At 44.4% G+C, this 60,948-nt stretch overlaps 1 protein-coding gene and 1 pseudogene across 4 annotated transcripts; both read left to right on the top strand.

Annotated features, from left to right (window-relative positions):
* Positions 1-13,789: 13,789 nt before the first annotated feature.
* Positions 13,790-54,265, top strand: ACBD3 (acyl-CoA binding domain containing 3). 4 transcript variants are annotated; one of them, XM_036118064.2, is made up of 8 exons: positions 13,791-14,140; positions 31,760-31,901; positions 32,560-32,700; positions 36,742-36,900; positions 39,004-39,178; positions 42,670-42,856; positions 44,825-45,121; positions 48,459-54,265. In XM_036118064.2, the coding sequence occupies exons 1-8, from the start codon at positions 13,864-13,866 to the stop codon at positions 48,668-48,670; spliced, it is 1,590 nt and encodes a 529-aa protein (XP_035973957.1). In that variant the 5' UTR covers positions 13,791-13,863; the 3' UTR covers positions 48,671-54,265. The 4 variants fall into 4 exon arrangements, with proteins under 4 accessions (XP_035973960.1, XP_035973961.1, XP_035973957.1 ...); XM_036118065.2 differs by having other exon boundaries at positions 13,793-14,140; positions 44,825-45,109; XM_036118067.2 differs by lacking the exon at positions 36,742-36,900 and having other exon boundaries at positions 13,790-14,140.
* On the top strand, positions 34,457-34,791 carry LOC118551939 (small ribosomal subunit protein uS14 pseudogene; annotated as a pseudogene).
* Positions 54,266-60,948: the final 6,683 nt, after the last annotated feature.

Here is a 60,948-nt window from a genome sequence, read left to right as displayed (position 1 = left end):
AGTAGAAAAGAGGCAAGTGAGGACCCAACACGGGCTGATGGGATTATCTACTCACAGCCCTGTTTTAAAAAAGGAATAGGTCAGGGCCTCTGGGTGGCTCAGTCAGTGAAGCATTTGCCTTCAGCTCAGGTCATGATCCTGGGGTCCTAGGATCAAGCCCCTGCATCGGGCTCCCTGCTCAGCGGAGAGCCTGCTTCTCCCTCTGCTGCTCCCCCTGCTTGTGTTCCCTCTCTCTCGCTGTGTCTCTCTCTGTCAAATAAATAAATAAAATCTTAAAAAAAAATAAAATAGGAATAGGTGAGGGAGGAGACTGAAACAAGACAACACTCGGCCTCTCCCTTCTCTCAACTCCTGCTGGTTTATATTCACCCTGTGAAACCGCACGTGGTCTCCTGCCATGCTTGGTCTCCGTTTGCAGGTGGTTGGCGTCCCCAGGACACCCTTGCCCTCGATCGACCCAGAACAGGTGCGCGGGAAACACCCGCTGGTCGGTAACTTAAGCCCCCCACTGATTTGGTCATAGACCAGCGCCAGGAGGATTGGTTGGGTAAATTATGGTACATGCATAAGATAGAATATTATGCAAACATTAAAAGTTGTGTTGTGGGGCGCCCGGGTGCTCAATTGGTTAAGCGTCTGCCTTCGGCTCAGGTCATGGTCCCAGGGTCCTGGGATCGAGTCCCAGGTCCACCTCCTTGCTCAGCAGGGAGCCTGCTTCTCCCTCTTTCTCTGCCTGCCGCTCTGCCTACTTGTGCGCTCTCTCTCTCTGATAAATAAATAAAATCTTAAAAAATAAGAAAATAAAGTAAAAAAAAATCCATCAGTTAGATGGATTACTCCCCAAAGAAGCCACCTCAAAGGCTGCTCACTACCCCCACCTACGTTTCTCCTCGTGACACAAGAGGGGGTCCCCCCTCAGTGGTTTCAAAGCTCTCCCCAGGGCAGGAGAATCCTTCTCTGAGGGAAGGCCGGGGTGCTGGGGCATGAGGTGGGGAGGGACCAATGCCATAGGGAGGGTTGACGGGTCCGCGGGGCTGTGGGGACTTTGGATCCAGTATGGTTCCTCCAGCAGCTAGCAATGACTTGGCCAAACCTTAACCTCAGGTTTCTCACCCATGTAGTGTGGGCATTGGACTCCCAGGTCCCTTCTAATTCCATGACTCAAACCCTTACCTAGCTAGCATGGGGAGAAGGGGTAACTACAGAGCAGGACCACCTTCTGGAACGTGGTCCCCCTGCCCTTCCCCAGGTGTGCCGGAGGGACGCCTCCATGCGTGAGTTCATCCTGTCCAGTCTGCTATGCCCTGCACCCCGCAAGGTTCCCGAGCGTACCCACTTCCTGGTTAAATAAACGAGGGTGCATCTGTTCAAAGGAAATCTAGACCCAGCCAAAAAGAATTTGTAGGTCTAAGTGTACTATCATGGAAAGAAGTCCTCCAGGATATTGTGAAATGCAGAAAGCAAATTGCCAAACAGGATGTATACTAGAAGCACATCTGTGTTTTTTAAAAGGCTCTATGCTGTATATACATGTGTACATTTGCATATGCACAGAAAAAATTTCAGGGAAGGTTGCATGAGAGACTCTAACCTCTGGGATGTGGAACTGGGCTTTTAGGGGTGGGGGAGGGGAATTTCACTTTTCACCTTCTATCCTTCGGTGCGGTGTGAATATATTTTTACCCCAAATATGCGCTATTTTGTGATTACTTAAAAAGTAAATATATTAGAGCGCGGTGAATAAGGAGTAAAGACTATTCCTTTAGTAAGGATACATATTAATTATTATTGATATTTGTAGAATTATATTAATGCTTATCTCAAAGGTATATATTTGGTATTTGTTAAAATACAACATATATGGAGATGTACGAATGATAATTAATATTAGGAAAGATTAACAAATAAAATTTATAAGGAATAAAAAGAATAACAAAATATTGCCTGCTCCCACCGCCTGGGTTTGACTGATTATGCCCTCCGGCGCTCTCGCCCTGTTCCACACCCAGACGCGAGAGCTTCATAGCCCTGCTTCCCAGGCAGCTTAAAAAATATATATGTTTTTTTTTAATAAGTAGATACAGCCTGGCACACAGCCCTGTGCCACGGGGGAGGCCATAGCCGGCACAGCCGTGGTACTTATTTTAGGGTCCTTCATAGCACAGATTTTATTTGATTATCACCTTGATGTCTGCTTCAGCTGGGGATCCTGCTGTCTGACACCTGAAAAGCCAGCCCCCTGGTCCCTGCCCTGGGGCTCGTACACCACAGTTTCTCCTGGGGGTCAGGACTTCCTGCTGCTGTCTGAAGATATGCAGTGTGACGGGGCTGTCCTGATTCTTCAGAGGTCCTGCCCCCAAGCCTGCCGGCCGGCCCAGACCCAGTGCTCCTAACGGGCAGTGCCTCCCCTCCAGGCAGTTCTGTTTTTTTCAGCCTTGGGGACAAGGACGAGCTGGTTGATCTGTGGGCCGGGCGGAGAACACTAGCTGTCTGTCCTGCCAGGCTCCGATCCTTCACCCGACCTCCCACTTCGTGCTGGAGAGTCCTAGAGACAAAGAACCAGTCTGTAGGGATCTGAGCGCAGAACCTGAATTTTGCAAATAAACAGTGAATTTTTTGCACGGTTTTATTTTTGTTGAAGATTTTATTTATTCATTTGAGAGAGACAGAGAGAGCACAAGCAGGGGGAGAGGCAGAGGGAGAGGGAGAAGCAGACTCCCCGCTGAGCTGGGAGGCACACGTGGGGCTCGATCAATCCCAGGCCCCGGAGACTACGATCCGAGCTGAAGGCAGACGTCCAGCCATCTGAGCCACCCAGGCACCCTGCACAGTTTTAATACACACTAAAATTTCCAGGGAAGGATCTACATGTAAAGTGATTTTTTAGAGGTATTCACAATTTCAAAAATCGTCTCAACCCCAGCAACCCCATTATCCATCTGCATTTGTGGCAGATGATTCCAAGGTGGTCCCACGTACAGGGAAAGCTTTGGAGCGCTTCACTCATATCCTGGAAGTCATGCTCAAACGCACACACTTTTGTCACCAGCTGCTCTGCCTGCATTTCTGCTTTTAAGACCTTTAAAAAATGATTGTGTAGATATGCTCTTTTATTTGTGGATTTCTTTCAGATAGCAAAAGAGATACTAAAAATGATCCGATTTATGAAGAAGCTTTGGGTCTGATAGGGTTGAGATCGACAGCACTGGGACGCGGTCCTGTTTGGCACACCCCGTCAGCTTCTGCACCTGGAATATATGGTAGGTGGTCAATAAATATTTGTTGAGTGAATAACTTAGCTTAGAAAATAATTCAGGGAAGCTGACACCAGCTCCTTGCTCTGTCCTGCGCATGTAGTAAGTGACCAATAAACGCTTCTCAAATGAACGTGTGAAAATGGTTGAGTTTTGGGGAGAAGAAGACGGCTGTACAGATGACATTTAAGATAACCTTGGTGGGGGGGTGCGCCGGGGGCTCAGTCGGTGGAGCGTCTGCCTTCGGCTCGGGTCACGATCCCGGGGTCCTGGGATCGAGCCAGCCAAGTGTCCCAGAAGATTACTCTTAGTATAAGAATAGAAGATCCATGTATTTTTAATACAAGAATACGCAATAGGAAGATTTTTTAAATTATCCATAATCTTCCTTCCCAGATAATCCTCAGTGATGTTTAGAAAACACAGTGCCCCGGGGACACCCAGCGGCTCAGTCGGTGGAGTGTGTGACTCTTGACCTCAGAGTCTTGAGTTCGAGCCTCATGCTGGGTGTAGCGATGACTAGAAAGAGTTTAACAAAATAATGCCCCGTGTTAAGATTAGAAAATTCACACAGATAGAAAATGAAGGGTTAAAGCCTCCCTCGCATATTTCATACATACTGATTTCTGTAGCTGTATAGGTATTCTAACCCAGAAGAACCATATCGTGAACATGGCTCTGCCCCTTGCCTTTGTAACACAGGAACATTTCTGAGATCTTTCCACATTTGGGGCATCATTTTTTTTTCTTTAATTTTATTTTTAAGTGATCTCTACACCCAACATGGGGCTCGAACTCACAACCCCGAGATCAAGAGTTGCATGGTCTGTCTACTGAGCCAGCCAGGCGCCCCCATATTGGGGCATCTTTATGCGCAGCTGCTGGACCTCCAACTGAGCGCAGTTACCGTTATCTATGCTGCCCGGCCCTTATTGCTAGGCACTTTGGTTGCTACTAATATTTTTTTCTATTAAAACACTGTTGGGGCGCCTGGGTGGCTGAGTGGGTTGCGTGTCTGCCTTCGGTTCAGGTCACGATCCCTACGCCGCTCTCTCCCTCAAATAAATTTAAAAAATAAAATAATAAAATAAAATAAAATAAAATAGATCTTTAAAAATAAAACACTGTTGTAATAAACATTCCTGTGCCTGTATGTTGGCACCCTCTTTTTTTTTTTTTTGAAGATTTATTTATTTATTTGACAGAGAGAAAGACATCGAGAGAGGGAACACAAGCAGGGGGAGTGGGAGAGGGAGAAGCCCGGAGCCCAATGCGGGGCTCGATCCCAGGACCCTGGGATCATGACCCGAGCCGAAGGCAGACGCTTGACGACCGAGCCACCCAGGTGCCCCGACTCTATGTATCTTGGCACCCTCTTGAGGGGCTCTCTGCACCTCTTGCCAAGAGACTGGAATCAAATCTTGTCCTCGCCTGGCCAGTCCCAGGCAAAGCCAGGGAAATGGGAGGGGGACTTTGTCTCTCCAACAGCAACCTCTGCTGGGCTTGGCCAGGAGAGCACAGTGTTAGAAACCACAGAGACACTGCTAATAGAACCTGTGTCCACATGGCTCTCTGGGAAGCAGAATTCTGCATGATTGTTTTTCTTTTTATTCTGTATTAACAAAATTTTCTACAACAAACACGTACTTTTACACTTAGAAAAAAAAAAGCAACCTAGACTTTATCTTATATGATTTTTAAAAATTTTTACTTATTTATTTGAGAAAGAGAGAGAAAGAGCCGGGGGAGAGGAAGCATACTCCCCGCTAAGCAGGGAGCCCAACGCAGGGCTGGATCCCAGGACCCCGGGAATGACCTGAGCCGGAGGCAGACGCTTAACCGGCTAAACCACCCAGGCGCCCAGGTCTTAAATAATTTTATGGCGTGTCCTAGAGGGAGGTAAGAATACCTTTCCCTCCTGCGAGGGTTCCTTGAAATGGCTTTACCTGCAGCAGCCCAGATGTGGGGTGGGAGCTGGTCTGGAGGTTTGGTGACAGGATCTTTCTCATCCCCTTGTTGACTCGGGACTCTGGGAGGCTTCTATAAAAACAGTGATAATAGGGGCGCCTGGGTGGCTCAGTCGTTAAGCGTCTGCCTTCGGCTCAGGTCATGATCCCAGGGTCCTGGGATCGAGCCCCGCATCGGGCTCCCTGCTCAGTGGGAAAGCCTGCTTCTCCCTCTCCCACTCCCCCTGCTTGTGTTCCCTCTCTCACTGTGTCTCTCTCTGTCAAATAAATAAATAAAATCTTTAAAAAAAAAAAAAAACAGTGATAATAAAAGAGCAGACATTTATGGAGAATTTCTTGTGCTAGTTGCTATTCTAAGTGTGGTTATGCGTGTTAACACATGCTCTGATAAGGTACTATTATTATCATTTGCAGCTGTAGAAACTGAGGCACAGAATGGTTATATAGCACGCTCAAGATCACACAGCTGGGATGGTGGGAGAACGGGCTCCAAAATTGGACAGACTGGCTCTATAATCCCTCCCCTTTCTGTAAAATAACGTTCTATTATTACAGATCTCCCTGACCCTCTATTTTCTCTTCTGTAAAATGGGTTCATAACATCTACTTAATGAGATTTTGAGAAATAAGTGAGATACAGCATGTGAAGTGTTTGGGGCATCGTATGTGAGAAATAAAGTAACTGACCATCGTTAATACTGTTGGGGTCCCTGTTTACCAGGGTGGGGGTTCCAGAGGTGGATTGTCTGTGGACCCGGTCTTATAAGGACACATCCCCTTGAGGAACACTCTTGATCTGCTCTGCGGAGGGAGGGTGACGGCTCGTGGGGGCTTCGGCTCTGTAGCTCCAATATTCAGAGCACAGAGAAGCTGTGTTTGTGGTGTCCAAACTGCCCATCGGCGACACAGCCTGGCCCTCCCAGCAGTGCCTCCTCCAAACTCTGTGCGTACTCTGTATATGAAACGCAAGACTCAGAGGTCCGGGCCGACCTGGGCTGGAGGCACCTGATGGAGCTTCGGAGCCAGACAGACCTGGCTGCTAGGCAAGGACCTGCCAGGTGCTTCACCTCCGTGACCTGGTTTCCTCATTTTTAAATAGGGACAATGATGCTTATCTCAAACAGTTACTCCGAGGCTTAACTAAGACAATGTATAGAAGGGGGTTGGCCTAGCTCTTTACACGTACATGTTCAGTAGCTACTATTGGCTCTCTTCAAGGATGAGGTCAAATTTTAGAAAGTCTTCCTCTTAGTGAGTTGAAGTTGGCCTCCTTCATGAAAGTTCCTTGCAATGCTACGAAACGTGCATGCCCTTTCAGTCTTTCAGCAAACATAGATTGGGCACCTTCTGTGTGTGCCAGGGTCAGGCCAGGACTGTGAGTACATCCAGAATTCGTGGGGCTTGAAGCTTATTCAATGATGGGAGGAAGGGGAGTTCTTTAAGACAAAGAATAGAAAATCAGGTACAGGGCGCCTGGGTGGCTCAGATGGTTGAGCGTCTGCCTTCGGCTCAGGTCATGATCTCAGGGTCCTGGGATCGAGTCCCGCATCGGGTTCCCTGCTCAGTGCAGAGCCTGCTTCTCCCTCTCCCTCTCCCTCTCCCTCTGCCACTCCTTCTGCTTGTGCTCTTCTGTCTATCTCTCTGTCAAATAAATAAATAAAATCTTTAAAAAAAAAAAAAAGAAAATCAGGTACAGAAATGAATGTTTATTTAGAATACAAAATGAAACCCAAATGAATCACAAATGTTAAGAAAGCTGACTGGTATGACAAAATTCAAATGACACAGTAATAGGGGCGCCTGGGTGGCTCAGGGTCCTGAGTTTGAGCCCCATGTCGGACTCTGTGCTCAGCGGGGAGTCTGCTGGAGATTCTCTCCCTCTCCCTCTGCTCCTCCCCCTGCTCACAGTCTCTCTCTCTCTCTCTCTCTCTCTCAAATAAATAAAATATTTTTTAAAAATGACACAGTAATAATAACCACTATTATTCATATTACTCAACTTCCTGATAGATCTCTATGCTTATTTTTCTTCCTACCTTTTTTTGGGCTGCATATCCTTTGTTGTCTATGTGATAACAATTTCAAAATTTAATTTTCTATTGAGGGGATGGAAAGATAATTCAGTCTTTCCTCCAGCAGGGCTGATTGAGTTTGGGTTTTTACATCCATCATTTAGAGAAGTGTCATGGTGCTCGGTGTCTTGCGTGGGGCAGACCCGCCCAGAGCCCCAGCCTTTGTTCTGGCTCTGCAGGTCCCAGGCGGGGCCACAGAGGCTGTCCCCACCCCCCAAAGCCCCCACCCCCTACCCCACCTTGGTGGTGGCTCCCGCGCAAGGGTGAGTCCACCTGCGGCAGCATTTCTGCATCCGGCAAGCAGGTGGCGCTGAGGGTCCCTAAAGCTCAAGCATTGGTCTCAGCATCTTGGGAACAGATCCTTGGAATCAGGGGCCTCTCGTTTCCTAAGCACTTCACCTCTTCCTACTGTCAGTGGAGGATACTACTTAGTCATAATTACCAGTATTATTATTGTGTAGATATTAGCATTTGCAAACAGGAGAATGGAAGGCTGTACCCCATGTTGCTAATGTTGGTTGGGATTACGGGAGGCTTATTTTTAAAAATATTTTTATGTTTTTAATTAGACCCATTTTTACCTTTGCACCTAAACAAATGTGCATAATTTCATAATGGACAATGACCCTTAAGAGTGTTTGGATGTGGGGGCGCCTGGATGGCTCATTCGGTTAAGCTTCCAACTCCTGATTTCTGCTGGGGTCATGGGCTCAGGGTCGTGAGATCGAGCCCTGGATCTGATTCCGTCTGCTTGAGGTTCTCCTGCTCCTTCTCCCTCTGCCCCTCCCCTTTCTCTAAAATAACCTTTAAGAGTGTTTTGAATGTGAAGGTCAGAAAGTCGTGGTAACAGCAGCTACACGAATCATATCTTACCTTTCCAGGAATTTAAAACACTTTCACAGATATAATTATTTTAGGCCCGTTCCTATATCAACATCTTGTGATGGAAGCAAGGCAGAAACAATTTCTACTTCTTACAGGTAAAGAGACAGAGATCCAGAAAGTGGGCCTAAGGTTACAATGCCTAAAAGGGGCCAGATTCTGTCCCTCTGCCTCCCCAATCCTGGCTGGCTCTGTGGGCTCTGGGCGCATCTTCTTGGAATCCATTTCTTCCTTGTCGTGTCCCTACGCTGCCCCTTCTCAGGATCTTGTCATCTTGGCCTGGGCTAACAGCAGCTTCCATCCCGAGCTCCCTACTGCCGGCCCCCCGTCTGGTTTCTCCTTCTACCACTGCCTGCAGGCCGAGTCCTCCAGGCAGTTCTGGCCTCCCCTTTTCGGCCTTCCGCATCTGGCCCCTGCCGTCTTCTTGAGGCTCCCCCCTCCCCGCCACCCCTCCCCTTGCTGTTTCTGCTCAGGCCAAGGCTAAGCAAGCATGCCAGGTTCTCATGACCCACGGGGTGTCAGCGAACGGTACTCCCTCTCCCTAGAATGTCATTTCTACCTTCTTCAAATATAAACATGCATAGGGATCCATAGAATGACCTCCTCAAAACTTCCAGGCAGGATACCATCTTCTCCTATCTTAAGGAGTCACGAACACAAAAGCCTGCAGTGGCCAGGCAGGTGGCACTAGAAATAGATAGTGTTGGCCTAAAATGATCCCTGGCATCTCCTACGGGCCCAGGATAAATAGCAAGGACGGTGTCCTTCACAACGGGGTGGGGCTGGGGGGATTGTGGCAAACTTGAGACCACACGTCCCTTCTCAAGGAGGCAGCCTCCAGCTCACTGTTGTCCAGCGCCAACACCAGGCCCACATCTTAAAAGGCCAACCACCAGTTCACTGCAGGTGCCCCCTCTTGCAAGCCAAGGCAAAGACCCCAAGTTGGCCGACTTTCTCCTACGAGCCTCCCGAGAGCAGCGTCTCTTCGGCGTTTTAACGGAATGTGGTACACAGCAGTGGCCCCAATTTCTGAAAAGCTTGGTGCGTGCCAGGCGGGTCCTTTCCTTAGTGCTTTACGTGTATTCACACATCCTGTCTTCTCAGCAGCCCAAGAGGTGGGTGCTATTATTATCCCCAATGTACAGGGCAGGCGGCAGAAGTGAAGTCACGTGCCCAAGGTCACCAAGTTGGAATCCAGCCCTAATACAGTGCTTCTCACCGATCCCACCTACTGGACCACAACTCCTTGGGTTTAGACACCAAACACAGCCCTTCACCTTTGTATTTCCCCCAGCGTGTGGTGCAGGAGTCACTCCTTAACTGTACGTTGAGCTGAATTGGTATTGTACGGAACAGATGGAATTGGGCCTTAATTCATCCACTCAGTGAAACATTCTGAGCACCTGCCCCTTTCCCCCATCCTCTGTTAGGGACTGCGGGAGATCAGAGGCCATAGCCTTTGCCCTCCAGATGCTTGCAGTCAAGGAGCACAAAATAATCATCACTACTATCGTCGTCTGCTTTACTGAGACTAATGGCAACACGTACTGAGTACTGATTATCACCAGAGAAAGCCAGAAATTGAACTCAGTCTCTGTCTGGAAATCTAATAATATTTCACAGAGAAGATGAACATAATGTGGAGGGAACAGTTTCCTCCCTAAGATTTAGGGAGGAAACTTCAGAAAGCATTTCAAAAATGGTAATACTTACTTGGCGAGTGTTTGAATGAATGGAGCTTAACTGAAATTCACACGGCAAAGTTGGTTGGTTGGTTGGAAAGTACCCTTGGGTCCTGGGATCAAGCCCCGCATTGGGCTCCCTGATCAATGGGGAGCCTGCTTTTCCCTCTCCCTCTGCCCCCCCCCACCCCGCCCTGCCGCTCATACTCTCTCTTTCTCAAATAAATAAATAAAATCTTTTTTTTTTTTAACTATTTTTTTTAAAGATTTTATTTATTTATTTGAGAGAGAGAATGAGATAGAGAGAGCATGAGAGGGGGGAGGGTCAGAGGGAGAAGCAGACTCCCTGCTGAGCAGGGAGCCTGATGCGGGACTCGATCCCGGGACTCCAGGATCATGACCTGAGCCGAAGGCAGTCGCTTAACCAACTGAGCCACCCAGGCGCCCTAAATAAATAAAATCTTAAAAAGAGAGAGAGAGAGAAGTACCCTCAGGGCGCCTGGCTGGCTCAGTTGGTAGAGCATGCAACTCTTGATCTCGGGGTTGTAGGTTTGAGCCCCACATTGGGTGTAGAGATTACTTAAAAATCTTTAAAAAAAGAAGAAAAGAAGTGTGCCCTCTTTTGTATAGGAACAGACGCGGGGAAGATATTTGAAAGGTTTCGGAAAATATACCATTTTGCTAACTCTGTGCCTCCACATATAAAAGAGAGAAATATGGGAAATACAGGTGGTTTCTCTGAATTGTTTTTTACAAGTCAGATTCTATTGTGACAAGGACATTAGAACAAAAGTCTATTGAAAAGTCTAGGAAGAGTGATAGATATGTTATCTTGATCGTGGTTAATGGTCTTACAGGTAGGTGTGTATGTCAAAACACATCGCGTTGTAAACTTTGAGTATTTGCAGTTTGTTGGACGTCAATTATATCTCAATAAAACTGTGCAAAAAAGTGTCCTAGACTCTTGCTATTTCAAATGTCTACAGACAGCTGCAGCCCAGGAGGCTTATTAGAAATGCCTCCTTCTGACTCCCTTCTGAGTCCAAATGTGCAGTTTAACAAGCCATTCAGGTGATTAGCCTGCATGTCAAAGTTTGACCTCTTGTTCTAGTGAATGTCTGGAACTCACTTCCCATAATGAGTAATTAAAGGGAAGTTATATTCCCTAATCTTTTTAAGCTCACTAATAGCAACTACCTGCAAGACGGTTCTTGATGGCTCAAGTAGGGAGAGGTTTAAATGTTTGATACAAAGGATGTGCCGAGGGGCGCCTGGGTGGCTCAGTCATTAAGCGTCTGCCTTCGGCTCAGGTCATGGTCCCAGGGTCCTGGAATCGAGCCCCGCATCGGGCTCCCTGCTCGGCGGGAAGCCTGCTTCTCCCTCTCCCACTCCCCCTGCTTGTGTTCCCTCTCTCTCTGTCTCTTTCTGTCAAATAAAATAAAATCTTAAAACAACAACAACAACAACAACAAAACCAAAGGATGTGCTGATTTTTCAAGTCCCCTATAACTAAAAGCAGGTTTACCGTAAATTAATGAAGCTTGTTTCAGAGCTGTCCCGTACACAGGTCCTTCCAAGGCCTTTGGAAGAGCCCTAGCAGTATATTCACCTGGTCCAAAGTTTCTGTAAAAGTGTCTAAAGTAAGATATTTAAACCCACTGTCTCTTTGCCTTCTGACTTCCGTGACTCCTCTTGTGTTTGATGCTTCAGGAATGGCCAAGGGCTTTTTTGAGATCTGGCTAAGGGGACAATGATCAATTAAAGGATACATTTTTCTTTTAAGATTTATTTATTTTGGAGAGAGAGCGAGAACACAGGGGGAGGGAGGAGCAGAGGGGGAGAGAGAGAGAGTCTTGAGCAGACTCCATGCTGAGCACAGAGCCCAACACAGAGCTCCCATGACTCTGAGATCATGACCTGAGCCAAAACCAAGAGTTGGATGCTTAACCAGCTGTGCCACCCAGGCGCCCGGAGGAAGGGATACGTTTAACTGGGGCTTAGCGGCATGCACTTACGTGATTTGCAGTCATTTCCGCGTACTGTTAAATCATCGCCGTCCGTGGGTGGAGGAATGGCTTTCTGAAATACACCTACTGCCCATTATGCCAACTCAGCCAGCAATCATGTCACAAAGGCACAGGGCCAGAGGGCAAAGGAGCTCTGTGATGCCCAGCCCGGAAAATACATGGGTGGTGGAGGGGGAAACAAGATGTGAAAGAAAAGGAGAAACTAGTCCATAGAAAATCCTCCCAACCATCAAGAGTAAAAAATGGTAAGTGGCAGAATCAAGTCTCTCAATGCCTAACCTAAAATGGAGATTCTCACGTAAGTAATGTCATATATGCAACTGTAGTGTACCAGGCTTATGTTTGTTTGTATGTGAATCATGCAAAATGGAATATATTATGATTCTTGCGTTTATGGGACACAAATTTGTAATTCAGTGAGTCTGTCTGTAGGTAAAGTCACATGTTTTATTGATCTTAATGGGAGCAGACAGATCTTGTTCTGAAAACCACTGGGGATCGAGTAAAAACCATACAGGAAATTGCCATGGAAGTAGCCAAACAGCCCTAAAATACTATAGCTCATATGTGAAAGCAACCTGATACAGGTTGTTCCAAACTTGACAATAATCTTTTAAAAAGTACACACTAGAGGCGCCTGGATGGCTCAGTCGTTAAGCGTCTGCCTTCGGCTCAGGTCATGATCCTGGGTCCTGGGTTGTGGGATCCAGTCTGGGAAGCCTGCTTCTCCCTCCCCCACTCCCCCTGCTTGTGTTCCCTCTCTCGCTGTCTCTCTCTCTGTCAAATAAATAAATTCTTAAAAGAAAAAAAAAAAGGAACACACTAAGAACCCTAATGAGTTGTAAAAAGAACACACTAAGAACACTAAAGAGTTGTGAAGCTGAAACATAAACAATAAAAAATTTTTGAGCACCATGCTGAAAAGAACACTGACCTTCCTCTTTTCTTTATAGAAAAACATTACAAAATGTCGTAGGAAAATGATTAAAAGTATGCAGCCAAAAAAAAAAGCATGCAGCTAAAAAGCGTGGGAAAAATGATCATAAATGGTGCCCATAGTCTAGACAGACAGGTAAGATATACGCAATGCTGTCAAGGGCAGTTTCGATCTTCTAAACAAAATAATTGTGTTTCTGGACTTTTGGACACCCTGTAGAAGCGTGTCAGGAAGTTAATAAATGCTTTACCATTGTGTGTGTGACGCTTGTGGCTTTTTTTAACTTTTCAAAGTGTCATTTGTGATTTCTCATTCTAAGTGTATTTATGCGAATAATTTGGGGTATTTTTCTTTTTTCAGTAAGCTCCAAGGCGGGACTTGAACTCAGGACCCTGAGACCAAGACCCGAACTGAGATCAAGAATCACGAGTGGGTAGCTTAACCAACTACGCCACCCAAGCGCTCCCGGTGTATTTTTTTTTCTTACTGGGGTTCCCACAAATTGTATGGTTCCTGCAAAACCAGGGTCTGCCGATTTAAAACAGCCGCAGAGAAGCAAACGATTTCTCCACAGCCTCAGCTTCCTCTTAAAAAAAAGTCATTCGCCCAGCATTTCCGCAGCGCTGCAGTGTAGATCAAGGTCAAGTGGGGGGTCAGGTTCCGGGAAGTCCACGACCCCACAAACGGGAAGGGTCTCGGCCTCCAGCGTACGGCGCCTGCCCAGTCACCCCGGCCCCGCCGCGACCCCCGGCCCCGCGGGCCCCGCCCCGCCGCGACCGCCGCAGGTGGGGGACTGGGGAGGGGAAAAGGGGAGAGGGCGACGCTCGCGGGCGGACGCGGGCAGGAGGGGCGGGGCCGGGGGGGCGGGGCGGGTCCCGCGGGGCTGGGGGTCGCGGAGGGGCGGGGCGCGAGCCTCAGCCCCTCTCCCGGAGCGCCTCATCAGCGGCGGAAGTTCCGGCGTCGGTAAGTGGAGGTCAGAGGTCAGCAGGAAGTCGATACGTGGCCGCCGCCTGTCCCCGCCGAGGAGGCGCAGCAGCCGGAGATGGCGGCGGTGCTGAACGCAGAGCGACTCGAGGTCTCCGTCGACGGCCTCACGCTGAGCCCGGACCCGGAGGAGCGGCCCAGCGCAGAGGGCGCTCCGCTGGTACCGCCGCCGCCCTCGCCGCCCGGGGCGGGCCGGGGGCCGGGCGCCGCGGGGAAGCAGCCGGATCCCGGGGAGGCGGCGGCCGGGGGCGCGGCGGAGGAAGCGCGGCGGCTGGAGCAGCGCTGGGGCTTCGGCCTGGAGGAGCTGTACGGCCTGGCGCTGCGCTTCTTCAAAGGTGAGCCGCCCCGGCCCCACCCCCGCCTCGGCCGCCCCGGCGAGTCCGACCCGGGCGGTGGCCCGAGCGTGACCGGGCCAGTCCCCTCCTCGCCCGCCCCGGCCGCGGCGACCGGAACAAGCTCCGTCCTTGGGGGTCCCCGAAGTTTGTCACCACCCGCTGGGCCACTGGGTCACACCCCTGAAGGGCCTGGAACCTCAGTATAGCAGTCCGAGTCCTGCCTCCCCGAGGATACCAGGACGTTTTACCCAATTTAGCTTCTCGGGTTTCCATGGCCGGGGTGGAAGAATGAGTCTTTTCTCTCCCAGAGGATGCCGTTCTGGGATGACTTTTTGTATGGGTTTGTTTGTTTGTTTACTGTCGCATTCCTTTTCTTGTTTCCTGTGGCTTGGCACATCAGACTCCACCGATTTTTACCCCTTTTCCGGGAAGGAAGAAATCTTCCCGTAGGTTATGTTCACTCCCTTTCCAGCCATTCTGGGGGAACCGTAAACTCGGGATAGGACTTGCTCACCTGGCAGTTTCGATGTGGCCGAGAGGAGGAAGTATTAAGCTAATAGGTCCCCTGTGGCTAATTAGCCTCCAAAGGGAAGGGATGCCCACTATGTTCTAGTAACTTCTAGATGGTTAAAATTGTCCCTTGGAAGCAATGTGCAAGAGTAAATTCTCAATTAAGGCCTAAAGGTACCCTCTCTGTTTCTCGCAGAGTTAATTGTAAAATGTCTCTTGTCTTAGAGCACGATTGTGGTGTGGATTTTTTGTGGTTTTTTTTTTTTTTTAATTGGGTGATTCACTGGTGGTGATACCAGTCACATGATCTTTTCAGTGGGAAAGACTGATGAGAGGCCCGTTACTTTGATTCTTAGAGATATTTAGATCTTGAGGGGCAGATCTTCGGCAGAATGAAACTTTAAAAGTGGTTGCTAGGTTTTGTATACATTCCAGAACAGCATATTTGTGACACTTTTCCCAGAGGGAGTTCCTTTTGGAGTGCAGTACATACTTGAGTAACTGAAGTTGTGTAGTTCATTGTACTGATAACGTGCAAAAGTTATTTGTTCTCTGCTGAAATAACTGTGCAAACTAATGAAAGTCTTTTATAAATTTTCCAGAACATTTGATTATTCCACATTCATTGTATTTTTTATTAAAAAGTTTACCCTTGAGATATTCGTTGTCATTGGACAGGGAGTTCAGCCCTCTGTGCACTGGCCAGCTTGGGGAATTGGTAATGGCTAATGGGTGTTAGATCACTTGACCCTTAGGTCACTGGCTGGAATTTAGTGTTTCCTGTGGTGGTGATATATTACCACTTATATAAAAATCTGGTGTTTCTTATACAATTTGTATAACTACATTTTACTTCATACTTTTATTCTTGGAACTTACTTTTCCAGTGTTCAGGAAGATTAAAGTATATAGTAGCACAAAGGTATCTAAGAATAGAAAAAGACCCACTTTTAATCCTAGCTTTTGCCACATGACTAACAAAAAAGTAAAGGTCATTTTATCTTCTGAGCTTGTCTTACTTGAAAGTGGTAATATTTTCTTTGAAAGATTAAAACACTGTATAATGTATGGTGAATTTAGTATTGCTTTGGGAGTCAGGAGGCCCTGGATTCTATTAACCATGTAAACTCCTGGATAACTAACTTTTCTCTTCCAAACTCTGTTTCCAGGTGTGTGTGTGTGTGTGTGTGTGTGTGTGTGTGTGTGTAGAGCAGCTAGGTTAGATGAAATTTGATGTCTCAGGTTTAAGATTTGGTCTCAAGCTAACATTATTTTAACATGTTTGTTGAGTAGTAGGAGTCCTTGGGGAACCTGTAATTGGGGTGCCTAGTTATCAGTGACCTTAGAGAAAAAAGCTGCATTAATAGGTATGGTTCATTCACTTCCTAAGTTAAGCTCTCAAAGCAATATTCAAATACTTAAAAGGAGAAATAGCAGTGTAGCAATTAAAGCTACGTTTCTGCATGGATCATTACATAGTTGGCATGATGAGGCTATCAGGATAAGAGACTACTAAGGGCGGGGGGGGAGGGGCGTGTCATTATGGAAAGTAGGTGAGTCAAGTGTTGCTGCTTTTGTTTTAATGTATAAATTTTCCCAGTGCAATACTTGACATTTTTATCAGTTTTGTAAGGATTTCTAATAGATCACTATTTTGTGGTTTTTTGTACCAGAATCTCAGCAAGAATCAGAAATGACATTAAATTTTATCTTCCTCTGTGGAATAAATATGAGTCTCGAAAGCATGGCTATCCATCGAAAATAACTTGGATTGGGAATCACGAACCCTGTTTTTCATTCCATCCCAGTCACAGCGGTCACAGGCCAGTGATTGAACCCATTATGTCAACTACCTACTCTCTTTAATTTTATGCAGGTAAAAATAAAATAGTAGATGAAAATATGGATGAATGTAAGTTACCATTCTTACTGTCCAAGCTTCAGGTATTATTGGGGCACCAGGCTGGCTCATTGGGTAGAGCATGTGGCTCTTTTTTTTTTTAAGATTTTATTTATTTGAGAGAGAGCGAGCGAGTGAGCGCACAAGCAGGGGGATCAGCAGGCAGAGGGAGGGGGAGAAGCAGGCTCCCCACCGAGCAGGGAGCGTGTTGCGGGACTCGATCCCAGGACCCTGGGATCATGACCCGATCCGAACGCAGATGCTTAACCAACTGAACCACCCAGGCGCCTGAGCGTGTGGCTCTTGATCTCGGGGTTGTGAGTTCAAGCCCCATAATGGGTGTAGAAATTACCTAAATAAGATTTAAATAAATAAATCTCAAACATTGTTGAATCCTTATTATGGATACAGTTTTATGTTAGATTACCACTGTAAAGGAGTAGTACGTTCCCTTTTGCTGTTAAGGAGCTTAGGGTCCAAAAGAGGAGTTAAAGACCCAATGACAGTCGCAATAGAGTGTGAAGGATGGAAGGGGCAGATGCGGGGGGAGAGGGGGAATGGCCGACCAAGAGCCCTGAAAGGACAAGGCGTGTGTCGGGAAATGGCAAATAGGAAGCCGTGTGATAGAGCTGGAAAGGCACGTTGGTGTCAGTTCTGCGGAGGGACTTGAATGCCATTGTAAATAGCCTTTTTGTTAGTGACAGTGAAGAACCATTGAAGGTTTTTACAGGGCGGAGCCAAGTTGCCCGATTCTAGCTTAGCAAGCTTCAGCGTGTATTCTCAGCTCTTTGGGTAAGGGCTGTATTGGTTGGCTTTATTGTAGCCTTTATACTTCTTGGATAGAGCTAACCTGAGGAGTTGTATTTTGGCTTTTAGAGTCGTTGGGGGTGAATGTTTCCTTTTCTAATATTTTATTTCCTCATCACATGAAGCTGTTAGATGGTTGCATTAATTTAAAATTCCAGAGTATTAATTAGCCCCAGTTGTTGAGCCGATGTTCACTCTGTGTCAGGTACTGCTTTGAGATAATATAATGTATAATATGCATTATTCTGTGTAGTCCTCCACAGACCTTCTAGTGAGGACGTTGTTCTGGTTTCTTAGTAAAGGAACTTGATCCAGGTCCCTCGGTTATTAGTAAGAGGCAGGGTTGATTTTCTGATTCCAAAGAGGTCTTCCCACTACAGGAGATGACAAGTGAATAGAAACCCTGCTTTATCTGATGGTATTCTGAGCGAGATACCTAGAATTACTACCCTGTTGCCTTATCACATTTTGGAACTTTTAATTTATTTTTTGTTTTATTCTTTAAAAAAAGATTTTATTTATTTATTTATTTGAGAGAGAGCACGAAGGGGGTGGGGAGAGGCAGAGGGAGAGGCAGGCTCCCTGCTGAGCAGGGAGCCTGGATTCGGGGCTTGATCCCAGGACCCAGAGATCATGACCTGAGCCGAAGGCAGACACTCAACCGACTGAGCCACCCAGGCGCCCCCTCTTTTTGGAACTTTTAAAATATATTTGCTTGGAAATATTAAGGGCTAATGGAAAGATTCCTATTGTTTTTTACACATGATCACTTTATCGAGTCTCTTGAGATATCTGGAGGAGTGAAGTGTGAGAGAACCATCTACTCTGAATTCCTACATGATATTGCTCTCAGGTTTGAAATTTTGGATGTAATGGGGCGGAAATTGCCTCCAAAAGACTGAAGTAAATGTGCTCATCAAAATATTGACATGCTAAATCCCACTGCTACTAATAATACAATATTAGATCTTTTGGGAGGCCCGCATTTAGCTAGTGTAATGATTTTTTTTAACTCTTGTAAATTGAAAATGGATGTGTTAATTCATTGGGGATTGAAAAACGGACTCAATTGTCTTTCTTTCACTGGAATACTTTCCTTCATATACTATTTGGTGCGGAGTATAAATTCAAATAGGAAAGGAAAAATGCTTCTTTCCCTTTATTTTCAAAATAATGAGTTGTTTCTCCAGCAGCCTTAACAGGTGACAGGTTTTTTTATTGTCATTATGTACTAATGCTTTTAAACGTATTTGGTTTTTTTTAAGCTCTTACCGATGCTCAGTACCATCTTTAGCAAGTGGGAGCCTTGTCAGATTGGCTCTTAAGTTCCTTTGACATGACTGGTAATTTTTCATAGCTTCCTTGCTATCTGGTATGATGAGATATTCCAGGTTGTTCTTATACATTTCCTGCTTCAGCAGGAATCAGCCATTTGTCCAAGGAGACATGGTTCCCGTTAGTGGGAAACAGCATTTGAAGAGATATAATCTGGGTGATGGGAGTGGGTGCTCATTGCTGCTGGATTGGTCATCATTTCTAGGCCTTTTCAGTAGACAGATAAAGGGTGTGTGTGTGTGTGAGAGAGAGAGAGAGGAGTATTTTTGAGTATATGATACATAAAAGCTGTAGTTGAATTTGGAGGAACTTAAGTCTTGGACTCAGAGTCTTTCTGGACTTGTTAATGCGTTTCTGCTAGCAGCGCTGGTGATTATACTCAGTAGTACACTCAGCTGTGTTACTGGTCACACAGAGGCCATCAGGCGGATGGGCCGAAATGGTTCTGTTTCCTTTTGTTACCTTTAGGCATATGCATTTACAACAATATGTAGGAATGGCCCCATTAATGTTTAAAAAAAAAAGTACAGCTGTAATTTATATGTATGTATAATTAGTGTGTGCCTCCTGGACTTCAGTGGTCTGACCTCAGATAATTTCAAGGTTAATTATTACCATCGACCATCTGTTAAATTTTGAGTTTATTTTTTCCTTCTTTTTTATTGTCTTTACCTTAAGACATAAGTGTGTAATAGTATAGGAGGACGCATAGACCCAAGAGACAATTGTAAAAAAGAAATTGTAACCACTAGGGGCACCTGAGTGGCTCAGTCAGTTAAGCATCAGACTCTTGATATCAGCTCAGGTCTTGATCTCAGGGTCATGAGATCGAGCCCCACGTTGGGCCCTGTGCCCAGTGTGGAGTCTGCTTGTCCCTCTCCCTCCCCGCCGCTTGCGTGCTTGCTCTCACTCTCCTAAAATAAATAAAACCTTTTTTAAAAACCCCGAACCAAGAAAAAGAAGAAATTACAGCCACGAAGTATAGTAATACCTCGGGGTGGGGGAGATAAAAAAAAAAAAAAGAATAGTAATACCTCTCAAGCATCTGATTTTTTAATTTGCTAGTTCATATTAAATTTGAGCTGAACTAAAGTTTTCATATGAAGACTGGATTCGAGGATATGGTTATACACGTGTGTATATATTTGTGTGTGTGTTTAATGTAAGTGATTTTAACATTCGCCGGAGGCCTCCTGTTTGTTTAATACACATTCAGAAAAGTACACAGGTGATAGGTGTATAGCATGATGAACTTCCACAAAGTGTACATACTCTGGTAACCAACACCCAGAAGGAGATAATGTTTATAGTAGTTTCCCCCTTATCCGCGGTTTCGCTCTCCCTGGTGGTCAGCTGCATTCAGGAAGCAGGTGATCCTCCCCTGACGGGGCGGCGGAAGGTCAGTAGTAGCCTAGCGCCGCGTCATCCTCCGGCGTCCTTCATCTCACATCATCTTGTCCATCATGTAAGCATTTTATCATCTCCTGCCGTTGTAAGGGTGAGGACAGGACAGTAAGATATCTTAAGAGAGACCACGTTCACTTACCTTTTATTACAGGGTATTAATTATTCTTGTTGTTATTGTCTTACTGTGCCTAGTTTTATAAATTAAGCTTTATCATAGATATATACATATAGGAAAAAGCATACTTTATATATAGGGTTTGGTACTATTCACAGTTTCAGGCATCCACGGTAGGCCTTGGAATGTATCCCTCGTGGATAAGGGAGGACTGTGGTACTTTCCTCTGTTCACTAAATGAGGTCTACTCTGGCTCAGTATTTAGGAAGTTGAGCTCGGGAGTCAACACTGTCTCGGGTCCTTTTCCTAGTTCTGCCACTCAGTTTCTTTAATTCCGTGCCTTCCTTTACTCAGGGGTTGTTGTGAGAGTTACAGGGAATTATATATATAAATTCTTAGCCGAGTGCCTGGGGGCAGTTGATATTCTGTGGCTGCTTATGTTGTTAAAGAGGAAAGATTACCGAGAATTTATTACGGGTTTGTTGAATTAATTGGGAGAAGTCAGCTTTTATTAAGCACTTAGTACATGCTAGGCCAGAGTGTTTCATAGTCATTGACTCAGAAATACTGCATCGTGTTATACTTTCTTACAAGTAATAGAAGAATTTATCAGTCACGTTTTTCTCAATCCAACATAGAGGAGATGTGATTTTAATTTTAGTATTTCTAAAAGATGGATTTTACTCAAAGTATATTATTTGGGAGTCAGCAGTGTGCTCGGGCTGCGGAAGAAAACATATTTGGTCTTAGGCTGGTTTGGCGGAAATACCGTGTCTAAGATGAGGGAGGAGAGAGATGGTCCTGCTCTCCTCTGCACAGATCAGACAATCCCTGGATAATGCTTTTAGTTTGAGGCATCATCCTGTGGGGTTAAAGACAAATGGAGCTGGTCTAGTAGAGAGCAACTTGTCCGGGCGTGGGACTTCGGATCCCTGCTGTCATTACCATGATGGCTGCTCCGTGCTTGGTGCGGGCGCTCTACCAGGACTTTTCTAACCCTCACAAGAACCTTAAGGGGAAGGTAACCTCCATTTTATTGGTTAAATAAGTAGTCCCTATTATGTACATAGCAGAGTGGGGATGTAAATGCAGGTCTTCGGGAGGGGCGAGGGAATGAGCTATGGATGTTCAGCCCAGAGAGTATAGAACTTGGGGCAACCATGACAGGTATTTTGTGGCTTTTGAGGTCTTATCGGTTAAATGTGTTTTACTTAATGCTGAGGACCGGAAATAGACACTGTGGATGGAAATGTGAGACGTGAAGTCAGAATAAAGAACTAAAAATCACAGCCATGCAGAGGATGGAATAGAATGCTCTGGGACACTGAGTTCCCATCCCTGGACCTGCTCAAGCATGAGGTAGCAATTGCAAGGTGGGTAGGCTTCCTCTTTCTTAATCTTTTTTGTCTCTGCTACAGGTTTTTTCTTTCTGGTTACCATGAGGCTTATGTAGAATAGTTTATAGTTATATTAGGTTAAACTGGTAACTTCCACAGCATACAGAAACTGTACTTTTCCCTCTCTCATACTTTAGGTTACTGATGTTGTCATATGCATCTTTTTTATACTGTGTGTCCAGTAACAGATTGCTGTAGGCCAAGTGGATCTGCAGAGGGGATTTGAACTTTGGTTATGCAATTCAGTCACTGATGGTGAATATCCTCTCCAACTCATAGATTGTACAGTTTCATTTCATGAAATAAAGGCTAGAAGGGACGTTGAAATACTTTGTTACATCCTCTACCTTCATCTCCAGAGAGAAGAGAAAAATAAGATTTCTGGTGTGAGACTAATAATCCTTTGTATAATTAATTTCAGGTGGGGACTTAATGTTAATCTTTCAGAGCTTTGGGCTTGGTAACTGTGATTATAATACTATTATCCAATTATGCTGCCTTATTAGAACTGTAAAGTTAAGTACTAATGAACTTAATAAGAACATAATTTAGAAGCCATTTATATGTTTAGTTGCTTGGGAAAATGTGTTTTGTGGATTGCATTCGTTTCCTAATATCAGTGTAACAAGTCACCACAAATTTAGTGGCTTAAAACAGCACATACTGTCTTATAGTTCTGGAGGTCAAAAGTTCAAAATGGGTCTCCCCAGAATTTCAGGGTATTAGTCCATTGTTTTCTAGCTTTCAGTCTTCATACTCTTAAGATGTCTGTAGTCTTTCTTATTCCCGGTCCTGTGTATGTCACCTGTTTTTCTTCCTAGAAGTTTTTAGAATTTTTCTTATCTCCAGTGTCCAGGAATTTCTGTTATTACCTTTCAGTTTATGTAAGTTTTTGAATGATTATGTTCATCGTTTGATAGTCCTTTTAGTGTCTAAACTGCATCCTTCATTTCTGGGAAATTTTCTTGTATTATTTCATCATAAATTCCCCTCTTTTTTTCCTCTCTTCACACTCTGATACTGTTAATACTAGGTATTGGATCTTCTGGCTTGAACTTCTAATTCTGTTATCTTTTCCATCTTTGTCTTTTAGGAGATAGTCTCAACTCTATTTTCCAACCTGTGAAAGATTTTTAAAAATTTATTTTTCATTTTTCATTTCCAAGAGTTTTTACTGTCTAAATTGTCTTTCTTTCTGGTACCTTGTTTTGCTTAATGGACACATCAGCTTATGTCTCTGAGGATATTAAATACAAATTTAGTTTTGTTTTATTTTAAAATTTTCTTTTGGGGGGGCCTGGGTGGCTCAGTAGGTTGGGCGTCTGACTCTTAGTTTTTGCTCGGGTCATGATCTCAGGGTTGTGGAATTCAGCCCCGAATCAGGCTCCACACTCAGCGTGAGGTCTGCTTGAAATTCTCTCTCCTTCTGCCCCTCCTGCGCTTGCACATGCGGTCTCTCTCACTCTCTCAAATAAATAAAATCTTTAAATTTTTCTTTTAGACTTTTTTCCCATGTTGGAAGCTTTCTTGAATGTCGGGTAATACTTGGATATTCATTCAAAAAAACGTTAAGGCACTGAGCAGCTAATTGTAACCTTGAGCAGAAGCCTTTACTGTTGGGTGAAGAGGCAGAGGTTTCATAGGGGAACCCTCAAACGTTAGTATCTTTCAAATCAGTAACTGTAGGTTTTTTCTTTGGGGCCAGTTTCCCCTGCAAATACTCCCCTCTCCTTCCTGGGATGTATGAACTTAGTTGTCAGCATTTAGGAACCAGGCAGGAGAAGGGAGGGTGGCTGGAGTTGTTTACCATTTACTAGGGAAACTTCTGTTTCTCTGTTTTTAGTCCTGCAGTTCACTCCCAGCCTGGTGTCCTCCCATCTGGAGCATCTGTGAGTTCATGTTCTCTAGTAAACATCAGCCTCTGCTGTGGTAGGGGTGAGGTAGCCATCTGCGTGCTTGGGCTTGCCACACAGTAGGAGGGAGGGGTACCTGCCGCTTAAGAGTTTCAACCAGCATTCTTATCTCCATCTAAACTCCAGCTTTTAAAGAACCCAGAGCCTTCACTTCCTGAACCTTCCCAGGGTTCTCTAAATTGCCTTCCATATTCCTTTTCATTGAGGTCTCATTGAGGATCATGCGTGTTTAATCCATCATGGTTAGCTAGAAGTTTATGTTTTCTATCCTTTTAATTATATTTGATTTTTTAAAATATCTAAAAATCGGGCGCCTGGGTGGCTCAGTTGGTTAAGCCACAGCCTTCTTAACCAACTACCTTCAGTTCAGGACATGATCCTGGAGTCCCGGGATCAAGTCCCACATCGAGTCCCGCATCGGGCTCCCTGCTCAGCGGGGAGTCTGCTTCTCCCTCTGACCCTCCCGCCTCTCATGCTCTCTCTCTCTCAAATAAATAAATAAAATCTAAAAAAAAAAAAAAAAAAAACAGTAAAAATACTTCTTCTAGTTAAGAGTCAGCAAACTTTTCCTAAAAGGACCAGATAGTATTTTAGGCTTTAATAGCCATATACGGTCTATGTTCATGTTCATTCTTTTTTGTTTGTTCAGTTTTGCTTTTTGTTGTTGTTTTACAACCCTTAGAAAACATAAAATTCAGGGGCGCCTGGCCGGCTCAGTAGGTGGAACATGCAGCTCTTGGTCTCGTGAGTTCAAGCCCCACATTGGGTGTAGAGATGACTTAAAAATAAAATCTTTAGGGGTGATTGGGTGGCTCAGTTGGTTAAGCATCAGACTCTTGATTCCGGCTCAGGTGATGATCTCAGAGTTGTGAGTTAGAGCCCCACATTGGGCTCTGCGCTGGGACCAGTGGAGCCTGCTTAAAATTCTCTCTCTTCCTCCCTCTGCCCCTCCCCACTCTAAAAAAATTAAAAAATAAAGCCATTCTTTGCTCACAGATCTTTCAGAAACAGCTGTGGGCAGAGCTGGTCCAGTTTGCCAACCCCTGCTTTAGTCTGTCTCCTTTAACCTGGCTTTTATCGGTCTTTGGTTTTATAGAAAATAAACTTTTTTTTAATAATTGTTGCTGGAGCGATGCCAACAAGTGATCTCATTCAGCCCACTCAAACGAAAATGACTTGCTTTGCCGTCAACGCTTCCCTTAGGTGGTAGAAGTGGTCACTGTCTGCTTCTCATTGCTGTGTTTGTACACATGGGTACCTGAAAAATAGCTCTGCAGCTTCTTCTAAGCATAATTTACATTTGTCCTTTTGGTTGCCGTAGAAAGCAGAATTCCAAAATTGAGTATAACTTTGTAATCATTAAACTGTGAGTGCAGGAACCTAGGTTGATGCCTGTCTATCCCTTTCTGGCAGGCCTGAAATAGAACTTTCCTGTAGGAATGTGGTCCTAGTTAAAGATTTTTTAGTTTCGGCACCGCTTTTTCTGTGTAGTTAATGATAGTTATAACTTTCCTGTTAAGCGTATTTAATGCCCATACATCCAAAAATAATTTAGAAGAAAATGATTCCCATCTAACTCAGAAAACTAAACAAAACAAATCCTGGGATGTATGAACCAGAGGTATCTGAAGAGTAAAAGAGAAGTAACTTTTTTTATTATAATACTAATAGTCTGCCTAGTGGTGTAGATTGTGAAGGGTTTTCAATTTCTGCGTTTTCTTTTAAGTTGAGAACATCAGCACAGTGTGTGCTGTCCTGTACTAAGGGTGGTTGGGATTATTTGCACATCCTCCTGTGTTTTGTATATTCCTCAGGAGAATAATTGATTTGTTAACCTTGTCCCAAAGTCTGAAAGATAAGTTGTCTTGACTTTTTTTTTTAAGATTTTATTTGTTTTTCCACGCATGCATGAGAGAGAGAGAGAAAGAGAGAAAACACGCATGCATGCGTGCAAGCATGAGGGGAGGGGGGCAGAGGGCGAAGCAGACTCCTGTTGAGCAGGGAGCCCGATGCGGGACTTGATCCCAGGACCCTGGGATCATGACCTGAGCCAAAGGCAGACGCTTAACTCACTGAGCCACCCAGGCGCCCAAGTTGTCTTGACTTTTAAAAAAAATGTTTGTTGAAAAAAAGTGTATATGTATTTAATATGAAAGTATATACGCATATTGAAGAAAATTTGGGAAAATAAAAAATGAATAAAGAAAAGTCTGTAATCTAGTCTTTCAGAAATAACTATTACTATTAACAGTTTGATGTGTTTCCTTTTCTTTGTTTTGTTGTGTTTTTTTGTTTTTGTTTTAGATAAATTTTGTCCCCAACCTGAATAATGATGATTAATTTGAAGATCCAATAATAGAGTTTAAAGAAAAAATTATAGAACAGTTCTTTTTTTTTTTTTAAGATTTTATTTACTTATTTATTTGACAGAGAGCTTGAGAGAGCACAAGCAGGAGGAGCAGCAGAGGGAGAAGCCGGCTCCCTGATGAGCAGGGAGCCCAATGTGGGGCTCAGTCCCAGGATCCTGGATCATGACCTGAGCTGAAGGCAGATGCTTAACCAACTGAGCCACCCAGGCGCCCCCATAGAACAGTTCTTAAAACTGACAAGTGTGTAAATGATTCTGCGGAAATGCCAGTACAATTCATAAGAATGGATGTACTGTTTTGCTAATTCCCACAGAAATTAACCTATAAAGTTAATGTTTTCTTTAGTGAGATGTGTTGGGCGTGGTTTTGGTGGTACCGGTGAACCAAGCATGGTGCTTAGTGCTGGGGTTCATGGTGGTGAACAGATTTGACTGCTTGACCAGAACTAACACTTAAAACGTATTCCTCTTTTTTTTTTTTAAGATTTTATTATTTTAAAGATTTTATTTCTTTATTCATGAGAGATAGAGGCAGAGACAGAGGGAGAAGCAGACTCCCCGCTGAGCAGAGAGCCTGATGCGAGGCTTCATCCCAGGATGCTGGGATCATGACCCGAGCTGAAGGCAGACGCCCAACCAACTGAGCCACCCAGGCACCCCTAAAGATTTATTTTTATTTATTTATTTTTTAAAAAGATTTTATTTATTTATTTGACAGAGAGACAGCCAGAGAGGGAACACAAGCAGGGGGAGTGGGAGAGAGAGAAGCAGGCTTCCCGCTGAGCAGGGAGCCTGACATGGGGCTCAATCCCAGGACCCTGGGATCATGACCTGAGCCGAAGGTAGATGCTTCACCGACTGAGCCACCCAGGCGCCCCTAAAGATTTTATTTTTAAGTAATCTCTGCACCCAACGTGAGGCTCCCATCTCACAACCATGAGATCAGGAGTCCATGCTCTACTGACTGAGACAGCCAGGTGCCCCAAAACATATTCCTCTTTTGAAAAATTCTTTATGGATTGGCAGTATATTCTTAATTCTGTCAGGCATAAAAAGGGCAGATGTTAAAATGGCATTCAGAAATCCTGAAACTCACCCTGATGAGTCACTTTTTTAGGCTGGGGGTCACTTTTTCACTTTGCTGATTAATGAGTAGTTTCCTTGTTTACTCACCAATCCCTTCTTCCCCGCTCCTAGTTCATACTACTGAGTGTTCTGTGTTCGAAATGAAGTAAATTCGTTACCTGATAAGAAATGGGCCCTCCCTCCATTAAAATAACTGGTGTAGTCATAGGCTAAAAAGTTCCCCCTTATCCATTAGACCTTTTAGTTTCAAATCCTCTCCCTGCAGCAAGTAAAATTTGTGTGTGTAGGTTTGAAAATTCCTGTATTACATGACTTATCAGGAAAGTGTTTGGTCTTCCAGTGAGTGGGGTTTCTATCTGATTTTATCTTTATTTACATTTACTTAGGTCAAAGCAACTACTTTCACAGAATTCGGCTCCCCGCCCCCAAGGAAAAAATAAAACAAAATCCCAGGAATACTGACTGAATAAAGCAAGAAACTTGTGCCATGTGCTCTGCCCCTCCTATTTCTCAGGCTCACTACAGCTTTCTTGAGTCACCAGCACATAATTTCTTTTTATAAGGCTCAAGATAAAACGATGTAGTTAGAATAGTTCCTTTTTGGTTGTTTCAAAAAACAAAAACCTTCTGCGGCGCCTGGATGGCTCAGTCGGTTGAGTGTCTGACCCTTGGGTTCGGCTCAGGTCATGATCACAGGGTCCTGGGATCGAGCCCACGTCAGGCTCCATGCTCAGCAGGAGTCTGCTTGGGATTCTGTCCCTCTCTCTCAAATAAATGAATAAATAAAATCTTAAAAGAAAAACCTTAATTCTATTTCAACTAATAGATCAGAAGTTGGAACTGTTCTTCAAATCATCACAAGTTGGTGAAAGTGAGAAGAACTTGTTCTGGGCTATGTTTCCTTTTTCTTTTTTAGTTTTTAATTTTTTTTTTTTTTTTAAGTAATCTCCGTACCCAACGTGGGATCAAACTCACACCCTGAGATTAAGAGTCCCGTGCTCCACTGAGTGAGCCAGCCAGGTGCCCCTAAGCTATGTTTCTAATGATTATCTGTGACATAATTTTTTTTTTTTTTTTTTTTATTTATTTGACAGGGAGAGAGAGAGAACACAAGCAGGGGGAGTGGGAGAGGGAGAAGCAGGCTTCCCATGGAGCAGGGAGCCCGATGCGGGGCTCGATCCCAGCACCCTGGGATCATGACCTGAGCCGAAGGCAGACGCTTAACGACTGAGCCACCCAGGCGCCCCTATCTGTGACATAATTAACACAAGAAAACTTCTGGTGGTTAATTTGTACAAAATAAAGGTAGATGGTTAAGGGTGGTTATGCGCATCTTCAAAATTAAAGAAAGGCTTTTTGGTAAATGGTAGCCCAAAGTAGCCACTATTGTTTCACACATTTTAACAATCTAACATCTGAGAATAGGGTTTTAAGTAGCTAATTTTGTAAGAAAAATCTTAACTGTAATTTTAAATTAATTTATTTATTTAGAGAAAGAGAGTGTGGGGGCAGAGAGAGAGAGTGAGTGTGGGTACCAGGGGAATGGGGAGAGGGAAAGAGAGACTCTAAAGCAGGCTCCACGCCCAGCACAAGCTGACGTGGGGCTTGATCCCTCGACCCTGAGATCATGACCTGAGCCGAAATCAGGAGTCAGACACTCAACCGACTGAGCCACCCAGGTGCCCCATTAACTGTAATTTTTTAAAAGGAAGATCTATAGTATGTATAATCACTCACCCAAATTCTTAAAATTTTATCTTTCTACATTCTCTGTAGTATCTGGCCGCATTGTAGGCATTTTTAAGTAATTCTAAACATCATATATAATTTTTCATTCTACTTACTTTAGTTAGTACATCGTAAACCTGTTCTCTGAAATGCTGTATATCCCTTATAATTGTCTAACAGCTGTATATTCTGTTCCCTGGATTACTGTAATTTAAGTGTTGTGTTATTGTTGAATAGTGAGATTTTTTAAAATTTAAATAATACAACATAAGTAGGCATAACACCATTTTTCTTGCCAAGATAATTTTTCAGGGTTGTATTTCAGAGAGATTTCATTGGGAAGAGAATGAAATAGCAACTCTTTTGAGCTTGTTGGTTTTTCCATGAAAGACAGTACGAAGGTATATTTTGGTTTTGTAAACTCCAGTCCATATTGCTTTATCTTGATTACTGTGATGGAATTTAACTCAACTCCTGGCCCAGCCTAAGGAGTTGAAATAAGTCTACTTCATTACCTTTTGATCTGTTTTCTTCTAAGTCAGAAGCGAGCTCTAAAATAATCTTTTCAGTTGGGTGTCTGCCTTTGGCTCAGGTCATGGTCTCGGGGTCCTGGGTTCCAGCCCTCTGTCAGGCTCCCCACTCAGTGGGGAGTCTGCTTCTCCCTCTCCCTCTGCCCTGTTTGTGCTCTCCCTCTCTCTCTCAAATAAAATCTTCAAAAAATAAAATATTTTCTTTATCTCAGTGTAACTGTTATACTTTGCAGTAAATATATACCTGAAATACACACCTGGCTATAGCTGATTACTGTATTGCCATGTTATAAATTTGTAATTGAACCTCAATAATTTGTAAGTTATTACATGACGGCAATGAATTTACACTCGGGCTCAATATGTAGTAAGTTGAAAGTATGAATATAAAAATGTTTCCTATAATGTCAGTCATTAATTGAAATCGCATTCTAAGAGTACGATTTTGAAGTGAGAGTTACCTTTTCGTTAGTAAATACAGAACTATGATAATCCTGTTGGAAAAGCTTTAGAGGAAGTTACTGCTCTTGTTACTAATTGTCTAGTGATACTGTTTGCTCAGTAGCAGAGACCGATGGCAGGTCCACAGGTTGCTGAATTGTTCCGATTTTTTAAATAAGGTCAGTGCCACAGTTTGGTTTTTTCCTCATGTTTATTTTTTCCAAGTATTGCATGAGTTTGTTCTTGCAGAAAAAAAAATTCATATATAAACAAGCATATATAAATGGGAAACTCTCCTTCAGTCCTCATCCACTAGTTTTGCCGGTTCTTTCCCTAGAGGCAGTCCCTCTTAACAGTTGGGTTTGTCCTTCCACACCTTTTCCTTGGAAAGTTTGGATGTCACAAGGAAGGCTTCAGTTCTCTGAGAGACTCCTTGGGTCTCCTGTCTTGTGACTCCTGGATTTTGTTATTTGCATCTACCTTCATGTAAGGGTACCTGGAGAATATGCATGTGGGTGTGTTTACGTGCTGTGTTTTGTCAATTCTAAGACTCACTGTTATCTTACATGCTATTATTTAGAAAGAAAAAGCACTCTTGTAACTGTAGAATACTGGATTGTAAAACCGAATCTGATTTAAGAGATGTTAAAGCATGTGGTTGGGGGAGTGCTTGAATGGATGGGATAGATTGTGTGCTGCGATTCTATATCGTTTTCTGCAGCTTGCTTTGGCACTTAGTGTTTCCTATAAATGCTTCATTTATACCACAGTGTGAATATATCACATTATTTAGCAGTCTCTATTGAGGAACTTGTAAATTGTTTACGGTAACAAGAAAACAGCTGTATCCCCCAGTATCACGGATGGGCCACAAGAATTGGAATGACGGGGTCATGGGGTGTGCACATTTTTACCTTTGAAATAAATTGCTGAATTGTCTTCCAAGATAACAGTGTATACTTTCAACATTAGTATAGGAGAGTGGATACCTCTTTGTTCCATTCTTACCAACTCTTGATGTTACCTGACTTGTTTGACCTATATGACGCCAGAGGCTTTGGTATCTAATGAAAACTTCGCATTTCCTTGACTGGTGAGGTCAAGGATCTTGGGATGCTCATTGGCAACTTCTATTTTTTTTCTCCTTGGAGTTTCCTGTTCATAACCTTTAACCCACATTCTTGTCTCAGCAGTGATTTTATTTTGGTGACTACTATGTGCATGGATAAAATACGTAGGCAGTATATACTCCTTTCTACCTTTGTTTAAGTGGTAGTCTCTTTTGTTAGAACCAGTCAGTAATCAATGCTACCATTTATCAGAGAAGCAGAACTGTTCTCTAAGGATTTCCCATATTTACCAGCACCCACTTTCATACGGCTTTGAATGGTGGTGGTAGCCAAGTCTTCACAGGTCAAAACTGGCTTCACTCTTCATTGCCCGTTGGAGCCTGCCAGAGCCAACCATGCTCTGAAGGAGGGGAAAGGATCTGATAGCTATCATCGATACTATCCCGTTACCTCTGAAGGAGCAGTGGACTCCTTACTTCCTTGATGAACAGAGAGGTTCAGTGTCTGACAGCTAGGAAAGGTCTGAGAGGAGATTTACCTCTCATTTCAGAGCCCCTTTACCACATCACACTGCCTCAGTGGGACCGATGCGTTTGACTATAGCCTTTCAAGGTATGCATAACCTCTTACGCGTGATCATCTGAAAGGTGACTGATGCAAAATTATTTTTTAAACTTTTAAAAAACGATTGTTACACAACTTTTGATATGGGTAGAAGATGTCCAGCAGAACAGTTTGTGTGTCTGACTGTTAGCTTGACAGATGGGTTTCTCTGCAGAAGTTTGAACATAAATATTGGTACTCGGCTTCATGGAAAAAATCTCTGCATAAAGGATTTCTGTCTTAGGCTCCGACTGTTAAAATTTTGTATTTGAAATACAAATGCCACCATAAGATTTGTATCCATCACAGGCCGTGTGTGGCATCCCTTACAGTGGACCTTCAACGTAGAACACCGAAAATACGTTTTTTTTGCCAATTCTAATTGTTTTCATGTTTCTTTATCTTGCAGAAAAAGATGGCAAAGCCTTTCATCCAACTTATGAGGAAAAACTGAAGCTTGTGGCACTGCATAAGCAGGTTCTTATGGGTCCATATAATCCAGACACTTGTCCTGAGGTTGGATTCTTTGATGTGTTGGGGAATGACAGGAGGTAACCGTGTTTTGTTGTATAATGACCTTAGAGTAGTGTTGAGAAGAGCGCAGAGTGAATCGGTTAAGATGCAAACGGCTGGTTCCTTAGCTTAGAGGAAGACTGAAACAGCCATTTTTGCTTGCAGCTTCTGGAGTCTTCAGATGTGTATCTGTTTTTGGCTTGGAGAGGTTTATGGATAAATAATATGGAAGAAGTTTACTAATCTGATTATGAACATAAGACAAGTACAACTTCATTTGATTCTTCCTAAATAACATTAAAAGCAGCCACTTAAAATACACAATCATTGCTTTCCTTACTGGGACATACACAGAGTGGTGACAGAAAACAGTGCCCTGAGAACTGTATTCAGTTAAGACTAAAATGTGACGAAAGGAAAGTCAGACTCAGATACCCCTTTGCTTGTATGGAAGTTACCAGGAGTGCAGCTGAACTGTAGTTTACAGCAGTAGGTGTGGATTGTGTGTGGCACACATAATTTAATACATCGATAATGCCTCCTGGTTGAAACTTGAGTTTTGAGCTTTTTGCTTATGGTAGAATCATTCTGCATTTTAGTTGTCGTTGAGAATTTTTCACGTTTAGGCTTAAATTAAATCACATTCTTACTCTCTTAGGAAGAGACAGTAATGACTTTTCTTGTTATTCCTTCCAGGAGAGAATGGGCGGCCCTGGGAAACATGTCTAAAGAGGACGCCATGGTAGAATTTGTCAAGCTCCTAAATAGGTGTTGCCATCTCTTTTCAACATATGTTGCATCCCACAAAATAGAGAAGGAAGAACAAGAAAAGAAAAGGTGAAGTTCGAGAATACGGTGTACTTTATTCCTGTGCAGCCCCGGTCCTGATGCTTTTGCCTTATGGAATATCTGTTCTAGATCACGTGTCCCACTGCCTATGGATCTCCACTTCCCCCTTTTTTTTTTTTTTAAGATTTTATTTATTTTTAGAGAAAGAGAGCGCACGAGCAGGGGGAAGGGCAGAGGGAGAGGGAAAGAGAATTTCAAGCAGACTGAGCGCAGAGCCTGACGCAGGACTTGATCTCACGACCCTGAGATCGTGACCTGAGCCGAAATCGAGTCAGACGCTTAACCGACTGAACCACCCAGGCGCCCCCAGACCCCCACTTCTTACGGCAGTTGTTCAAACCTGCTTGTGTGAGCAGGTATTCGTACTAGGAGTTTGGGGGGCAGGGGGCTGCTGCTTCCATCTGGTGGCAACATTCCTCTTGTCCTGGTTACACTGAGGTTTTGAGCAAGCTCCACCGTAGCTCTCCCCTCCCAAAAGGAAACATTCTTTGCTGTTGTTTCCCTTGAGCTTCTAGAACATTATGCTCCATATCCTGGCTGTCACCTGTGCTATGTGGTAGGCCTTATGGAGACATCCATATTGGCTCTGGCTCCCAGACGGCTTATTAATTATTTCCAGGGGGTGGGTGGGAATGCTGCTGAATACACTATTTATTTTGATGGGATTTTTTGTCATGACTGTGAATTCAACAGCATTACAGTTAACACCTTATTATTATTTTTTAAAAGATTTTATTTATTTGAGAGAGAGGGTGAGAGAGAAAGCAAAAGCTGGGAGAGAGGCAGAGGGAGAGGGAGAGAGAATCCCCAGCAGACTCCCTGCTAAGCGCAGAGCCCGACGCAGGGCTCAATCTCACGACCCCGAGATCACGACCTGAGCCGAAACCGAGTTGGATGCTTAACCGACTGCGCACCCAGGTGCCCCCAGTTAACACCTTATTTATCTAGAGGTTATATTTTCAGTAACTTTGATTATCTGAAATATCTGAGTAATGAAAATGACACTATAAAGCCGTTTTTTTCCTCAGATACTTAATTTAGAAACCGTTGGTTCTCTGCTTTCTTACTTTAACCAGGACTGGAACAGAAAACAGCCTGATAGGAAGAAGACAGCAACCAGGAAAAATAGACACAAGAATTATAAAAAAAGCGTAGCAGTCAGGGGCCACTGATACGAAGATAAACTTTCCATCACAGTATTAGGACATAGACAGTTCTTAGGTATGTAGTTATAACTCCTGAGTCATCAACAGACAGCACTAGGTGTAATTTATTCCTGTTTAAGGAGATAGGAAGTAGTTTAATACATTTTCAGGGGTGCCTGGGTGGCTCAGTCATTAAGCGTCTGCCTTCGGCTCAGGTCATGATCCCAGGACCGCAGGAGCCCCGCATCGGGCTCCCTGCTCAGCGGGAAGCCTGCCTCTCCCTCTCCCACTCCCGCTGCTTGTGTTCCCTCTCTCGCTGTGTCTCTCTCTGTCAAATAAATAAATAAAATCTTCAAAGAAAAAAATACATTTTCAGAAGATATTTATCCAAAGGAAGATTGTTTTTATCCAAAGGAAAAGTTTTGATTCGGGCAAAACTTTTAGGGCCCTCTTGGGTCCCTCCGGAGCTCTTTGGGAGTTTTGTGCTATCACTTTACTATCGATCAATAAACCTTGCTTTGCTGCTCAAAAAAAAAAGAAAAAGTTTTGATTCTTAGTGGTAAATTGAAAAGTTAGTCATCTTAACATGTAAAACTGCATTTTTCCTTTTAAAAATGTACTTCTGGGGCTTTTTGCCTCGTTGCATCCGAGAGAACAAGATGGGTCACCAGCAGCTGTACTGGAGCCATCTGAGGAAATTTGGCCAGGGTTCTCGTTCTTGCCGCGTCCGCTCAAACCGGCACGGTCTGATCCGGAAATACGGCCTCAATATGTGCCGCCAGTGTTTCCGTCAGTACGCGAAGGACATAGGCTTCATTAAGTTGGATTAAGTGAACTTCCTTGAATTGGTCATCCAGGATAACCTGCCTTAACTGCAGATACCCAAGATACCTACTTTAATGCCAACACACTGTACATAAAATAAAAATGCTTCGGGGCGCCTGGGTGGCTCAGTCGTTAAGCGTCTGCCTTCGGCTCAGGTCGTGATCCCAGGACCCTGGGATCGAGCCCCACATCGGGCTCCCTGCTCCGCGGGGAAGCCTGCTTCTCCCTCTCCTACTCCTCCTGCTTGTGTTCCCTCTCTCGCTATGTCTCTCTCTGTCAAATAAATAAATAAAATCTAAAAAAAAAAAAAAACTTCAATTATGAGTGCTTTAATGTGAATGGAATGGTCAATTGATTATAGGAATCTCCTTTTTAAAATGCACTATTTTCTCAACAGTTCATCTTCAACATGTGGCTTAATTTCCTTCAGTTATATAAAAGTATTCATGCTGAACTCTGAAAAAAAAAAAAAAAATGTACTTCTGGGGACTCAGTCACTAAGCGTATGCCTTCGGCTCAGGTCATAATCCCGGAGTCCCTGCTCAGCGAGGAGTCTGCTTCTCCTTCTGCCTCTGCCCCTGTTCATGCTCTCTCTCTCACTCTCTCTCAAATAAATGAAATCTTTTTAAAAAATGTACTTCTTTCGTGAGATGAAATCCATCTGGCACCCTTTGAAAGTGTTTAAGCCTAGACTTTCTCGGTCCTACAGGCCCAGCTCTGGCTGTGGAACATCTTGCCCTCTCCCAGCTGTGACAGGTTAGAAGTAGGTCACATTATTGCTGTTTTGAGCCTTGGCTGTGCCTCCAATATGCTGTTCATCACTTACAGGAGTTCGGGGAGGAAAATGGGGTAAGCCGAGCAGTTCTTGTAGGACCAAGAAATGGTGTCCCCTTAGATCCTCAGAGACCACCTGCGTACCACCCTCAGCCGTCCTGCCCTCCATACCGCGCTCAGCTGGCAGCGCACCCGCTCTTCCTGCCGTGGGGTCTGTGCTCCCCCCGGGAAAGGAGCTGAGAGCAGGCGAGAGCTGGATAGAGGCGGCACCTGCATTTCTAGCTCTTCTATTTCTCTTTTAAAGTCAGAGCTTTGACATTTTTTAAAATTTCAGAAGTAATATACAGATACATGCGATATAAATATTTTTCATTTATGGCAGTATGTGACGCACAGACTGAAAACCTTCCCCCCCACCTTGCTTTTAATCGCTCTCTTCTCTCAATAGATGAGAAAGGACACATTTAAGGTGTATTTTTAAGACTGACTTATTTGAGAGAGAGTGCATGGAGGAGGGACAGAGAGAGAGAAAGTTTAGCAGACTTCTATGTTGGGCCTGGAGCCTGATGGGGGGCTCCATCCCAGGACCCTGAGATCATGACCTAAGCCGAAAGCAAGAATTAGACGCTGAACCGACTGCGCCACCCAGACGCCCCCAGTTAAGGTGTTTCTTTGCAGACCTTTTCCTGTTATTTCCTTGCTCTTTTCATTAAACAAGTATATTAAGTGCGTGTCAGGCCATATAGTCGTGGGTTTTTTTCGTGGCCACGTGGCATTTTGGGGTGCCTTATTCATTTTAGACACATGAGTTGAGGGCTTGTTCTTTCTAGCACTGTGCTCGGCTCCAAGGTTGGAGCACTGGGAGATAGGCAGCTTTTGCCCTCGCGGAGCACAGACTTTGACGGTAGGCAGGCATGTGGCTGAATTTCTTGCGCAAGCTTAATTACAACCACAGCAAAAAGTGGGAACGGAAAGCCTGTGACGCTGTGAGCGTAGGTGAGGGAAACCTTCAGGGTGGGCATATCATGATCTCAGTGGTCTCTTACTGGTGGACACCTTTCTCTTCTGCCGCGCAGCCGTAATTATTTCTGCTGTGTTCTTGCGGATTGTGGGATTGACCCCACAGGATAAATTTCTACCAGCCGAGTGTATGCATATCAAATTTCGATAATATGACCACTTCGTTCTCTCCGAGTGTGTCAGTTTTCACTGGGAAATAAAGTCTTCAGTGATGTTTAAGCAGGATTCGTTGTACAGGGTTCACCGTGTCTGTCCTCGCTTGTAGGAAGGAGGAGGAGGAGCGGAGGCGGCGCGAAGAGGAAGAAAGAGCGCGTCTGCAGAAGGAGGAGGAGAAGCGCAGGAGAGAGGAGGAGGAAAGGCTGAGGCGGGAGGAAGAGGAGAGGAGGCGAGTAGAAGAGGAGAGGCTTCGGCTGGAGCAGCAGAAGTAAGCGGGTCGGACTGCTTGTTCGTTGAAGCGGGAGAGCCGGACCGCCATGGCCTCCGGGCGCCGCGCCTTGGGAGAACTCTGTGACTTGTGTGCTGGGAGGCGCACGCCCCTCGGCTCCCGCCGTTTGTACCGGTGGTCTGTCACGTTCCCCAGGGGGCCTCGGCTCAAGCTTCAGTGGGTGGCGAAAAGGAAAGGGCTTGGGGTTAGCTACCAGGACCCAGGGACTAGAGCGGGAGCTGAGGTGGCTTGCTGGCTCTGTCCCTGGGTCCTGGTGATCTTGTCTCGATTCCCAGTTGTATGTCTGTCTCGCCCCTTCTGTTCTCTGCCTTGGTGGACACGAGGCTGTCCTGGTGTGGATTTGTGTGGTCCAGGATTTCATGCGTCCGACAGACTGGCCGGAATTGGACAGAGCCCCAGGACAGAGCCCCAGGACAGAGGATGGGGCCTGAAACCATCTCTCGTTCAGGGTTGTGAGAGCAGCTGCGTCACAAGGGACTGGTTCTTCAGGAGGGAGCTGTGGGGACAGGGAGGAAGGGGTTGACACCGCACGTGCGGGAGGAAGGTCTGAGGTGGGGGGGGGCGGGGCGTGGCGTCTAGAGGAAACCAGAGAGCGTGATAGTCTCTTTTTTTTTTTTTTTTTTAAAGATTTTATTTATTTGAGAGAGAGAGAACGAGAGACAGAGAGCATGAGAGGGAGGAGGGTCAGAGGGAGAAGCAGACTCCCTGCCGAGCAGGGAGCCCGATGTGGGACTCGATCCCGGGACTCCAGGACCATGACCTGAGCCGAAGGCAGTTGCTTAACCAACTGAGCCACCCAGGCGCCCGAGCGTGATAGTCTCTTGATGTCTCGTTATCTCTCAGCGGCTCCTCAGAAAGGCTTCAGTGCTGGTCGCAGAGCAACCTAGGGCCTCATTCCGCTTTGGGGAGAGACTAGGAATGCTACATCTTTGGGAGCAGGCAGCGCCCTGGTTGGGCCAAGTGTCGGGTTCAGTGCAGGACTTTGTGAGATTTTGCTTTATCTCATCTGTCTACTTATTTATCTGTCTATTGAGAGATGGCTTTCTGAACTTTGTTAAATTGGTCACATAACTGAGGTAGGAAGCCTGTGGTGCCTGTAGGAGAGAAAATGAGATTTATAATAACAGAAATTACTGTCTCTAAACCAAGTGTGCTCAGATACTATTTTCAGTGTTGTTCTGGAAGGCAGGCTTTATTTATTTATTTATTTGACAGAGAGGAAGAAAGAGCACAAGCAGGGAGAACAGCAGAGGGAGAGGGAGAGGGAGAAGCAGACTCCCCACGGAGCAGGGAGCCTGACATGGGGTTCGATCCCACAACCCCGGGATCACGGCCCGAGCCGAAGGCAAATGCTTAACCGACTGAGCCACCCAGGCACCCCGAAGGCAGGTTTTAAATGAAATGCCTGAGAGCTGCAGAGTTTCCCTGGCTTTACTTACATTTACCAGGGCTGCTCGTGACACGTTCTGGTTTCTGTCCTGCCTCTTCCGGCTCTCCGAGTGTTCAGGTAGAGAAGCCGTGGCCGACAGCTGAATGTTACTGTCATTGTCATGTCGTGCCCCCCCCCCCACGCCCCCGCCGTAGATGACAGGGCGCCCTCTGACAGCGTCCTGCTGGGAGTCCGTGCTGATGCCGGCCTGCCTGACCACATCCCGGCTCTGGCCGCTCCCACAGAGTGATCTCGGGCAAGTTCCCGAACGCCGGCACCGCCTCCCATCTGAAGCCTTGTCTCCGCCCAGGTGGCTGGTACCTGCAAGCAAACGGCACCTGGCGCACAGTCAGGGCCCAGCGACTGTTCGTAGTTACGATGGGGACGATGGGGATCCGACACGGGAATCCTTCTCCCTCTCCATCCCAGATTTTCCTTGAAAACCCTCAGTGAAAAGTGAGAGAGAAGCCCAGTGGCTTATCTGAAGCCTTTCTTCTGGGCCCGCGGCACCACATGCGGGTGGGAAGGCATGCCCAGCTCAGTCCTTGCGCGGGGTGACCAGTGGTACAGATCAGCCACGGGGCCGTCTGCTCTGGCCGCGAGCCGTGACCTGTGACCCGCAGCCCGACGAGTGTGTGTCTCTGGTGTTTCAGGCAGCAGATCATGGCGGCCCTGAACTCGCAGACGGCCGTACAGTTCCAGCAGTACGCGGCGCAGCAGTACCCGGGCAGCCTGGACCAGCAGCAGCTGCTCGTCCGCCAGCTGCAGGAGCAGCACTACCAGCAGTACATGCAGCAGCTCTACCAGGCCCAGCTCGCCCAGCAGCAGGTGCGCCGGGGCCCCCTCCTCGCCGGGCTCAGCCGCTCCGCGCCGTTAGCTTCAAAGGAGAACGTGACTCGTAGGGGCCTTGTGGGGAGACTCAGGGTGCACGGGCAGTTACGAAAGCAGACAGGTGACATGGAGGCAAAAAACGACGTGACCACGGGGCATCCGGGGGTCGTGCACACCGGGTGTCATTCCAGTGAGTCTGGGGCAGACTCTGTTGGTGATCCTGGGTGATTCGTGTTCAAGTTAGGTAGCCGTGTCCTTCAGGCAGTGGGCGGCCCTAGGCTGGGGCGGCTGCCCGTGGGAGGACCGGTCCCCTCAGGCTGTCAGCGGGTCTTGCGGGCTGGTCATCTAGATGTTTGCGTGAGGTGCTAGAGCGAGACTGTGCCCCCCTGCACCACAGTGCTAGTCCCTCCAGCTCCCTACCCCCAGGGACTTGGCGTAGGTGGCGTAGCATGAAGAGCGTGGGGTGAAGAAGAGCAAGGTAACACTTGGATTCGGTCCTGGCTTCGCCGTTACCTTGTTTGATATCAGACTAGTTACCTACAGCTCTGATTTTTCTGCCTTTTCTCCCAGTGAGCGGGAATGGGAGAAAAAAATCCCGGTACCGATCCCGCTCACCTCCCTGAACTCTCAGAGGACCAAAATGAGAAAAAGAGTTGCTCTTTGAAAGTGTTGTGTACGTATGGCAGATCGCTGATTTGTGTTCCCTTTTCACACCGGGCAGAGGCACTAATGCCTTCTTGGGGTGAATCTGGCGAAGTTTTACTTCCTTACTTTCCACTTAGAAAGTAGTTATGACCTGTCAGTCCACAGGAAGAAAGTGTGTGACATTATAGTTGCTCAACATTTCTTGTCAGATGAAGTGACCTTGATTGTTTTGCTAACCTCTTTAAATTCTCTGGAAATTAATATCCTTACTTAAAATACCTTATCCCTTGAAGTTAAAAAAGCTTGCAGATTTTGTGTCATTCATAAGCTGAAAAGGATGTCACCCCAGAGTTTATTCAAGACAGTAAGTGGCTTTTCTGAGGGATTTCTTTTCTGTCCTGGAAAGCCTGTTTCTGCTTGAGCGTACCACTCCCTCTTCCTGCTTATAGGGCTTTGAGATGGGCTTTGAGATGGTTTTCCAGTGGGATAGCTCACACGCCCTGCCCTGTTTATAGGTTGCTGTCATTTAGTGAGAACAAACTTGGTCAAGTAGGGCAAACCAAGAATCTGTGGAAGAGAAGGATCTGGAATCCGTAATTTAGATTACAGTGATGGAACTCGGTTTTACACATTGACTGGTGGTCTCTGGGAATGGAGAAGGAAAGGCACTGGGGAAGGAACATAAAGTAGTGATTTTTGTATAAATACTGAGCAGAATGACAAAGTGCTAACACTTGTTCATTTGGAGGTGTAGTTACGTGGGTGTTTGTTCCTGTACCTTTCTGTGCTTTTAAAACCTTCCCAAAGTACAGATGAGAGATGATGTAAATAAATCATAATGATCTGCTGTTTGTAATAGATGTATATTTGTGGGCAGTGGGATCCCCAAGGGAGTTGTTCACTCTGCTGGAGGATTTCAAGCACGGCCTCCTGGAGAGCAGCCATCTGAGCTGGGCCTGCTGATCATCCACAGAAATGCTTTTCTAGCTGTCCTGTCACGCAGTGAATGTTCTGAGTGTGCCGACTTGTTTTGGTTGTATGCACTTTTTCGGGAAGCTGGTACTCTTTCTAGAAAACTCATGTGGGAATGACTGAGAATCTAGGCCTTGAAAGGAGGTATTTTAAAATCTTACATGTATTACCAGCCTGTGTTAACCACAGAAGAAAGCGTTGCTATTCATGGAAGTACTTGGATTGTAGATGATATGTTGAATTTGTGTACAGGTATGTAGAAATATGTCATTATCCCTAAACCGTGAGATTATAAAGGCTTTTTTCCTATGTTTTCTTTGTTTCATTATTTTATTTTTTACTTTTGTAAACGTAAGCTCAGTTATGACTTCATGTTTTAATGTAGAGTTACTTAAATGCCCAAATGTTTATCAACAGTAAAATGGATAAATTTTGTATCTTCACAATGGAATATCATAGCAGTGCAGACAAACAAAATACAATTATTTATAACCTTATGAATGAACCTTGCAAAAATAATGTCGAGTAAAAGAAGCCAGACACAAAAAAGAACATTTATTATACAATTCCGTTTATATAACGTCGAAAAACGGGCAAAGCAGATATGTAGTGTTTTAAGTCAGCTTAGTTGTTACCCTTGCAGCACGGGTCGGGGAGTGTGTCAAAAGGAGAATTCTGGATGCAGATAATGTCTTGACCTGGTGTTGCTTACGTGGGTATGTTTGTTTTATGAAGAATGATCAGGTTGTACATTTGTTTATGATTTGTACATGTTTCTCTCTATATAATTCAAAGTTTTCCCAAAAGTTGCTTAAGTAACAACACTTAGGTATATCTAATAATACTAATATCCGTCTTGATAGAAGAGGGGAATGTCCCCAGATAGTTGTCCATTGTGTTTAAGATGTTTTTACTCTTCCATTTTGACTTGGGACATTTTAATTCCATTTTTATGAAGGTACATATTTTAATAACAGTGATGAATTGTCATTAAGAAAGTCTTTTGGCCTCAAGCTCCATTTTGTAAGCCTGTTTAATTCTTAGGTTGATATTTTTTATAACATGATTTACAGTTTTCAGTTCAATTGTGATGTTTTTCTGTGTATAGTTTATGGTGAAGATTTCATTTATTAATTATTTTTGTCCATATTAGAGTAATCGCCCATATTTGATTGATTACTTTGGGGCCCCATATCGGATTTTACTAATTACAGCTTTTGCCTTCGTGATTTTTCCTCTGTGATCATTTATTACTACCAAGTTTAATTTTCTTGATTCAGATTTTATGTATCTGAATTTTATCAAGATTTTCTTCTGTCGGTTTTAAGAACAAATGTTACTGTGTTCAATTTTTGCATATAATTGTCTTTGGGGTTGATTATTTCTATCTACTTTAATTTTTCCTGGTTAGTTTTTCTAATGATCTTTAGGTCACAAAAACGTGACCCAGGTTTTTGTCCATGATAATTTTTCAGCATTTTTAGCTGTTGGCTCGGTATTATCCTACTAATACTCATCATAGATAAGATAAAACTGATAAAAGTCTATTACTAATTTTTTAAAGATTTTATTTATTTGACAGAGCAAGAGAGCGCACAGCAGGGGGAGGGACAGGCAGAGGGAGAGGGAGAAGCAGAGTCCCCGCCGAGCAAGGAGCCCGACGTGGGGCTCGATCCCAGGACCCTGGGATCATGACCTGAGCCGAAGGCAGACGCTTCACCAACTGAGCCCCCCCAGGCACCCCTATCAGTAATTTCTTGAAGCACAGTGCTTTAGTAGGACAAAAACACGGGGTCAGAGTGCATTCCAGGGTAAGTGTGCCATCCTTAGCCGTCCTGGTCAGTGTGTCTTCACTGTTTCTCCACTTGTAGGCAGCCTTACAGAAACAGCAGGAAGTAGCAGTCGCGGGGGCTTCTCTGCCTGCGTCATCAAAAGTGAACGCAGCGGCACCGGGCGATAGGATGTCAGTCAACGGACAGGCCAAAACTCACACTGACAACCCAGAGAAAGAACTTGAACCAGAAGCTGCGGAAGAAGCCGTGGAGAATGGACCCAAAGGTATGGTTTGGCATGTGTGTGTCCATCCAGATGTCATAACTGAGATTCATGGAAAGCAAGGCAGGAGTCAGGCTCACTGGCTTTGGAGAGCAATCACATATTTGTGAGAGTTGAATGCTTTTGTACCCTTTTGAGTCTGAATCCGATGCCTCTGGTGACCCTTAGAATAGGCAGAGAAGAGCACATCAGAGGATTTTTGGACACTTTGGGTGTGTATTGGTTATCTGTTGCTGTGTGACAAATCGTACCCAGATTTAGCAGCTTCCAGTAACAGCCGTTTACTGTCTCACACAGCGGGTGAGATTACTGGGGTTTTGGGAAGCAGCTTAGCTGAGCGGTGGTGGTTCTGGTCCCATGGGGTTTTGGACACAATGCTGGCTGGGACTGGAGTCGGGTGGATGCTCCACGGGCACCAGAGGCTCTGCTTCCATGGTGCTTCCCTCCATGACTGGCAAGCTGGGGCTGGCTGTTGGCAGGAGGCCACAGTTCCTTGCCCTGCGAAGCCTGTCCTTCGGCCTGAGCGTCCTGGACGCAGTGGTTGGCTTCCTCCAGAGCACGTGATCCGAGGGGACAAGGCAGAAGTGGCAGTGTCTTTCACACTCTAACTTTGGAAGTCCTGCATCGGCACTTGCACAGTATTCTGTTGGCCACACGTACCAACCCTGGTATGTTGTGGCCGGTGACCTCCCAAGTGCGTGAATACCCAGACGTGAGGATCACGGGGTCAGGGGCATCTTGGAGGCTGCCTACCAAATATTGCAGTATTTTTTGAGACTAAAGTACCAGAAGATAACTTAGCATTTTCAAAGGTCTAGCTTTTTACGGGCAGCTCATTCGTTCCTTCAGCAACTGACTGAAGATTTTCTGAGCATAGGGGGACAATGTGAGGGAGAAGGACACACAAGATGTAAACCGTAGCCAAGTAAGGGCTCTGGTGGGGAGAGAGGCACTGTGTAGGTCGAGAGTGTGTGATGTGGGGACTGTGACTGAGTGGCAGAGGTCAGCAGGGCTTCCTGGGGAAGAGAAGCCTGAGCCGAGAAAGCCGAAGCAAGACTAGACACTAAGGTGGGCTGAGTGGTGGTGTGGTTCGTAGGGAAGTTGGTTTCAGACATCTGCCTTGTCTTTTTAGAGTAAGTAACTGAAAACAGCTTTGGATAAGACCTTGAAAATTCCATGGTTTAACCTCTCTTCCCTTTTATCCTTATAAGAGTTTATCAGTATTTTTTTTTTAAAGTAATCTCCACACCCAGTGTGGGGGCTGGAACCCATGACCCCAAGGTCAAGAGTTGCAGGCTCCGCTGGCTAAGCCAGCCAGGTGCCCCAGGTCTCCCAGTATTTTCAAATGAATCTTTTGTTAAAGGTTCTGCGACTGCGTCTGAAGAACCTGCTGAGTGGTCTGGTGCACATAGACGCTGCTCAGCAAGAAGACTTTCCCCCTTTCTGTTCGGTCCCTAGCGGTGCCATCCTGTCCAAGTGTTTCTGTTTCTGTGAGCTCCTTTAGAATAGCCCCTGGAACTTTGGGATCCTCAGAGGTCAAGGGTTTTATTTTTTTTGACAGAGAGACTGAAGTCAAAGCCTAGCTTTCTTTGTCCAGATCCAAAAGTGAGTTTATTCCTAAGTCCAGACACTCTTCGTTATTAGGTTTCCCTGGCTCCAGCTAGGAGGTTTCCAAGGTCAGTCTCAAATCCCCATACGTGATCAGAGTGTAGAGAAAAATCTCTTTTAAGATTGTGGATTGCGTGTGTTCCTTGAAGTGGTGTGGTGACCTTTGATGCCTGGTGACTTTGGTAAATGCTGCAGTTCGGGGGGACACTTGGCTGGGGAGCCCGGACATTCCTCTGAGTCCCTGACCCTCAGGGAGACCAGATGGCACGTGGCGCCTCACTGCAGCCGGGCAGGGGTCCCGTGCGAGTTGGCCGCCTGCAGGTGAAGGCTCATCCTCTTCAGCATAATTCCTGTTGCCTTTAGAATCTCTTCCAGTGATAGCAGCTCCGTCCATGTGGACCCGACCCCAGATCAAAGACTTTAAAGAGAAGATTCGGCAGGATGCAGACTCCGTGATTACAGTGGGCCGAGGAGAAGTGGTCACTGTTCGAGTCCCCACCCATGAAGAAGGATCATACCTCTTTTGGGAATTTGCTACAGACAATTATGACATTGGCTTTGGGGTGTACTTTGAATGGACAGACTCTCCGAACACTGCCGTCAGCGTGCATGTCAGCGAGTCCAGTGATGACGACGAGGAGGAGGAAGGTAGAGCCATGGGTCCGTACTGACGAGTGCTGGGGTGTGTGTTGGCAAGAAGGGCCTGGTTCCTGTGTCAGCCACCCTTATCCTGATTAACTCTTTCTGGACAGGGATTCATCTCTTCAGAAGTGGGACCTCAGCTGGAAAGGCTGAGAGACAGGCCAGCCTCTCAGAAGGGCCTGGGGTCCGAACATGCCATTGTTTCAGTGCGCGGCGGGTCTGTCTGGCAGTGTATTACGTGTTATGTCACTGCTTTCTCAGTACTGTTTTACTTCCAGCACTTTGTGTTGGAAAGCCAAATATGCAAGATCATTTTGAAAAATTTTAAAAGAGCAAGCAAGAAATTCTGCCAACTCTGGAGTTTATTTAAATTTATAGTTCTGATATTAGCTTTTTAGGTCGTTACTCTTTTTTTTTTTTTTTAGTGTAAATACAGAAACTCATACCAGAACGTCGTACCTAAAAAAAAAAAAGTCAGCTGTTCTTCCCCATTTTACACAAGTATAATTTTTTATTTTCTCCCAAGTGGACAAAATGGAGTGTTTCCAAGAACAGTTTAAACTCTCTCAGTCTAGGAAGTAGGCTATAAAATGTATGCATATTAATGGAGAAGATGGTCTCCTTAATTTTGTTTTGCAGAAAAGGTAGAGCTTAGGGCTTTGGTACGTACCTAGTGAGCACTCGAGTTCCTGGGTCGGCTTGGCCGAGGCTCATGTGGAAGGAGTGCCCTGGCCGTGGGAGTGAAGAGGCAGCCTCTTGGTTCTTGGAACTAGTAACCTTTGGGGTGACTTGCAGACCAGCTGCTCGTGCTTGAAGACGGTTGGTAGCGTTTCGCAGAGATCACGTTGGGATACACTGAAAGAGGTAGCTGTCGGAGGTTTGTGGAGGAAGGCTAGAAGTTCAGGCAGCTGTGGAGGCTCGCAGTTGGATCCGGGCACCACACGTGCCGCACACCAGGCCCCCTGGGGCCACGTATGGCAACACACACGTGGGCCCGTGTCGTTGAGGGGCTGCTTTGTGTCCCGTGGCCTTTATCTCTGAGGACCGGAGCCTGGTGAAGCATCGCCCACAGATACTGCTGACTGAACTGGAAGGGAAAACACAGGAGTGAGGAAAGAGCAAGCAGAGACAAGAGAGACCCCCGAGCAGGTGCCCCGACCCCCATGGCAGGTGCCCCCGAGCAATGTCAGGGCCGGGACTGGCCTCTCTGATGTGCCACAGGGACTCATGAAAATCAGACTGTTTGCACATGTCTGGGAAGGGAGGTTTGTGGTGCAGACCGTTGTACTTCGAAAGAGCTTTGTGGCTAGTGTAGAAGTCTGCTAAGAAGCAGGTCGAGATGATCTGTTTCTCCTGGCTTGCCTGCTGGAGAGTCTCCAAAGGGAGGTTGTCCTAGTGTGAGCACTCCGCTGAGGGTCATTTTTGGCTACTGATGTTGAGTGGGGCGCCGGTAAACATGGCCGGGGTCCAGTGCCTCTCTGGAGGCGAGAGCCACGCACACCCTTGATCTTTGCGTTTGTGTGTGACATCCCTCAGGTGGAAATGGACTTACCTGTCCTCGGGCTAGTCCTAATCATAAAATCATTTCCATCTGAAACTAAGTCATTAATACCCCTGTGTGAACCGAAACAACAGTGAGGATTTATTGCTCCCAAGAGTTGTTTGCGAAGAGTGAGCATAACTCTCCTTTTTGAAGATTTAGCTCACAGACTGCATGTGTCCCCATGGCTTCTTATGAAGGCCACTGTGCCATCTCGTCTTGTCCCCATAGTGCATTTTATGGGGGTCCTTTTATCTTGGATTAAGATGGAAGAGCAGTCCAGTCTTTTTGTTGCTTTGGGGTTTTTTTTTTTCCTCCATTTGGTCTTGGAAGCTACAGGAATTTGTTCTCTCTGAAGTGTGGCTGATAACTCCGATTCTGTGCTCTGATTCTTCCCGTCTTTATTGCTGCCAGGTCCCAGGTCTTTGCTTAACTTGATGAAAGGTGCATTGCTCATCTGTCTCAGTAACCTTTAGTTTTACAGGTTTTGAACAAAATCTGGATCTTGAATTACTGGACCAGTAATCTGTTTCATGGATATCCTTATAGGCAATAGTTTGCATTTTGAATGGCTCTGTATTTCTCATTTGCAAATGAAAGATATTTAAGTATTGCTATGATGAAGCAAATCTGATTTGGGCCTATTTATCGGAATGTCATTTGCTTTTTTTTTTTTTAAGTAAACTTTTTTATTTTAGAATAATTTTAGATTTATAAGAAAGTTGCAAAGACAGTACAAAGAGTTCCTGTGTACTCCACACCCAGTTCCCCCTTGTGTTAACACCCATTTGTACTGCGGTACGTTCAGCATCAGTGACGAACCGATGTAGATACATTATGATTCGCTGAAGTCCGTATGTATTCACATTTCCTTAGTTTTCATCTAATTTCCAGGATCCCATCCAGGATGCCACATTTTAGTTATCCTGTCTCCTTCAGCTCCTCTAGACCATGAGAGTTTCTCAGACTTGCCTTGTTTAAATTCCTGTTAGTGGCCACTGACCGTCACCGTGCAGTTAACCAATGTTGCCAAAATTCACTCTGCCATGTTATGGACCCGAAAGTCTTTTATCTTTTGCACTGCATATTTCTCTGACCTGTTTGCCTGAGGTTGTTTATATTTAATATGTGAAACTGAGATTTTAAGCTGGATCATAATTTTCTCACTCCTGTAGGTTTCCAGAGGGTTTTTTCCCTAACCTCCTATCATTACAGTTCAGAAACTATTAACTGGGACAAACCTAGAATCAGAGCTCACTTTTTGCCACTGGGATCATCCCTGGGTTGACACAGGCCTATAGCGAAAGGAATAGATTTTCAGAGTGTCTCTGAATACCTACCTCTCTGCTGTGGTTTCCTCATTTTACTCTCAAAGCTAAGATGTACAGAACATGATAGTCCTCAGAAGCTCGATTTCCCCTTCCTAAAACAGAGAGAACTTTCATATTGTTGAGGAAGAGGACAGGAGCATCGTTTTCCTCGGTGCTGATCAGACGAGCGAGGTTCCGCCTGCCAGGAGGAGTGAGGAATCGAGTGGGTGTCCCCAGGGAAGAGTGGGCTCCAAAGTGGGAGCGGTGGTCCAGGGAGAGCGAGATGCTGGCTGCTTCCACCCCCAGCTAGCAGCTGCTCAGAGACAGGAACGAACAAATGAACGAAAGACGAAGCCAGGACGTGCTCACGGGCGTGTACATGGTAGACTGGCTTCAGAGAATTCCTGATGATCCGTTTCTCAGAGGAAGGATGGGGTTGCAGTGCTTGATGCAAATGTGGTTTTCCTGGATCTGTTCACTGACGTGTCTCCATTCTGTCTCACAGAAAACGTCAGTAGTGAAGAGAAATCCAGAAAGCACGCCGCCAAGCCTTTGCTGGACGAGATTGTGCCTGTGTACCGGCGGGACTGTCACGAAGAAGTGTATGCCGGCAGCCACCAATACCCAGGGAGAGGGGTCTACCTCCTCAAGTTCGACAACTCCTACTCTTTGTGGAGGTCAAAGTCAGTCTACTACAGAGTCTATTATACTAGATAAAGATGTTGTTACAGAGTCTGGAGTCTAGGGTTGGGCAGAAGACAGCATTTAGTTTGGAATTTCTTTTGACTTTTGTGGAGCATTGCAGTCAGTGTTTACCCTCTTGGATTTTGGTCTGATGGCTGGTGAACTCTTGTTGGACTCGGGGTTCCCTTGAGACCCTTTAGCATTAATACTCTGGGGCTCGGGGGCTTCCTCAGAGCCCTCCAGCCCTTGGGTGCTGACCACCAGAGTCACTAATGGATGCTGAAGTTACAGGAGCTACGTGTTAAATCTTTAAGGGTCTCCAAAATAAAACCTCCCCACGTTGACCCCACCTGGCCGATGGTGAGTCCGTTGCTGCCTGCTCCATGTGTCTTACGAGAGCCCGTAGTTACCGTGACCGCTGATGGGACATCCTCATGTCAGTAGTCTCCGTGAGGTGCAGCTGACTTTGATGAAGGTCATCATTTTTAAAGCTTAAAAACTGAAGACCTCACAGATGATCATAGACAGATTGCCTCAATTCGATTTTGTTCTGAACAACCCAGATTGTTTTTGCTTTGAGTGCAGCTGTTCAGTTCAGAGTTGTATGACAGAGAATTATTTTCTGAGATAATCTTAAGAATGTTCAGAGCTGATTGATAATTGAACTATCAAGACACCTAGAACACCTCAGACATCCGTCTTAGCAAGCATCTGCTTAGTCTTTTGCTCTTCCTCTGGTCCTCACTCTGCCGGTAACAAAGCAGAACTAACTCCTTTTTGTCTCGATCGGGCTTTTATAGAGCACCTCAAATTGAAACTGTTTTCTACACAAGCAGATAGGTAGGGGTTTTATAAACTCGAATTGGCACCTACTGAATTAAAATATATAAAATCACTCAAATATAATTCGGTGTGTGGGGAGTAACATTGCAGTCAGTGGGAATGACTGCCAGAGACAGTCCGTTTTCTCTTCGTGTGTTAATACTTAGGCACAGACCCTACACAGTTCCGTTTGGAGTTGCTTGCTAGAGAGGATTGGAGATGCAAATGCCCATGCTTAAGTTTTTTTATTGCTTTAATCTGTATTATGTCTTCATAGATGGGAAGAGGTACATTTTTGTTTTCCTTACTGAAAACAAATATGGATTAATTGCCTCATGTTTGTGTAAGTGATCGACTAGTGTAGAGATTCTTGTTTTCAGAAGGGAGGGGTGGTATAGCTAGAAAGCAACAAAGACGGCAATACACACGTAATGTTACTATATGTTGTTACTGAAATACTTAGATTTTTACAATTTCAAATCATAAATCACTTCTCGTAGGAGGGTCTCCATTGATTAGCTGCGTTATATACAGTTCACTACACGAGGGGCTGTTGGTTTTTGTGCTGCATTTCTGTTTTTTAATACCTGGTTTTGTACATACCTAACTCTTTTCTCTTTTGGTTACTCGGAAACTGGATTATTTTCTCCTAAGCAGTGCTTAATTTGTGTTTTTTAATTTTGATTCACTAGTTCCAGCTCAGAGGTGTCCACACTGTTCTGTCTAGAACACTTTGAGGCTCTCCATCAGCTCTCATGTATATATGGTAGAGAAACCATGGGGTTAGGCACTTCTTGGCTTTTTTTTTTTTTTTTTTAATGAGAAAATACTGTATTTAAAATGTAAAATAAACTTTTAAAAAGCAGGCACTAATATATATTTCTCCCAGCCTTTGATTACAGATTTGTCCTTGCACATGTTAAGGTAAATTATCTTCTAAAAATATCATTGTTCTCGGGAGCAGTGTATGTCACTTTACACAGCAGTGGTTCCTGTCATATGTGCTCATGTCAGAACATTTTTTGGTTTTAAACTTTTTTATTGCCTTTGGCTGTTGATTAGTACAGTACAAGTGCGATTTCAAAAAGATCTTGAAAATAATATATTTAATCAATTAAAATGTTTATCTGTAATCCGTTGACGTTTCATTACTACAGTTACTCTCTGAAGCGTTAGTTCTGCACTTCCTCATTTTGGAAGGACGAGAAGAAGTGGCCCAAAAGACCTTTTCTGTTTTAAAAAGTTGAAAACCAACAAGACTATTTCTGACTGATCGGTTTTTGCTGTGAATTGCCCCAGAGAGTTAGGAAAGATTTTAAAGTGTTCAGACTTCTTGGTGGAAAGGAAAGCACTGGCTTTTCTTATTGAAGGGGACTTAGAAGATTATTCCCCACACAACCATGTGCTGCGTAGCGTGTTCCTTGAAGTTCACAGGGACCCCCTGCTCTAAATTTTCCACGGTCTGGCACCTGCGAAGCAGTAAGCAGGGGAGTGCCCCCATCAGGATAATGTGGAGTGCCAGAAACTATTCCAAAAATGACCCCCACCCCCGAAATGCAGGCTGACTTGGACCTCAAATTTCGTTTGCTTGTGTGAGATTTGGAGAGACAGAAGGAGTTGGTCATCTTGGGGTTTTATTGCCGTGTTGGGGTACCGTGAACACTTACGGAGAGCTGTTGGTGTGTGAGTACATCTCGGAAGCTGTGCATCCAAGTCCTGACCATCTGCCTTATGGAAGAGGAGAAGCAACCAGTTCAAAATCATAAGTGATGGCTAAGAATGCATTGGGGGCTCGGAGTGCAACAGTCTGCAACCAAAACCGTCTTTGTGTCGTCTTTCCCCAGCTGAGCTGAGCTCAGCACTTCCGTCAGCCACCTAAAAATGTGCGCATGTGATCTCCTTGGGGGAGAACCAGTCTGAACTTTATTTCCATATGTGTATTAATCAGACTTGGACTTTTATCTCACATACTTGCAGCTTTTTAAGATGAGTTGATTACTGTCCTTCCAACACCCTTCTTTGGAATTTATTACGTGGTCCTTATTTCAGGTGCTTATTATTTTGCTTGATTTATTTTGTAATGAAAGAAGCATTAGCTCCATTTTTATTAGCTGTTATGCCACTTTTAATAAGTTGTGATTTGATTAGGATACTTAAGTACCAGGAAACGAAGTGGCCGACTTTTCCAGAACTGACCTTGGCGTTTGGCCTCGGGCCATCAAACATGGGGGAGCAGTAAAAATTGGAGCAGTCAATTCCTTTCTTGTAGTTTTAACAAAGTCTTGAGCGTGATTGCTCCGTTCAGCCCGGCCCTGAACTGCTCACTTGACTCGCGAGTCTATGGAAAGAGCCAGTCCAAATGTGATTACATGCGCTGATTTTTTTCACCTTTCTTTAATGTCCTATTTGTACAATTCTGACAGTTTTTACCCTTTACCAAAATCATGAACTTAAATATCTCCAGTTGAAGGGGACATAACTTTTTTGTGTGTGTGGCAGAATAGAGAGATGTAAACATGCTTCTCATAAGGTCTGCATTTTGTAACTTTTAATTCCGGTCTGTGTTCATGGAGAATTTTCCCTTTTACTAAGTAGAGGTCTACTCTGTTCTTTTAATCTGCTGGGTTTCTTCCATAGAGTGGTTCTTTGGCCATTTTTCTGTTAATTGAACATTTTAGGTTCCTTGTGGTTTTTTTATTCTAAGTGCTGTGCCAGTGAACGCTCTCTTACGTATCTTCCTGCACGTCTGCATGAGTTTTTCAAGGGTAGATACCAAGAAGTGGAATTGTTGGCTCACGCGGTCTGTGCAATTTTTTTTTTTAATAGACCTGCCACGTTGTCCTCCAGAGTGGCTGACCTAATTTCCCTTCCAGCTCCATAGTGTTGCAGAATACTGCTTTTTCCCCTGTCAACACTCCATATTGCCAGACTGAAGTCTTGGTCAGTCTGATGGGTGAAAAATGAAATTTCATCTTCATATGTGTTTCTCTGATAACTAGTAAGATTAAGCATCTATTTTTATTAGCCAGTTGTATTTCCTCTCCTATAAATTGCCTGTTTGTGTTCCTCTACCCATCTTTCAATTAGATAATTTTTATAATAATTTATTAGCATTAAAAATATAGCTTGTATACTGATCATTCATTATATATATCTTATTATATAATTTCTGCCAGTTTATTGCTATTCTGTTTTGTTTATGGCGTTAGGCCTATTTATATGTGTCTGTGTTTGGGCATAGACGTTATAATCTGTATTGTCAGTTTCATTCATTTTTTTTCTTTTATGACTTCCATATATATGTATATACATATACACACATATATGTGCATACATATATCTGCTTCTGAATTCTGTTCCATTTATCTGACCACTTATGTGCTAATACATATTTTTATACACGGCAAATCTCCCCTTTTTTAGATACTTTTTCTTACCTATTTTTGAACCTCTGTTCTGTATGAACATTTAATCATTAGCCTGTCATATTTCATGAAAAGTCTTAATGGGATTTACATTCGAGTATTGCATTATTTTCTAGGTTGATTGAGAGAGCTTACATTGCCTTTATAAAAGAGTGGTAGTGGGGCACATGGGTGGCTCAGTCAGCTAAGCATCTGCCTTTGGCTTGTGTCGGGATCCCGGGATCCTGGGATCGAGCCCCACGTTGGGCTCCCTGCTCAGTGAGGAGTCTGCTTCTTCCTCTCCCACCTTCCCCGCTCATGCTCATTCTCTCACTCTTGCTCTCTCTCTCAAATAAAATCTAAAAAAAAAAAAAAAAGATGGGTAGTTCCGTGCTCTTAAATGGTATCCAGTAGCAGAGATGGAAGGCACAACCTTAAGCTGTTGTCCCTGGCATTATTAGTTAGGATGCCAACTAATCTGGGACAACAGAGATTCAAAAATAAAGTGGCATGGGTATCGAGCCCCGCATCGGGCTCCCTGCTCTGCGGGAGGCCTGCTTCTCCCTCTCCCACTCCCCCTGCTTGTGTTCCCTCTTTTGCTGTGTCTCTCTCTGTCAAATAAATAAAATCTTTAAAAATATATATATAATTAAATTAAAAAAAATAAAGTGGCTCAAGTAAGATAGTTCAAGCTTATGAACAGGCCAAAGGAGGCAGGTGGTACAGGACGGGTCGGTTTCAGGACTTCGTGAAGTGATCAAGAGCCCCAAGTTTCTTTAATTTTGCTTCTCCACCATCCTAGGGGATGGGATTGTTTCATATGCATTGGTTAGAAGCAGGCTTGCCAGGATCACATCCCCAGTTCAGTGAGGGAGGTGGGAGTGGAGGGGCAGGGATACATGCCCCATTTTAAAGGGAGAACCCTTATTTCTGTTCCGTCAGCAAGCACTTAGTCCCACGGCCCCCTCCAGCGGCAGTGTCTGCTGGGCAGTCACGTGCCCAGCCACAACTCAGAGAGGGGCGTATCTACTATGAAACAGACATGGCTCCCAGTGCACGGTTAGACTACATTTGTCGGCTGAGTTTTGAAATCCGTAGCTTTCATTAATCTTCTCCCCATTACAGGAGTCCTCATTTACTGTGGAAAATTTAGACAGTATACAGAGATGGAAAAGCGTGAAACTAAAATGATAAACTTCCCATGAAGAATAGTTATCATTTGGGAAATTCCTTCCTGTGTTCTTTTCCTAATCTTCACTTCTAGAATTCTAGCATACAAAAAGGTATAGAGCGTAGTATGAGTACACGTACCCACCACCCACACTGGTCACATTGGTCATTGTTTTTGTCTCGTGCTCATCGGATCTTGTCGAAGTAATAAAACAGGAATGAGAGAGTTTGAGCCCTGTGTATCTTTTCCTGATGACATTTGGCTCTTTCTTCCTCCCAAAGATAATCGTTACCCTGATTTTGAGGTTTATCATTCCATAATAATGTGCATTGCCAGAAAAAGGAGATAATAGTGTTTTGCAGAATGCTTTTGAATTTTATATGAAATCCAAGGAAATAGGTAGACATTTATACATTCTCCCTTACCTAATACACTATGGCTTTCTTCACTTAGAAACTTATTTTGGTAATCTTCCTATATCAATACATAGGAGCTTCACTTGGATTTGTTTTTCATTGTGTTAGGTGAAAATCATGTACAGTTAACCATTTTAAAGTGTACAGTTCGGCACGCCTGGGTGGCTCAGTCAGTTAAGCGTCTGCCTTCAGCTCAGGTCATGATCTCCAGGTCCTGGGATCGAGCCCCACGTCGGGCTTCCTGCTCAGCGAGGAGTCTGCTTCTCTCTCTCTCTCCCCCCCTCTGCCCCTTCCCACCACTCGTGCTCTCTTTCTCTCAAATAAATAAAATCTTGAAAAAAAAATAAAGTGTACAGTTCAGTGGCATTTAGTGTGGACAATGTTGTGCACCCACCACCTCTTTATTTTTTTTTAGATTTTATTTATTTATTTGTCAGAGCACACAAGCAAGGGAGCTGTGGGCAGAGGGAGAGGGAGAAGCAGGCTTCCCACTGAGCAGGGAGCCCGATGCGGGGCTCGATCCCAGGACCCCGGGATCATGACCTGAGCCGAAGGCAGACGCTTAACCGACTGAGCCATCCAGGCGCCCAGCCCACCACCTCTCTTAAAACTTTTTCATTGCCCTAGAAGAATACCCATGCCCATTACAAAATCACACCCATCTCCCCTTTCCTCTTCCTCAGGAACTGCTAATCTGTTGTTTGCTTCTATGGATTTGCACGTTCTGGATATTCCATATATAAAGAATCATGTGATATTTGACATTTCATATCTTGTTGGACTTTAAGCATAATATTCTCAAGTTTCATCCAAGTTATAGCTTGTATCGGTCCTTCATTGCTTTTTATGGCTGAATGATAATCCATTCTATGAGTATGCCTCAGTTTGTTTATTTGTCAGTTGATGGACATTTGGGTTGTTTCTACCGTTTGATTATTATGAATAGTGCTGTTATGAACATTTGTGAACAAGTCCTTGTTTGAGTACTCGTTTTCACTTATTTTGGGTATATACCTACAAGTAGAATTGATGGGTCGTATGGTAATTGTATGTGGAACTATGTTTTCCGTAGTCGTGCGCCATTTACATTCCTGCCAATAGAGCGATGGAGGGTTCCTATTTCTCCCTAAGTCCTCCAGCGCTTGCTGTTTACTGTTTTGTTTTATGGCATTGTTGTGGGTGTGAGGTGGTGTCTTGTGGCTTTGATTTGCCTTTCCTTAATAAGCAACGATGTCAATTACCTCTTCATGTGCTTGTTGGCCATTTCTAGATCTTTTTTTTTTTTTAATTCAATTAGCCAACATATAGTACATCATTAGTTTCAGATGTAGTGCTCAGTGATTCATCAGTTGCATATAACACTCAGTGCTCATCACATCATGTGCCCTCCTTAATACCCATCACCCGGTTGCCCCATCCCCCCACCCACCTCCCCCATTTCCAGGTCCATTGCCCATTTTTAAATTGGGCTGTCTTTTGTTATTTAGTTGTAAGTGTCCTTTATATATTCTGAGTATTGAATCAATATATGATTCCCAAATAATTTCCCCCATTCCATAATCTGTCTTTTTACATTCTTGATAATGTCTCTTGATGTACCAAAGCCTTTCATTTGTATGAAGCCCAGTGTATCTTATTTTTTCTTCTATTGCTTTTGCTTTGGGTGCCAAATCTAAGAATCCACTGCCAAATCCAAAGTCATGAAGATTTACCTCTGTGTTTGCTTCTAATAAAAAAGCTTTGTAGTTTTAGGTCTTAAATTTAGGTCATTGATCCATTTGGGGCTAATGTTTGTCTATGGAAGGGGTTGGGGTCCAGTCTCATTCTCTGGCGTGTGGCCATATGGTTGTGGCAGGACTGTTTGTCGAGGAGACTGGTCTTCCCATTGTTTGGTCTTGGAACCCTTGCAGAGGTCATAGGTGTTTATTTTTGGCCTCTCAGTGGGTTTTACCACTTCACTAATGAAAGATATTTAGGTTGTTTCCAATTTTTTGCATTAAAATTTTGACCTAAATGAACATGTACCTATATCATTTTGCTTATGTACCTTTGTGTACTTTCATCTTTAAATCTCTGATACAGGGGCACCTGGGTGGCTAAGGGGGGTAAGTGTCTGCCTTCGGCTCAGGTCATGATCCCATAGTCCTGGGATTGAGCCCCACATCAGGCTCCCTGCTCAGTGGGGAGTCTCCTTCTCCCTCTGCCTGCCTTTCTCTCAAATAAATAAATAAAATCTTAAAAAAAATAAATCTCTGATATATATATATAATTTTTTGAGAGGGGGGAGGGGCAGAAGGAAAGGAAGAGAGAGAATCTTAAGCAGACTCCACGCTGAATGGGGCTCGATCTCACGACCCTGAGATCACGTCCTGAGCCAAAACCAAGAGTCGGACACTTAACCGACTGAGCCACCCAGGTGCCCCGATACTTTTTATTGCTGTCACAGATTATCTTTTTAAGTATCATCAGATTTGTATTGAGGTTTACTGAGATTTAAATTATATACAGTAAAAACGCACCTTTTTATTTACGCTGTTAGATGTCACAGTGCCAGCATGTTTTGCCTTGTCCCATTAGAGTCAGTCCCCTTTCCCCGCCTCCTGGCGGCCACTGATCTGATTCTGACCCTACAGATTGAGCCTTTGCCCAACCGTCACGTAAGTGTGACCACAGAGCACAGAGCTTCTTGCGTCTGGCTCTTTTTCACTTAGCATGATGTTTTTGAGAGCCACCCATGTTGTTGATATATCAGAGTCCCGTTTCGTTGCTGGAAAGTAGCCCATTGCCTGGAAGTGCCGTACTTTGTTTATCCATTCACCTGTTGATGTGTGAGTTTTTCCAGTTTGGGGTAATTAGTAATAAAGCTGCTGTAAACCTTCCTGTATCTGTGTGGACATAGGTCCTCATTTCTTGTGGGTTAATATCTAGGAGTCAGTTTGCTAAGTTGTAAGTATATGTTTAGTTGGGGTGTGTGTGTGTGTGTGTGTGAGTGAGAGAGAGAGAGAGAGAGAGAGAATAAACAGCCAAACTGGTTTTCAAAGTAGCTGTGCCATTTTTAAGTTCCCACTAGCACTGTTCGGGAGCTCTCATTGCTTCATATCCTCACTAGCATTTTGTATGTCAGTTTTTTGTTTGTTTTTTAAGATTTTATTTATTTGACAGAGCACAAGCACGGGCAGAGGGAGAGAGAGAAGCAGACTCCCCACTGAGCAGGGAGCCTGATGCGGGACTCAGTCCCAGGACTCTGGGATCATGTCCTGAGCCCAAGGCAGACGCTTAACGACTGAGCCACCCAGGTGCCCCTGTATGTCAGTTTTTCAAATTTTAGCCATTTAATAGGTGGTGTCTTATCGAGGTTGTAATTTGCAGCTTCCTAATGACCGAGGTGCTGAGCGTGTGTTCACGAGCTTACTTGCCGCCCATCTGTTATTTGCTGAAGTATCACGTTTGTGTCTCTTGCCTTTTTTTTTTTTTAAAGATTGTATTCATTTGACAGAGAATGAGACAGCAAGAGAGGGAACACAAGCAGGGAGAGGGGCAGAGGGAGAAGCAGGCCTCCCACGGAGCAGGGAGCCCAATGTGGGGCTAGATCCCCGGACCCTGGGATTAGGACCTGAGCCGAAGGCAGACGCTTAACGACTGAGCCCACCCAGGCGCCCCATCTCTTGCCCTTTTTTGACTGCACTGTTTTCTCATTATTTACTGGTGTGAGTTCCTTACATTTCGGGATACAAGCCCTTTATCAGGAGTGTGTTTTACAAGAATCTTTTCCCTTCTTTTGGCTTGCCTTTTCATTTTCCTAACAGTGCCTTTTGATGAGAAGACATTTTAACTTAATGAAGTTCAGTTATCAACTTTTTTCTTTTATGATTTGTAGTTTCTGTGTCCTGAGAAGTCTTGGCCTAACTCGAGGTTTTCTGCTGTTTGTTTTCTAGAAATTTTATAGTTTAGGTTTTACATTTTAGCTTTATTATCCGTTTTTAAGTTTATTTTTGTATGTGTTGTGAAGTAACAATAAAAGTCTGTTGTTTTGGGGCGCCTAGGTGGCTCAGTTGGTTAAGCAACTGCCTTTGGCTCGGGTCATGATCCCAGAGTCCTGGGATCGAGTCCCACACCAGGCTCCCTGCTCAGTGGGGAGTCTGCTTCTCCCTCCCTCTGACCCTACCCCCTCTTGTGCTCGCTTGCTCTCAAATGAAGAAATAAAATCTTAAAAAAAAAAAAAAAGTCTGTTGTTTTCTATGCAGACATGAATGTCTACATATTCTACCACCATTTATTTAAAAGACAATCTTTCCTCTTTCGAATTACCTTGGCACCTTTGTCAAAAATTAGTTGATCTTAGGGGCGCCTGGCGGGCTCAGTCGGTGGAGCATACGACTCCTGACCTTGGGGTCGTGAGTTTGAGCCCCACGTTGGGGGTAGAGTTTACTTTTACAATGAATGAATGAGTGAATGGATGGATCATTATATGGAGAACTGGGGAGAATTGACATCTTAACAATATTGGGTCTTGGTGTATATCCATTTATTTAAGTCTGACTTTCTCAGCTGTGTTTTGTAGCTTACACTGTGCAAATCTTCTATGCATTTTGTTAGATTTATTTCTAGGTATATGATGGTTTTTGATAATATCATAAATGGTACTGTTTTCTTCTGTAATTTCACTTGCCAAATGTTCAGTTGACTTAGTTTGTATGGAACGTGTACTTGTCAGATTTTTTACTTCTCACTTTTTTAGATTATTTAAGACTTTCTATACAGAAGATGATGTCCTCCACAAAGGTAGTTCTTTCTTTCCAGTCTGTATGCCTTCCTAATTCTTTTTCTTGCCTGTTAACACTGAGTAGGACCTCCAGTACAATGTTTAAAAAGAGTGGGAAGAGCAGACATCCCATTACATCTTACAGGGAAGACATTTAGTCTTTAACCATTAAGGATGATGATAGCCGTAGGTTTTCCTTTATCAGGTTGAGGAAGTTCCCATCTTCTCTTAGTTTGCTGAGAGTTTTTGTTATATGTTGAATATTGCCAAATGCTTTTTCAGCATCTGTGGAGATGAGATCATGTGACTTTTCTCTTTTGGCCTGTTGATATGGTGAATTACACTGATTGCTTTTCAGATGTTGAACCAACTTTGCATTTCTGGAATAAGGCCCACTTGGTAATGATCCTTCTTCTATATCCCCGGATTCAATTTGCTAATACCTTGTTAAGGAATTTTATGCCTGTGTTCATGAAGGATATTGATATGTAGTTTTGTTTTCTGGTAATGTCTTGGTCTGGTTTTGGGATCAGTAATTGAAGGCTTCATAAAATGAATTGGGAAGTATAACCTCTCATATTTGCTGAAACAGTTATTATTTCTTATTTAAATGTTGGTAGAAATTTCCAGAGAAGCTATCTAGGCCTGTAATTTTCTTTTTTTCTGTAATTTTTCTTTTTTTTTTTTTTTTAACTGAATTCCCTTTCTCTTTGAATATATATATATATATATAATATTATATTATATTCAGGTTCTCTCTTTCTTCCTTTTTTTTTTTTTTTAAAGTAGGCTAGCATCGGGCTTCAGCTCACAACCCCGAGATCAAGAGTCACATGCTCTACGGACTGAGCCGGCCCGGCGCCCCTGTTTCTTCTTGAGTGAGCTTTGTAGTTTGTTCCTTTCAAGGAGTTTTTCCATTTCATCAAGCTATCATTTATTTGCATAAATTTCATCATAATATTTTATATTATTAATGTCTGAGGATCTGTAGTGTGGTCTCCTCTTTCATTCCCACAGGTAATTTGTGTCTTCCCTCTCTTTTTTGATCTGATTGGCTAGAGAAATATCAATTTATTGATATTTTCAAAGACTCAGCTGTTGGTTTCATTGATTTTTTTTTCTATTGTTTCTATATTTTAAGTTGAATTGATTCTACTTATTGCTTCATTCTTTTTGTTTGTTTTGGGTTTAATTGCTCCCTTTCCCCCCAGTTTCTTTTTTTTTTTTAAAGATTTTATTTATGTGAGAGAGAGAGAGTGAACGAGAGAGAGAGAGAGAGAAGGAGCAGGGAGAAGGGCAGAGGGAGAAGCAGCCTCCCTGCTGAGCAGGGAGCCCAACCAGGGATTCGATCTCGGAACTCCAGGATCATGACCTGAGCTGAAGGCAGACGCTTAACTAACTGAGGTACCCAGGCACCCCTCCCCCAATTTCTGAAGGTAGAAACTTAGGTTATTATTATTTTTTTTTTTTAAGATTTCATCTATCTACTTGTCAGAGAGAGGGAGAGCGGCAGGCAGAGGGAGCAGCAGACTCCCCGCAGAGCAGGGAGCCCGATGCAGGACTCGATCCTAGGACCCTGGGATCATGACCTGAGCTGAAGGCAGACACTTAACCAACTGAGCCACCCAGGTGTCCCAAAACTTAGGTTATTAATTAGAGATCTTTCTTTGTCTAATCTAATAATTAAAAGCTATAAATTTCCCTTTAAACTCTGTTTTAGCTGCATCCCATAAGTT

The sequence above is a fragment of the Halichoerus grypus genome, chromosome 7 (genome assembly GCF_964656455.1).
Source record: "Halichoerus grypus chromosome 7, mHalGry1.hap1.1, whole genome shotgun sequence".
Taxonomy (NCBI): domain Eukaryota; kingdom Metazoa; phylum Chordata; class Mammalia; order Carnivora; family Phocidae; genus Halichoerus; species Halichoerus grypus.
Note: the sequence above shows the minus strand (reverse complement) of the source record. Positions and strands in the feature narration are given on the sequence as shown.

Excerpts from the sequence above, each read along its gene's own strand:
- ACBD3 (XM_036118064.2), top strand. The coding sequence starts at position 13,864 with ATGGCGGCGGTGCTGAACGCAGAGCGACTCGAGGTCTCCGTCGACGGC. Across the intron at positions 14,141-31,759 it reads GGCGCTGCGCTTCTTCAAAG|AAAAAGATGGCAAAGCCTTT; the intron begins GTGAGCCGCCCC and ends TTTATCTTGCAG. Across the intron at positions 39,179-42,669 it reads CCCAGCTCGCCCAGCAGCAG|GCAGCCTTACAGAAACAGCA; the intron begins GTGCGCCGGGGC and ends CTCCACTTGTAG.